Source organism: Tiliqua scincoides, chromosome 4 (assembly GCF_035046505.1).
Source record: "Tiliqua scincoides isolate rTilSci1 chromosome 4, rTilSci1.hap2, whole genome shotgun sequence".
NCBI classification, from domain to species: Eukaryota; Metazoa; Chordata; class Lepidosauria; order Squamata; family Scincidae; genus Tiliqua; species Tiliqua scincoides.
The window spans coordinates 77,638,521-77,710,609 of NC_089824.1; the positions used below are offsets into that span (position 1 = coordinate 77,638,521).

Below are 72,089 nucleotides of genomic sequence, written 5' to 3' on the forward strand. Positions count from 1 at the left end.
GGCCATCATCCATTCTCATGACATGACCGAGCCAACGCAGGCGTCTCTGTTTCAGAAGTGCATACATGCTAGGGATTCCAGCACGTTCCAGGACTGTGTTGTTATCTTCTTACTAGTGTCTGCTATTAGAACATTCCAGCCTTTTCAGATATATAGGTTATTTCACTGGCAGGCAATGTTTGAATACTTCCCATTTACTTTCCAAACACTGTCAGGAAGAATCAGAAAGAGTAAAACTTGCAACCAGCTACAAGTAAAGCATGGAATTCAGGAAAATACTTTCAACCTTCGTACAGAATGACACTCATCAAATTCAAGTCTGGCCTGCTGTGTCACATTTCAACTTGATTCATCTGCACTGAAGGGCAGAAAACTCTCATCCACCTGTCTGACCCTCTGTATGAGAATAAGTAAGCCATTAGGATCTGAGCTTTCCAATGCTCCTCTTTACTTACAGCAGTGAAAGCACAATCCCATCAAGATTCCCATGCTGTGATGAAGCAGCTCTGAAATGGCCTCCGCTGTATCCAGTGTGGGAATAGAGGCTGCTGAAGGTCTCCCTGAGGTAAAAGGTCTTTTGTCCCCTGTTCAAAGGTAAGCCCCAGCAGCCTCTATGGCGCTACTTGGGCCCACACCACAAAATCGCTGGCACAAGTCCAAGTAGCCTCGTTTTGGGGAATCAGGCCCAGGAGGGGGGAGAGGATATGATAGAGTCCTCTGTTGCCAATCCTGCCCTCATCCCAGACCAAACCAACCCCTCCCCACCTGTTATATCCCCTCCCCACTCCTGTTCTGCCAGCCTGCTCGGAGCCTACCAACTCTGGTGCACGCTGGTAACCTACTGACACCAGCAGGCCATCTCAGGCCTTCCCACCAGCACCATGAGCCTCTGCATTGCCACAACCTGCTATCTGGCAGATCTGTGACAGTGCTCATTCCACCCCCACTAGGCCAGTTAAAATTGGGCTGCTTGTCATCTTGCACTGAGGGTCAAGGAACATTTAGGGACATTTTAGCAGTAGAATTAACAATGCTCACAGTGTTTGCACCCTGTACCTCTGTACGCTCCCCACTACTTCACACACAAAGACACTCAAGGACATAGACCTTTTTACATAATTTTCCCCATAGTTCTTGATACCACTCCTCAGGCCGCCACCCTTTCTTCCATTCTCCTAATCTGGCTAATTTTGTCACCTATGAGATGGCTCTGTCAAGCAGGAGGAAGGGGCCCAAAACAGAGTCCCTTCCCACCACTACAAAGGATGGCAGGAGACAGACCACATATTCATCTCTTGAGGAACACAACCATATTCATCTTTTGATGTCTTCAAAGTTTATACATGTGGGATGAGCAGTCACAGATCAACCACAGATAAAACTTTAACATGCCTGCATGTGTAAACTGGTCCTTTAATTCCCTGCATGAAATTAGAAGTAGCAATGAATATACCAACAGCTGCTGAAGAAGAGAAATCAGCTATATAAATTACAAATTGGAGAAGAGCCAGTACCATTCATTTTTGAAAGCAGCATTGAATGCATATAATTAATCTGTGACAGAGAGACTCTCTGTACATTTTCCCAATACAACTGAAAGCATCATGGGAAAAAAATATGCGTTTCCCCAATGGGGGCTAATACTGAATTTTGTAAGGTAATTGTTCCAGTTGAATCACACACATCAAATCCAGCTTAAAATTAAAATCCAATCACTGACCTGCGTTCAGAAAGTATGACATCTCTTATAAGTGGATGAAGTCTGCCTTCAGATGCAAAATTAATTAAATCATTCAAGTACACAAATACAGTCATTTACAAGTCTAATAAATCCTTTCAGGCAAAGCTAATTGCAACTGAAGTGAAGCAAAACACTTGCTACTGGTTCATGTTATCACACAGAACAGATTCTTTTCTGGCCTAATGTAGAACAATAGTATTGTCCCCCATCACAGAAGGCCATTGACGTGAATCAAGGCATTTACCACACCCCAGAATCTGACTGCAATCTAGATTAAAGTTCCTCACAAATGACAGATTTCAGCTCATCACAATGTATGTTTTCTTCTTGGTTTAAAATAGCAATGGCAATGTTAATGATGATATTTCTAAAAGAAATACATAGTAAGTTGTGTTTTTTTTAAAAGTCATGGTCATCCAAACCTCTCTTCATAACAGATCAGCTTTAGAGGTGGGAGTTCTGATGATACATCTCAGATGCACCTCCAAGATTTCATAAAGTGGTATAACAACATTGACAACACTAGGGGGTGCGGGACATGTGTGCTGACCACCCTAGAGGCCAAAATTTTGGAAGATCTGTTATATATCTTCCATATATGTATTGGAAAGGTACTTCATGCAGACTGTAATGAAACAAACCATGTTGAATTATCTGTATTGTATCAGAAGTTATGACCAAATAACCAGAAAAAGAAAACACAACTGCCAGGCAGCCCAATCCTATATTTAGTGACAGCACTGGATGCAGTGGTGCCAAAATAGTTACTGCTATATCCAGCGGCCCCACTGGGGCTAGCAGATGTCTCCTCAGGGGAAGGGAACTTTCATCCTTTTTCCTCAAGGAAAGCTCCAAGCCCCGCAATAGGGCTTCTCAAGTCTGTGCCAGCTATTTTGTCAGCAAAGATGAGAGTACCTCCATATTGGGCTGTGAAGCCTGAGACAGAGAATAGGATCCAGTGCTCCGTTGGCCATTTTACAACTGCGGAACTGCATTCCGCTGTTGTAAAACCCTGCACATGATGGCTCAATTCTAGACAGATTGAAACATCCCAATCCTAGATTGGCTGCAATTCCATACATACTTTCCCAGGAGTAAGCCTCATTGAACAGTGGGACTTCCTTCTGAGTTAACATGTGTAGCACTGTGCTGCAAGGGAAGCCAAAAATGACATTTTAGTTTCCCACATTTGCAATGAACCATCAAATGAACCATCCCCAATGTTTAGGACAGCCATTTTCAACCACTGTGCCATGGAACACTGGTGTGCCGTGAGTGGTCCACAGTTGTGCCACAGGAATTTGGGGGAAGGTCATTTATTAGTAGGGCCAATGGGGATGTGAGCCCCCCACTGGCAGCATGGTGTGCCTTGGCAATTATCAAATAACTGATGGTGTGCCTTGACAATTTTAGTGCCTTGTCAGTGTACTATGAGATGAAAAAGGTTGAAAATTGCTGGTTTAGGACATACTGATTCTACAATTTCTTGCTTCCAATTCCTATATCACATGTGTTGGTTCAAAAGGTCTCTTTAGCACCATTTGTGAATCTTAGGGCTGTGCCATGCCCTTGACAGGAAACTCCTGTGAAGACTTCAGGATAGAACACCCTGATAACATCAGTAAGAATGCATTCCAGCGTATGCTCCATCCTCACACATCCCCCGAGACCAGAAACCAACAAAAGCATTGCCATTCTTTTACTCTCATTGAGACAATTGAAGCACCAACCAGAACAATAATAAAGACACACGTCTAGGCAGTTTGGCTAGTAATAGGACATAAATCAGTTATTGCAGTTACCGCCTTATCAAAAGCAGTGAAACATCAGCTGTTTGCAAAGCAAATATGTACAATATCTGAATCAGCATTCCTTATGGCACGAATTGTATCAATGTCATTGTCTACTATGTGGCCGTTGACTCCACCGTCAGAAATTCCCCACTCTCCTTGACTGTTGGCAGCTTCTCCTTTCAGCTTCAATTACTGGCACTTAACAATAGGGCAACCACTGATACTACTTGTTACAGTTTTATTGAGGTCATCATGGGATATGGAGGACAGAATTCATAGTCTGACTGGAGCCACAAGGAGGAAGGGAAGGGCCCTCTGCAATGGGCAACTAAAACTGGGCTGGTTTCAGCTAAACCCCCAAAGACTGTCAGTATTTCAAGAGGATTACTGTAATCATACAGTGATCATATCAGCAGAGCAACCTTCAAAGCTGACACAAAGGCACTGACTACAAGTTAATGTTCAATATCTTACGGAATACTTCTGAAAGCCTATTACAACACAATTTGAATGTTTTATTCATGTTTCCTTTGGACACTTCCCCATTATAACATCACAACCAAAGATACCCTTAAAACCTATGAAGGAAAAGGGAACACTTGTTCTAGCTAAATATTTGAATTATGGGGGAGTGATGGAACCCAACTATTTTTGCCTGGGCTAGCCCATCCATGAGGTCAACAGAGTTACTTCAGGTATCAAGACTGGGTGTCCATCTCCTTCCACCTACTTGTCTCAACTGCCCCTCCTTCTCCTTCCACTCTCTGGACTGGAAAAAGAAGTCGGGGCAGAGAGGAAGAGGACCTGTTTGGGGGAGGAGGGTGCTGAACTAGAGAACTGGAGAGTGGGAGAAGCGACTGCATATCATCACGTAAGGGGGCCAGCATTTGACATGCCTCCTGAAGCAGCAGGGGGGCTTGGGAAGCCCTAATCTCAGCTTCTCTGTCCTCTTTAGTGACTGTTTTTACATGGAACCATGATTTGGCTAAAATTGAAGGGAATCAGGAACAAGATGTGTGAATTTTGTTAAGGGCACCCTACCTTTCTCCCATTTATTCAACTACTGTTCTAGCTGCAGACTCCTCTTTCTAGTATTGCCTAGCAGCTCAGGAGCAGCAGGGGAAAATGGAACAAGAAAGAACATGCTGCTGTAGGGCAACAAGAAAGTAAACAAAGCAAAACCGGGTAGACACAAAGGCCAAAGAGTCTAAGTGTAAAGAATGCTTAGTAGCAAGTATTAAGAGCCAAATCCATCACTAACTGAGCAGCAGAAACAGAAGAAAAATATGATCAGAAGGAATTAGTGAGGGAGGCATCTTCAAGTGCCAGGGAAGAAGAATCAAAATTGTCTCCTGTGTGCCAGTTTTATAATGTTATACATTCGGGGTCAGGAGCTACAGGGCCCAATTCAAAGCATTTTTTTTGCAGGTCCCCAGATTTGCAGCCAAGGTCTATTGAATCTTAGAAACAGAAATAAAATTTATTAGCAACTTTGTATCTCTGTGGTAGAATGGAAGGCAAATAAAATGTGCACTTAAAAAGTGCATGTGAGTTAATGGACCAAATGAATCTAAGCACATTTTAATATAAAATTGCATACAAGACTAGAGTGGATTACCCCAGCGCAGGTCCCAATTGGCTTAAAGCTGGCCCTGAGTAAATAATTTGTATTACATTTGTAACAAAACAAATTGTTTGTCTGGAATTCTAAAAAGTGTTAGGCTAATTGTCCTGACAGCAAATGGCATATTTCACAAAACCACGACCAGTGACATAGCCCAAGCAATTACATAATAGCCTGAACTTTCAGTGTGTGCTTTGGACACATGCACGCACGAACAAATTTTTTTAAATCCTGGCTAAAATACTGCAAGTTTTGGACTGAATTCGATCCACATTTTAACTTGCAATGTTGATGGGTCCAATCATTTCCATATTCCAAGCCGTATCAGAGCACTTCTTCAATATACAAGAAAAGGGAGATCCCTTTAAGTAGTATAGGTGTCTCCACTCCCTTTTATCTTCAACTAAAGTAAAGTTTTGGGAAGAAATCTAATTAAATGAAAGGAGAATAAACTCAAATTTACTTTAGTATTAGGAAACAGTAGTTAAATTAGATGTAAATGATCTGGGTGCCAGTTGGGAAGTTTTTCCCATTAGTGTGGGCAGAATCTTTCTCAAGATCACCACCATCTCAAGTGAATACACTTCAGATTGTTCTTTGGAAGAGGTCTTGACCCTTCAGTTGTACAAGCCTCAGCAAGATGGTCATGTGTAGCTTCCCTCACTCCTTACCCAGAGGCTTGTTGCCAGGGCAACATACAACCAACACAAATATTTCCAGTTACACTGAGCCAAGTGGAAGGTTATTGTTCCTTGGACTATATCTTGTGGCCACCTACACATAATAGGGGTGAAGAAGATGGCAGAATTCATTTCACAAATATAGTAGAACACAAGTCAGGACATTGGGTGTGGAATGAAAGCCATGTCAGAGAGATGAGAGCAAATTCTAGCTCTACAAACCACAAGATGGGTTTTTTATTGTTCACTCTTTGCTCCAAATCACTTATGAAAAGTTTAGTGCACCTGGTTCTAATATAGACCTTTGAGGGACCCCATATTTTCCATCCTGCCACTTAAGAAACTACCAATTTATTCCTGCCCTCTGCTTCCTTTTCTTTACCTAGCTGTTGATCCATAAGAGGAGCCACCTGCTTATCCCATAAACAGGAGTGGCATCAGGAATTATCCAGGCAAGACACTGACTGTGGGTCCATTAGAGTTCCCAACAGGCTTTTCCCCAACTTGTCAGGGACAGAAATTAGGCAAAGAGAGCTGTAGTTTGTCTTCTGTACTCTACTTTAAAAGTCTGGCCCATCAAAAGAAACACAGGTTGATCAAGAAGGCATCCTGGTCTGGGTTCATTTGCAAGTGGTCTCTAGGACTGAAGAAACAGTGGGAGTTCAGGTGAACCAGGCCTCCAATGTTGTAGAAGTTCTTGCAGGTACCAAAAGTCAGGACCACCGACAGCTCTAAGGGGAGCCACAGAATATGCAGGGTCAGCCACAGCATTCAAGACAGATTCAGATGTTGTTTCAGCGAAAGTTGTCTGAGGATTTTTTTTTTTTTTTTGCAGGAGAGTAGTGCTTGCTCATGACAAGGTCTCTGACTGACTGCTCACCTTTTGACCCCCTTCAGTACAGGGAAAACTATGGCTGCCTTGGAAATTCCACCATAAGTTATTTGAATCTAGAGCATAGGGCGGTATGTTCTGGCCATGCAGGGGGGTTCTGAAGAAGGGGAATCAAGCAGCAGCACCTGGAAAAGCCTCTTTGTTATTGCAGGGCAATAAAAGGGAAGCCTCCCACCTTTGTGCACAACACCTATATCTGGTGAAATTAGTATTATAAAGGTGGTAATCAGATGCTTGGTACTTGCAAAAAACAAAACAAAACACAGTTGAAAATTCCTGCAGTATAGCAATAATACAGCATAAACCTATACAAGTTTTCTCAAAAGCCTAACCAAATAAGTATGCATAGGATTGCTGCCAGACTGCAATCCTAAACCCATTTAACTAGGAAGTAACTTACTATGTGGGATTGATTTATTGGAATATATTTCAGGAGGAGGTCTGGTCTAGAGGGATTGATTTATTGGAATATATTTCAGCAGGAGGTCTGGTCTAGAGGGTTGAGCCTCCATTTGCCTGAAGATAACATCCGAAGGTCGCCAGTTCGAGGCCACTGGCACCTTGAGACAGCTGACAAGCTGAGCCGAGCTATTTCCATCTGCTCTGAGCGTGGGAGGATGGAGGCCAGATCAGAACAAAACATCTGAATTGTTGTGGCTCTTGAAAGATAGAGCCTTCTATCAATTGTAAAAATCCCTACGGGGATTTAAATAAGCCTGCCTATGTAAACCGCCTTGAATAAAGTCTTGAATAAAGACCAAGAAAGGTGGTATATAAATACCTGTATTATTATTATTATTATTATTATTATTATTATTATTATTATTATTTCAATTTGTCATGCATACCATTGGACCATTTGTGAATTAAGACCCAAATCCTAACCAGCTTTCCAGCACTGAAATAGCTGTGCAAATGGGAATGCAGAATGCTGCATTCTGCAGTTAGGTGGCACTCACAGAGGCCTCTTCAAAGTGCATTGCCCTTATGTCAGTGCTGGATAGTGGGTTAGGATTGTGCCCTAACTCACTTAAAAACAAGGCCATTTTTAGGCACCATGTCAATTAAATAATTTCCCCCTAATTGCCAGATCATTAATCTGTATGCCAGCTGAACCTCAATGAATAATTCCCCCACCACCACGCTAAAGGCCTCCTGTCCTAATGCATCAGTTAGCATAAACAATTCTACAAACTTTCCTGTGCACACTTAATGCACAGACACACCCATCCTGTATATAAAGATATATACTGTATAAAGATATATACAATATATACTACTCTGTATTCTGTGGACTTTTAACCAACTCTAGAAATGCAGTTGATATGCATATACAACATATACATCAGCAAAGATGTATCTGATTCAGTAGACTTTGTTCCCATACCAACTTGTCCAACAGGGAAATTCCATTTATTAATAAACAGCATAAAATGCTACAGAAGAACATTTTCTTTTATCTTTTATTGGCACGTTTCAAGGAAAACGTTGGGGGGGAAAAAAATCCTAACAGAAGCAGAGTTTCAAATATCTTACAGTTTTATGTACCTTGTTATTGTCTCTGCAACACAAACAGTTTCTGATGTCACATTTTCGTGCCAGTATGTATTTTTGGAGGTCGTCCTGGGCTAGAAAGCAGGTCAGCAGGGACACAAGGCAAATCCTCCGAGAAAAAATAAAGACAACAATAGAGGTTTTTCTGAAGACAGCCTTTCTTATTTTAGAATATATAGGCCAAGACTCCCAGTCACAGCCTAACAGCTGTTTGGTTGACACTATTCATCTGTCATTGGTGGCGTGGGCCTATAAAGCAAAGCAGCCAGAAGTGGCAATCGGAAGACATTCTGACAGCTAATCACATATGTGCCACATTTTACTTGGAAGTAATTTGCACTGACTTCAATTGGTTTTACTTCTTAGGGTCAAACTAGGCATGCAATTCAAGCATATATCCATCAGGAAACATGGATTTTGCAAAAAAAAAAAAAAAGGAGCAGCCAATCCCAACCAGATGTTTCAGTTTCAAAATAGTTCAGGGGGTGAATGAACATTTCCCTCCCCACACATCTAGTCAGGATTGGGGCCCCCATCAGCTGTTGATGGAGTTTGGGTCTTTTATTTTTGCAAAAAATGGAAGTATCTATTAGAAGCACTCTTAAACCGAAAGCCTTTGATTAGGATCACGGCCTTTCATATATTTATTTAGCATGTGCTCAGTAGGTGTGCCAGTGGTCTCACTTTCTTAAAAGGACACTTTCCAATGCAGTTTGCGCTGCTTCCAAGCAACTAGGGCAGTGTTTCTCAAACTGTGGGTCTGGACCCACTAGGTGGGTCACAAGCCAATTTCAGGTGGGTCCCCATTAATTTCAATATTTTAAATATAGTAGACTTGATGCTACCTTGGAATGTGACTGTATTTGGGGAAATGTTACAGACCTGTACTTTTAACAAGCTACAATGTATATTCTTTTAACAATGGTAGTCAATGGGACTTAATCCTAGGTAAGTGTGGGTAGGATTGCAGCCTAGGATTGTGAAAAATTTTCCTGCTTGATGATGTCACTTCTGGTCATGACATCACTTCCAGTGGGTCCTGACAGATTCTCATTCTAAAAAGTGAGTCCTAGTGCTAAATGTGTGAGAACCACTGAACTAGGGCATTGCTTCACAGGGATGTGGGAACAGAACGCCATCCCCCTCTCTGTATCATAGCCCAAACAGTGGCTTTTAAATGGGAATAGGGCCTTGCGGCTTTTTTGTCCTGTCTCTGTCCACTTGCTTCGTTTCTCATCCTCACTTCCTAGCCTGGATGGGTTAAATTAATCATCTGTGTCATTGGTGCACTTTGCAGTGAGGTCCTACACTGCTGAGTCTCAGACCATCATTTGTAAAGCTTAGTAGTGGATAAAACGCAGTAGGTTTTGTTGCCTGCAAACAAACAGTTTGAAGTCAGAGATCTCTAGCAACTAAACCCTAGCTCTCCTTTCTCCCTGCTGCAAGCAGGGTGACCAGATGTCCTCTTTTTCCAGGACATGTCCTATTTTTAACCCTTGTGTCCTGGAAAAGAACTGAAATGTCCTCCTTTTCCCTGTGAGCAGGCTCCTACAGGCAGTACATAGCCTTTTTGTAATTGATAAATTCAATGGAGTAAATTATGTGTAATATAGTTTTAAATTTAATAAGTAATACAGTCTTTAAATTAACCACATGAAATCAATACATGAATGTTTCTAGCTTTCATTTGTCATGTCCTATATTTGTTTTGGATGCCCTACATTTTGGGGTTCCTTTTCCTCTTGCGCTTATTACATCCGGTCTCTCTGACTGCGACCCATTCTTAACATGCTCTCTTCCTACATAGCTCAGATACAGAGGAAGCAGAAACCATGAGTAAAGAGGAAAAATCCTAGGGTAGTATGTATCTGTCCGGCGAGCTCAAAGACCAACAAGAACACTGTTGTCATGTTCCACCTTCCTATGTTTGCCTTCAAGAGTAGAAATTACCTAAAACAAGGCAGGAAAAGTTAGGCTCCCAGCTTGAAAGGACAGAAAGTATATTTGGATACAAACAGATACCACAAAAATTGCCTCAGGGATTTGGAAAACAATTGAGGGCCCAATCCTATGGATTGCACTGTCGCGGGCCCTAGCACCTGTGTTCTGCCGTTGCTAGCCCAGTGCTGGCCAGCACTGGGTTAGCGCTGGCACTGGGTTGGTGGCACTGGATTAGAGTACCAGAATTCTGCCACTTGGTGTTGCACGGACTGCCAAGCAGCGGAGAGTTAGGTGGGAGTGTGGGGGAAGATGGGAAGGAGGCGTTCTGGGGTGGGAGGAGGCGGAGGGAGGAGGCATTCTGGGGGAGGGAGCGGGGCAGGAGGGAGGCGGAACCAGTGGAGCTTCACTGGCCGCCCAACATGGAAGCTCTTAATTCTACGCTGACCTTCAGGTTGTTGTAGAATCTAGAAGCCCCATTGCAGGGCTACTCAGTTTACCCTGAGAAGGAGGTGGTGGCTGCCTGGAGCATGCTGGATGTGGTGGCAGCCATTTTTGGTGCACCAGGCAGCTTAGGATTGGGCTGTTACATTGTACAAACACCTTATCACAGGCCTGCCTTAGTATCTTCTGCAGCTGTTACAATAGGAGACATCTAGGATCACCACGAGACAGGAAAATGTTTCTTAGCCTTATATTTTTTCCTACCTTACAAGGGTCTAGTACCAAATGGTACTAGAAGTGGGGAAAAAAAGTCTTGCGGGTTTATTTTTGTTGCAGTGTGTAGCTGATTTTTTTTTAAATTGTGTATTTATTTAAGCAATTTATAAGCCACCCTTAAGCACACAACATTCATAGAGAGCTCCTAGTGCTCAGGGCAGTGTACACATTAAACAAACACATGGAGTAAAAATATCATAACAGAAAATGATAAAGCCACAAAAACAGCGTCCAATATTAGTAAGATTCAGCAGAAGTATAAGAATAAACTAGACAACATGCTGAAAAGCTCAGAAAAATAAGAGTATTCCTTTGGTGTGAAAAAGGAATGGTTGGCACCAAATGAGTTTCTCTGGGGAGGACATCCCTTGTCCAGTGCAGTATAACCTAAAAGGCCCTGTCCCCCATCACCACCCAACGGACTTCAGGCAGCAAGAAGATTCAGCAGGGTTCCAGCCTTTGTCAGGGTGCACCTACTCTTTCATGTGAGAGGAGCAGCAGTGAGGGCATTGGAGGGGTGGCATCAGGTCTCATTTTGCCTTGGGCTGGACCTGCATGGTGGACATATTCACTTGCAGATAAATCTTGCTGAGGCATCACTTTGAAGAGCACCTCTCAGGCACTGAGCTGCAAAGTGACACTGCTGAAAGGGCTCTCTTTTTCTCTTCATTTGCAACTCATTTGCAGCTAATGAGTTCCTAAGTGAGAAAAAGTGCTTATATCTGGTCATCACCTGCTTAATGACATTAGTTCCTGCTTAATGATATCAACAGGCACCATGAATGCGACTGAAATAGGTTTAACACTCCTAATCTAAATCTACAAAAATACCAGTAGTCTTACACTTTATTTGTTGCGGTTAACCTGCACAAAGAATCTCTCTAGTACTAAAAGAGAATTGTTTTCCTATACCAGTTGTACAGCAAAATACTGAAGAGAAAAATCACATTTCCAAAGTGAGGAATGAGGGAACAAGCTTCATGAAATAGCAGCACTTGCCTAACTAACCATCTCTGTGGGGGGAATTTCCTTTAAATTGATGCCCTTTATATATTGGAAAATAAGACTCATGCAATGATAAACCTTGAGTATGCTGTTGAAATCTTGTAATGTACATGCATTTCATATGGAAAGGATCATTTTTCCATTAAAAAAAACTTAAATCAACTTTTTTGATTTTCAAGACTTCCAGATGCCTACGGCAGCATGTTAGATGCTGCTGTCCCTTACCCAATGATGTGTCAGCCTCTGCTCCTCTTTCTCTCCAATGTTCTAGTGCAGCACTCTCCTCCTCTCTATGTTTGTTTTTGATATATACTCAGTTCAGGTTTACATGTTTGCTTGGTGTTTATTCAGAAGCTTAAATTTCAGGCCTTCTATTACATAGCTCCTGTAATAAACCCCAAAATAAAACATATTGATCTCTTTTCCCATAAGAGAGATTGTTTATCTGGCATGAATCAGTAGCGTGGCATGGAAGCCAATACTGGTTTCTGTGTATTGCTTAGGCAAGAATTCATATACTATATCTGTTCAATAATCAATGAGAAACTCCTGGCCACCAAGGTGTGTTCCCAGCCAGGATGCCTGCAACTCATTCTAGGGATGTTCAACCACCAAGTCCTCCTTTCAACCTGTCAATTGTCTCACCTGTTTGTTTGTTGGGGTTTTAAAAACCTTTTAGCTATTTACAGTGTTTCTGGTTCAGTAAACCTGCAAAAGTAGTGGAATTAGTTGCGCTGAAAGAAATCCACCACTGAAGCCTTCTCATGCTCCTTATACAATGTAATTGCTTGGCTCATTAAAGCCAAGAGACTGACAGATGAAAGAGAGATAGATTAGCTAAAGAAGGCAGCTCAGGGCTGGGCAGTTTTTTTTGCTTTCTTTGTGCACTATAATTATTTCTTCCTCCCCCACCCCCTTTTTTTAAGTCAGGGAGAAAAAATGTCAAACATGAGAAACACGGGGCAGGTTTGCAAACAAGTTGGATAAAGAGATGAATTGAGGTATCTTCAGCAGTGACCAACCAGATCTTCCATGAAAGCTCCTGAGGGCACAATCCTAACCCCTTATGTCAGTGCTTTCCAGCACTGACATAAGGGCAATGCAGCTCTGAGGTAAGGGAACAAACATTCCCTTACTTTGAGGAGGCCTCTGTGAGTGACACCCAACTGCAGGATGCAGCACACATCCCATTGGCACAGCTATGCCAGTGTTAGAAAGCACTGACATAAGGGGTTAGGATTGTGCCCTAAGTCGTTCATGGCACAATATGTTTGCTGCTTCCTACCTTGTTACTTATCAGTTGGTTCCAATAAAAGAATTGTCCAGTGGCTTCTGGATCTTTTTCTTGTGATAGACACGTACACAGTGACCTACAGTTTTGTATGATACAGATAATTATCCCCTGTTTTATGTCCCCGTCGCTTCTGAATGCACAGGTTCCATTTGTAACAATCACGCCTTCAATAGCCATTGATAGACCTAACCTCCAGAAATTTGTCAAAACCTTTGAAAGCTACTTAAGCAAGGCCATTTTTGTAAGCATAGCTACCACTCACCCTGGCATGAAAAAGTAAACCACAATACTTGGGGACACTGTTCCCTTGGAAAGCCATGAAAGGGACTGTAGCAGCACACAACTTAGTGAACAGAAGGCTCCAGATTCAGTCCTTGAAGATAAGGTTAGCTCTTGTTGGAGAAACCCTTGTATCAATAGCATATAAGAGAGGCCTGGCCTCCCAAAGCATTTTAAAATTGTTCTGCAACCACAAAGTACACACCTTTAGGTGATATCTAACAACATATGAATGAACAAATTAAGGCACTTGTAAAATAAAATGAAAACAGTATTTTTTATTTTTATTTATTCACATTTTTATACCGCCCTTCCTCCAAAGAGCTCAGGGCGGTTTACACAGCTGCTCCTCCCCTCCTTCTTGTCCTCACAACAACCCTGTGAGGTAGGTGAGGCTGAGAGAAAGTGACTGGCCCAAGGTCACCCAGGAAGCTTTGTGGCTGAGGGGAGAAAACATGATTTTATGGGTAAAACATGAGTTTATGGTGCTTCTGGAAAGGCAGAAACAAAACCAGGCAGCCTTTTGTTCCAGCACTAAAACAAACCTGCTCTCAGCAACAAAAGAAGGTCTCTGATTGCCATATTTCAGGAGATGATTCTGAAACAATACAGAAGGTGTCTAGTTGGGACAATGGGTGTTAATTACTACAGCAACTATTTAACCTGATTACCAAACCCACATTTTTTTTGTCCTCCTGCTTATTTTAACTACACATTTGCTAATTAAAGTCATTCAGACCATTTTGCTTTATTTGAACAAAAGGTCAGAAGAAATTCATGGAATGGTGGTGGGGGGAAGAGGGGAAAAAAAGGAAACAAAGATGTTTTTCAAAAGAGACAGAAAATAAAATTTCTGAAAAGGAACAGAAGGTTCTTTGAATTACCTCCCCAGTACAGCCAATTGATAGGGCCTGGACTATAAAGATCTCAAGTGGCTAATTCGTTTCTGTTGAAAACTTATTGCAAGAAAAAGCTTTCATATAGCTATCCATTTAGTATAATAGATGGATAGCTATTAAAAAGCTGGTGCTGACTTCAAGGAAGAGGACAAGCCTATTTTTACATCTTTGACTGATAAGGTTAGAATTTTTCCAATTGTCCTGGGAACATCAACATATTTTAAAATAGAAAAAGAAAAAATAGTCTCTCTTGTTTTTCAGTTGCACAACCTATCTGCTGTCCTATGCCAAGTACGTCCCTGGTCTATTAAAATAAAACCAAAAAATGACTGACAGGGACCCAAGTGGGGTTTATTGTCTAATTGTTTAAAAACAGCTATTGAGAGTTTGCCCTGCCTGTTTTAGACCCAAATAAGAAAGGTCAGAAGGATTAGAGCAGGATACACATAAGCAAACACAGTTTGTGCATATGATATTCAAATTGACCCTAAGGGATGTTTGCTGGAACATCTCCAGTCCTCACAGTCCCACATAGGTGGGATATTTTGGTCCATACTTGTCTCCCTGTTGGTTATGCAACTAGGGCTGCAATCCTATACACACTTTCCTAAGACTAAGCCCCACTGAACACAATAGGACTTACTTCTGAGTAGACAAGCATAGGTTTGTGCTCTGAGACTTCACTCAGAGGGGAGTTTTTGACTCCCTGTGTTCACTTCACATGACCTGCACCCCTATCTTCCTTTCTCCACTTAGCACAGAGGAAAAGATATCTTCGTCTCTTCCTGGTTATGCATTACAGATACTAATTATAATTAAAGTAAGTGCCACCCAAACATCTGCATTCATGTAATTTCAGTCACTGCCAGGTGCAACATCTCATGGGGAGGGAGTTGCATAATGTTAGCATGGCATACCCCACAAGCTATTTGATTGCAAGTTAATGGCAATCTGCCAAAAATGAAAGCAGGAGTCGGGTGGCATCAGAGGTGGGCAGGGTTGGGCATAGGCCTGAGGTGTTGCCCACTAAAACCTGGCCAATCCCTATATGGGGGCTGTGGTGGTGAGAGTGCTTTCAATGACTGGTACAACCCCCATCTGCAAATGATAGCATCCCTCTTCTGCATCATTCTGGAGCCTCTGAAGCAGGGGTGTCCAAAGTTTTTGGCAGGAGGGCCACATCAGCTCTCTGACACTGTGTCGGGGGCCAGGGGAAAAATAATTAATTTACATTTAAAATTTGAATAAATTTTCATAAGTTTACACAAATGAATATATTAAAGACGAACTTATATGAATGAATGAATGAATGAAGGTCTTGCAATAGCTCAAGGCCTATAAAAGGCCTTGCACAAAGCAAAGCTGGCCTTTCCTTTGCGGCCGCTACCGCATCACAGACGTGAAACAGCAAGAAGTGGAGGGAGTCCTTATCCCACAGCTCATGTGAGAGGTCAAACAGTCGCCCTCACGCTGTGAGCAGTTGCGTCGGGCCAGTGTGGGCTCCAACAAATCTCTGGAGGGCCAGAGGCTCATTGGAGACTGGGGGCTTCCTGAAGGCTGCATTGAGAGGCCTCGAGGGCCGCATGTGGCCCCAGGGCTGGGGTTTGGGCACACCTGCTCTAAAGGATGCACCCATTGGCTGACAGAGAAAGTAGGAGAAGGAGTAGCTGTTGCTACAGTCATCACTCACCCAGCAGCTCTTCCTTCTCCTTGCCTTTCCCGCTAGCCAGTGGGCTTTTTCCTATGTCTCTGCAGTGACATGGGGTCTTTTTGGAGAAAACCTATTGCTCAGTTGGAATTGGGAGGAGTCTCCAATGAAGCCATCAAAGACCTTGGCATCAGTAGCCAGCTCTGCTTTGTTTCTACCACCTGGGAAGTATTACTACTCAAAGTGTCAGCAATGGCAATAGCAGCTTCATTCTCACCCTCAACAGGTGAGAATTCTGTTGGCATCCACCCATGTATTTAGTAAGCCAAGAGGGACATGGGTTCAGGGCCCTACCTTGCCACAAGGCACAGAGCAATCTGGCCCTGGCTGGAGGGACAATCAAATTTCCAACTTGGTACAGGCTAAAACAGCTGAAATTGGCACATAAGAATTTCATCCTGTAGTAATAATGGTTATAAAATTGGCCCCTATTCTGTGACCATGTGAATGAAATGGAAGAATGTAAGGTAAACGTTCACAAGTTTGGATCCTATGCAATGAAATCCAGGTTCCTTATATGCCATGCAGAGGCACAATCCAATGCTGCTTCCCAAATTACTGTTGGGCTGATATAGGATATGTAAAAGTGCTCTTAGATGTCAAACAGAATGTTGTAAACTAACAACCAATTTAAAAAAAAATGAAACACTGAAATCGCACAACAGTATCCCAAGCCAGATAACAACATGGTCACTGCTTGAAATCAGATATGCAGATCTCTTTGCAGTTAGTTCAACAGTGATTAGTGCAAGACCATTCCCGTCAACTATATTCATACCAAAGAAACAGTTGGAACGTTAGCAGCACAATCCTAAACATGTTTACTCTGAAGCAAGTCCCACTGGATTGAGTGGGACTTACTCCAAGTGTATAGGATTGCAGCCTAAGCTATGTCTATGTCCCTAGAAGGTAACATGCTTGAACTACATTGAAGCTTTCGTGATAGACATCCCCCACTGCTGCTACTTTCATGGTGAAGGAGGGAAGAGACCTACCAAGTCAAAAAGAAGGAATGGTACAACATGGGAAGATATCACGTCAATACTGCTCATTCAAGGGATGGGGAAATATTTAGTTTTACTCCAGGTTAGTCTTTGCTAAGAAGAACAACATTTTCTAGCAAATAATTTGTTTTGAATATCACATTAATTAAAATATTTGCTGAAGTTCGAATCCATCTTTGGATTATCACAGGAGATGAGAGGGAGTCTGTTGATAGGTGGATGAACCACAATGCAAGAGCTGTCCGCTGTCCTATCACACATAAGTCCTTCACGAAACAAAAATACATTTGGTAGCTCCCCCACCCAGTGATACCAACTCTTGGAGTTTTGATTTGTTGTTTCCACTTGGCTCACAGCAAAAGCCTATGCATGTCTCCTCAGAAGCAAGTCTCATTGAGGTCAATGGGGCTTACACCCAGGTACGTATGTATAGGATTGTGCTACTAATCTCTGTAGGCATAGCACACCCCATAGAAATATGTTTTACTCACTTTCTTTTAAATGCGTACCCAGCCCAATATTACCTTGATATATCACCTAATTTGGAATATTTCCCCATTGAGCCATGACTAACTCAGTCCAGAGATCTGAATCAGTAGCACACACAGCAAACACTACAGCTTTCTCATTGTCTATTCATAGGACTCAATTAATCGAAACTTGGTAGTTTCATTGTTAAGCATGACTGAAGTGAGTGTTGAACACGTTGTGAAAAGCCTGGTATGTTCATGGGAGTGCAGCACCTATTTCCATGTAAGGTTGGAACACAGCAAATTATGATCATCAAATTATTACGTATTTCTCTATCACAGCCATAGCAATAGCTATTCAAGCAACAGATACCATAAAAAAAAACTTATCTCCGTCTTGAGGTTCCAAGTTTCTTCACAATCTCATCATTTGAAGATGCACTCTTGCTTAAAAATATCTGTTGAGATATGCTTTGCTGGCACTAAACACATCAACCTTTTCTATTGCCTTTTCTTCCCCCAATTAAGAGTGGTATAAACAAGAAGATGGCCCATGGAGAATCATCAGACACATCTGTGTCCACTTTCAGTTTTGCCCCACCATCTTGGGCATCATCTCAAGGACTCCAGCGGAACATTCACAACCCTAGTGATGATAGATTGATGAAGAGAGGTCTCTGGAAGGCTACCTGAAGGCTGTTCTGAGGCTGCGACAAGCTCAGGAAAGGAGCCAAGAGAACGGTGGAAAAGGAGGATAGGAGAAGCAACCTCCTTTCCACAGATGGACTCTGAGGTCTCATTGTTGCTCCAGCAACCCTCATGAACCGAGGGATACACAGCATGGAGGAGGAAGCAACAGGCATTTATGAGCCCTTGCTATCACCCAGCCCCATAGACTTATATAGACTGGCATTCTGCCTGAACTGAGCCATTGTATTCTCCTTAAAAGAAGTGAAGTGGGAACACATTCATTCATAAATAATAGTTATGCTTTATTTAAACTTGAGTGACATGTTTCAAATCAGAGTACCAGTGTTCAGTAATCTAATCTTATACAAAATGAACTCATCACAGAGTAGTGCTGATCAGGGGCATGTTTAAGGGGGAGGGGGTAGAGAAGCAGAGATCTGGAACTTCTCCTATAGCAGGAGCTGCAGTGTCATCAGTAGGAACACTCAGGTGCTGCCTCTGAAACTTTTTCAATAGGACTTTAGCTGAGAAGAAGCATCAGCAGGACGCAAACTGAGAAAATAGCCTAGGGTATAGTTACTGTCTAACAGTACAATCCTATGCATGTCTATTCAGAAGTTAGTCCTAGTGTATTCAGAGGAACTCCCAGGAATGGGTGTATAGGATTGCAGCCTGAGCTATCACCTTTTCTAAAGACTGAGAGACAGTATGCAGTTCATAGTACATTAAAGTTACACTTCTATCCAAATTCATCTGGGAGTAAGTCCTATTGAACACAGTGGGGCTTCCTTATGAGTAAAAATGCATAAACTGGCACTCTAATGTGTTTTTTAAATTTATTTGGAATATACTTAAATCCTATTTTTTATACTTGAACATTAAAACTAGTGCAGCCAAGAGCTTGGAATGAAAAGAGCTACTTTGTTAAATGGAAGGTGTCATGCTGAGTGTAGGATAAGTTTCAAAATAGAAATAAGTGATAGGAGGAGAGAACACTAATGGAGACATTTAAAGTTGGATTTTTTCTTGTTATAGTCTTAATGGGATGTGGCTATGGGGGTATCACAGCAAACTCCTGTACTTTAAAATTTACCACTATTATACCATTGCTGCTGCTGCTGAATAATGTTGACTGTTGGAACTGATGGTGCTTACAGTACAGTATGAAAATATCTCAATGTGTTGAAACATAAAACTCATAGAGATGCAAAACCCAATATTTGAGAATTGAATGCAAAAAATTTTCCAGTGGGAAAAAATGTTCAGCCTCACACATTCCCCTTAAGAAAGTATTTCCAAGCATTTACGAATCTTAGGAACATTTTAGAAATAAATAAATTCCCCGACAGGTCTTCGTCATCAGGTTCATGAAGAGTTTAAACATGTTTGAAACACCAATTATAAAGGCTCCATCTTATGGGATAATAATATGGTCCTAATTAAACTAACATTCCTTTTGAGGGGCTCAATACCACTGACATTCTTACATCAACAATTCTTCTTGCTCTGTGTGTGTGTGTGTGTGTGTGAGAGAGAGAGAGAGAGAGAGAATTTCATGCACTTGAGTTCTCACTGCAGTGATTCGTTCCAGATAGCAAGAGAATGTGCATTCTACTAATACCATTTTATTATACAAAAGGAATGCAAACTTATTCCCTGAAAGGTGAGCTCCTATATTTTAAGCATTTCTCCCAAGCAATAATTATGCTGAGAATAGCCTTATCTGTTTATACAAAGGATTAAAAAAACAAAAAACCTAACTGTAATGCCAATGAAACAGACAGAAGCAACTATAAATGTGTCAACAAAGTTTTCATTTCATCTACAGCTACAGTTCTCAAACTGTGTACCACAGCACCCTGGGGTACCCCAATGAACTCAAAAGGGACACTGCAGCACCATGGGATTGTTTAAAAGGGACACAGGATATTTAAAGGGAAACACCGTACAAAGATTACAATTGGCCTAATGGGAAAGTTTGAGAAAACTACTGTTTGGGAAAGTTTGGGAGAATCTTGGGAAGATTTGGAAACTACAGATCTAAAATATATAAGCTAGAATTGGTTTATTACATTTGTATCCCAACCTTCCTCCAAGTTGCTAAGACTGAATATGAGGCATTACCTGGAGGGTTTGTTATATCAATAAGAGCCTCAAGGTGAGCCTCAAAGCTGATCAGGAAATTGAGGCTATAATCCTATACACACTTACCTGGGTGTAAGTCCTATTGAACTTGGTGTACTTACTTCTGAGTAGACATGCTGAGGCGTGTGCTGCAAGTCCAGTTCTCCCTGGACCAAGCCCAACCCTTTTTTCATTATACCACTCTGGCTCTCTGTTTCACTTGTAAGTAGGCGTTGAACAAAAATACAAGAGAACCTCCAAAGTTGACCACCTCTCTATATTGACCACCTCTTTAAGTTGACCCAATTTTCACAGTATGTACAGACACTGCATATACACTATGGGAGACCAACCTCTCTATATTGACCACCTCCGTAAGTTGTATCTTGACCACTTCGACCATTGCACAAAGTATAAATTTACCCTCCGTAAGTTGCCCACTGAACACGATACTGTGGGCCTGTGTTTTGTCTGGTTTGTCCCATCTTGGAAAAGCAAGAAGCCACATGACAATCCCTCCCCTAAGCCTGCTAGCGTGTGTGCAAAAGGGTTTTTTTAGGTGGGCACACTGCACATCGACAAATCTGCGCCGGCTGCCAATTGTACCTGGACATGTACCAAGTTGTGAGGGACATGAGGTTGCTTGTGCATAGTGAAGCCACTGTCCTTTCACTTTGATTCCCATCACCAGTGCATTACTTTACACTTATATTGAAACACAACTGCTATTTTGCTGCCTATTCTCCCGATTTGGAGAGATCCTTCTGGAGCACTTCACAATCCCTTCTGGTCTTCACCACTCAGAAAAGTTTAGTGTCATCCACAAAGTTGTCAACCGGGAAACAGGGATAAGCAGGAAGGTGATTTATGAAGATGTTGAAAAGCACCAGTCCCAGGACAGATCCTTGAGGCACTCCACTTTCCACCTCTCTCCACCTTTTTCATCAATTGCCCATTGACACCCTGTATTGGAATTGCGGAAGATATTACCGAGGAGATAGGGTGTGGTGTCCACAGTGCCCCTTGCTCTGAGTAAATGCAGGATTAAAGCCCAGGTGGTAGCTGGAGGTGTGCTGCACAGCTGCAGCCACTAGAGCATAAGGAGATCCTCAGGTATATAGGGAGCACCTGAGGCAGAAAGGGTTTGGTGGGTTTTGAAGGAGTGCAGGTTGGAGGCAGGAGAGGAGACTGCCTGACTGACTTGGTTTATGGCATTGGGAATCAGACTGGATTGTGACTGGACTTTGGCTTTGGACTTCGATTTGGATACCTTGACTGATTGGACTGACCTACCTGGAACCTGACTTTGGATAGTAACTTGGCTTATTGGCAACTCTGATTGATTGGACTGGTTTACAAGGCCCAGTGGCTTGGGATTTGGCAAAACACACCCACTCTGTTTTGTGGCCCTCAACCAGTTCCCAATCCATGAGAGGACCTGTCCTCTTATTCCCTGACTGTGGAGTTTTCTCAACAGCTTTTAGTGAAGGACTGTATCAAACACCTTCTGGCATTTAGTGAATCTGAGAAGACCAGGCCAGGCAACCTAAATAAAAATATTTTTTTTTAACTGTTGGGGCTATGTAACATGCTACATGCTATGGGCTGACAAAAGATAGCATTAGTCTGCCTGTCTGCTATGAAACCAAGTATTTTTTTTAAGCTTATGAATTTTCTGAGGTTTTTTTAAACACTGATTGTGGGCTGTTTATTCTCTGTCTCATGATATAGTAAGCATCACAAGAGGCTCAATTCTCATTGATATTTGCAATACAACTTTAAAAATCCAATCTAAATAATAACTTGACCTTGCATTTGTTGTCCGGGGAGCTAAACATTATAATATTTAAATGACTTTTTTCCCATATGTTGACCACCTCCCTATGTTGACCAATTTCCTCCAGTCCCTTGGGTGGTCAACTTAAAGAGGTTCTACTATACCCAGTGGTGTCGCTAGGATTCGAGTCACCCAGTGCAGGAGGCCTGCGCGTAACCCCATGTAGTGGACGGGCCAATGCCCCAGGTGGGTGTGGTGATGTACCATTGCCCCACCCCCACTGGATTTTTGGCTGTACCTTTTGTTAGAACACAGATATTTCAATGTGGTTTATTTAATTGCATTCTGCATGAAATTACACATTGATTGATATATAATATGATGGTCTTACTCCTCCAAACTCTGATTTTAGTGATTTTGAAAACTTATAGAGAGTCTCTCTCTCTCTCACACACACCCACCTACCCACCCACCCACGTCAACTTACTAACACCTTATTGCAGTGGTTCTCAAACTTTTAGCACTGGGGCCCACCTTTTAGAATGACAATCTGTCCAGGACCCATTAGAAGTGATGTCATGGCCAGAAGTGACATCATCAAGCAAATTAAAATAATTATAAATGATTAAATTAAAATAAAATAAAATAATTAAATAAGGGGGAGCCAGTCCTGTTCCACCAAGTGAATCTACTCTGAAGTAAGTCCTATTGTGGTCAATGGGGCTTACTCTCAGGAAAGTGTGGGTAGGATTGCAGCCTATGAGCCCAATCCTATGCATGTCTACTCTGAAGTAAGTCCCATAGTGGTCAATGGGGCTTACTCTGTAGTCTGCCTGCAATAACAACCCCCCAAAAAGAATCAGTAAGATTTCCAGCCCTCCCAGTGCCCAGTTTAAAGTTCTTCTATTTCAGGCATATCAAGATAAAGACCCACCTGGCTTTGCAAGTGCAAAATAGAAAACTTCCCCTTACCAGTTCAAGCCACTTTTTGGTCCTTTTTAGTGGAGGGGGGGGCTGCCTCTGGACATTTGTTGCACTCCAGCTCCATCAGATTGGGACCATTCTGGTGTCTTCACATTCCCCTTTGCCTGGCCTGACCAAGGCACGTCTGCCTACTCGCGAGGAAACGCAACATGAGGCTGCTTCACTTTCCATAGGGCTCCATAGATTCACAGCTGGGAGGGGGGAACCTCCTTTTCCATGTTTTTGGGGGCTGAATTCATTGGATCAGGACCATTCTGACCTCTTTGGAGTCCTCTCAGCCTGCCTTGACTAAGGCAAGTTCGCCTACTTGCAAGTAAATGCGACCACGTGGCTGTTTCTGGCTCAGACTCGCAGCTGGGATGGGGGGAGATTCTCGGGTGTTTTTGGGGGGCTGCATTCATTGGATCAGGACCATTCTGGTGTCATTGGATTCCTCTCAGCCTGCCCTTTCCAGCAGACTATGACAAGTAGGCCTACTCGCGAGTAAACGCGCGATACAGCTCACTTTCCATAGGGATCCATGCATTTTTTCTTTCCGCTTTTTTGGCCATAACTTTTGAAGGAAAGGAGCTATTTCAATTCTGTTTTTTGCATTGCACTTCGCTGGCCATTTCACATCCAACAGTGTATGGAATGATGTGGTAGCTCCTAACGCCGAGAAGTTAGCATGTTCTCCTCCCAGGGTGTGTCACCCCCCCCGGCACGTCACCTGGTACGGCCTGCACCCCCCCAGCAACGCCAGTGCCTGTACCTCCATTCCATTTTTTTTTATTCCAGGGGCACGGAATCAGGTGTGCGTGTGCATTTTCAAAAGGCTTTAATGTCAAAGTTCTAACCAATCTAGAGCATTGTCTTTTGAGGGGAAAATAAGGAGTTCTCAGGTAAAGGGGTACTTGCTCCCAACACATATGTAGGTACATACCTGTCGACTGAGGATTTTATTTCATGCATTTGATAAAGTAATAAACTGTGCTATTGACAAACAACAGCTTCCATTTCAGTATGTCCAAATCCTTTGGGGAAAAAGCAGTTTGCCCATTTCCCCCCCTCAAAAAAGTCTTATGAACCTGATCTAGCCACATATCTGAGGAACTGGCCTGGTCTATTTTACTTCCAGAATTCTTTTTAGGGATTGGTCAATCAGAGGAACCAATGGAAATATGTCTTAATAACCAGTTTCAAGGACCGGAATGATGATGCATCAGTGGACAATTTGGATGAGAAACTCATAAAAAGTAATTGTCTGGCTGCATAGACTTGTCTGTGTTTTGATGTATGGTTCACTCAGCAGTCAGGAATGAGATACTGCCACACAACAATCGCACACCAAGAACAAGCCCTTTCGGCAGAGTTCTGCACCTGTCTGGCAGCATTTTTAACAGAAAAAAATTGGGGTTTCAGATAAGGGTATCAAAGCAACGCATGGTTGAAAGACCAGTACTAAACCCTCAGGATGAAGATGCAGCATGCAGAATTTAAATGGACCTACACCTCCTTTCAGTTCTTCCGAGCACTCCTTTAAGTATGCGTTACGTCATTTCCCAAAAATATATCTCATTTATGGTGAAACAGCATGAGAGTGTTTAACATGCTCAACCCGATAGACCAGTCAAAAAAAAATCTCATAGATCAATGGTTCTCAAAATGGTGTGTTGTGACCCACCAGTTCATGTAAAGGGTCCCTCATCCCTTTAAGGGGTGGGGGGTGAGGGCAACAACACAATTCCCAGGATCACATTGCTAACAGGGGTGGAAGGGGGGATGCTTTTACTTACAGGTGGCTACAGGACATTACAGGAGGTGCAGGAAGCACCACGCAGCCCCCTGCAAGGCTCTCCAAGTCTTAGAACACTGGAAAAAAAAGAAGGCACAAGACATTTCCTCTTTGCGTTCACGACTAGGAACTGCTTTGTGCCCGCTTTTTTTCAACATTCTAAGCATTGGGGAGCCCTGCAGAGGGCTGCACAGGGCTTCCAGCACCTCCTGCAACATCCTGCAGCCACCTGTAAGTAAAAGCACCCCACTTCCACCCCTGTTAGCAAAGTCACTGCTCTCACTTCCTCCACTGCAAAGACTCATCCCAGGATTAAAACTCCTGGGAAGTTTGAGAACCACTGGCATAGATCAAGGATGTCGAACTGACTTCATATAGTAACCTAACTGCAGTTCACTCAGAGGGTCAGGGCAGTTTAGGGGTGCTGCGGCAGCCAGGAGAAGCCTGGAGGAGGAGCAGGCACAAACTCACCCAGTGCAATATCATGCTTCAGTTAGCCATGCTTTACCTCTCCCAACAGCTCCCTCTTGGAGGAAGATGCTTTGCAACTAGTCAGCACATGATTCAGCAGGCAGGCTGGCTGCTGCTGAGTTTCAAAGCCTGGTTGGCAACCTTCAGTCTCGAAAGACTATGGTATAAGCCTACAGCACCTGGTATTCCCAGGCGGTCTCCCATCCAAGTACTAACCAGGCCTGACCCTGCTTAGCTTCCAAGATCAGACCAGATCAGGCATGTGCAGGGTAACAGTTGCTGTAGCCTGCCAGCTGTAAAATCAGTACAACTACAGATTGAAAAAATTTCCCTCACTTCTCTCCCCTCCCCCCTCCCTCTGGGGCTGTTACACAGAAGGGAGGAATTGCACACACTACTGCATAAGCACCTTGCTAATGTCTTCAAAAACAGTGGTGCGGCTCCAGTTCTTTCCTCCATTTCAATCAGGCCCCAGAGCAAGCTGCAGCTCTTCCTCACAGGCACTTTTCCCTAAGTTCCCCCCTCCCCCGACTTATTCGAGGGTCATGAAACATTCCATGATTTTGGGCTGAAAACAGCAGCACTCCCTCACCTTATCTGTGAGATCGCCTTATAAGCAAGTGCCTGTGGTGAACCTTGCTTGTTCCAAAACACCTCTCTTTTTATTTGATCCACTGATTATAGCAGCAATTTTCAACCACTGTGAAATGGTCCACAGGTGAGCTGCAGGAGTTTGTAGGTGGGTCATTTATTAGTAGGGCCATTGGGGATTTAGTGTGCCTTGACAATTGTAAAAAATATCGATGGTGCGCATTGACAGATTTATTGCCTTGTCAGTGTGTCTTGAGATGAAAAAGACTGAAAATAGCTGAATTACAGTAATCCAGTCCCACACTGCTGTAGCAGCTGCAGGAAGTGCCTTGGCAATTTTGGCAGCCTCCTCAAGCAGGGACGCATTTTGCCGTGGGAAAGCCTTAGAGGTTTTGAAAGTGCTGTAGTGCAGAAATCCAAATTGCAATCAAATACTTCTAAGGTATTTAAACCTTGGTCTAGTTTCCATGTGAATATTATATTTTGAACTTGCTTAAAGCATGTTGATGAGAACAATTGTTCATTACAATTGCTGTCCCAAAGAACTGCATAGCTAGTTCTACAAGTTCAAAGAGGCTTTCTGATTAGTTTTGCTCAATCAAAAGCCCCCAAGGCATGGCCATCATATGACAAAATGATTTTGAAAATAAATGGCATTTAAGGAGCGGGTTATGATAGAACAAGGAGAGAGAGAGGCAGAAGGGTCAAAACTTCCACTAGGCTGGCAAATGCCCTGAAGACCCCAAGGGTTCTTTGAATCCTGTGAATAAGTATTACTCTTGCATTTAAAATAATCGGGACCCCATTTTCTATTTCACACAAGAGTCCCTGAAGCCATCGTGCCAGTACTTGCTGCTCAAGACACCAAGAACAAAACTGTGATTTTTAGGTTAAATAGAAAAATATTGCAGACCCCTGAAATCGCATACCAGAAGAAATCAGCTTGCATTGCATACCGTTCACCTTAGAATACCTTGTGGGATTGTAGTGAACTTGCACACTTTAACATTCCTAGAGGCAGAGTCTTGGGTGACTTGCAGTGAATATGGAGTTCCTGCTCTCATTTGTGCTGTGATTTTGTTCCTGTCTTTGTCTTGCTATGTTTATAATTTTTTATAGGTTGCCCAGTGATTTGACAGGAGTGCTAAGTAGTTCAGCACAAGAGATCCAAATCAGATAAAAACTGTGCTTGAGTTCTTGAAACTGGCCCTTCATCTCAGGCTTCCTGACTTGGCAGGAATATGCTAATAAGGCTGTTTCAGGTCATGCTCAGAGGCTACAAGAAAGGCTACCAGTGTTTATCTTGAAACGAAGCTAGTGGATGTTCTCCGCTGGGGCTGGTTCCAAAGTGGATGCACATGTATGCTGATCACTTGATCTCACAGCTGAGAGCATGTCCTACCTTCATTGAAAAGTGTTCTGTATATAGCAATCTAAAAACCCTGTCTATGGTGTCTATAGTGATGAGTGCTTTACCCATGCAAGCCAATGTTTAATTTTGAAGTCACAGAGCAATAAACATGGATAGTGATAGTATGCACTCCTAAACCCATTGCAATAGATGATTTAGGTGTGCCTAACCTGGCAGAAGACTGGGCTTCTTTATTCCTTGTCACATTCCTAGTTTTTTTGTTCAGTTAATTTGCTCCTTTTCTGCTAAGGTACTCAAGGAGGCAAACAGACATTATAATAAAAACCAGTTAAACCAATTCAAAAATAGAAAATTGCCGTCTAAAAATTAGATCGCAATAAAAGCAGGAGCAAAATTCTAAATATAGAGTTCCTACAGCAACATTTCAACAATGTATAAGGAAGACCCTCTTATAAAGGCTTGTGTTAGTGCACCTGTACTAGGATAATTCTTTGACTCCAGAGTATCTTTATATGTCAAATGCCTACCCATACCATATTCCAGCCCTATTCAGAGTTATAATAGGACAACCTAAAAACATTTAAAAGTCTGGTTGGTAAGCAGTAGAATCCAACATCTGGTTTCTAAAACAGCTCAGGTATGATGTAGATTAGAACATCCAGTTTTAGAAAGTTGCTATAATCAACATCAGCAAAAGTTCAAAATGAAATTGAAGTGCAATATACCAGCTATTTCCTGGTAGCCCAATCCTAAAGGCGGTGCCAAAGCAGATACCGCTACATCCTGCGGCAGCTGCCGGAGGTCTCCTTGGGAGAAGGGAACTTTCATCCCTTCCCCCTGGGAAAGCCCTAAGCCCCACAATGGGGCTTCTCATGTCTGGGCTGGCTGTTTTGCTGGCACAGACTTGAGAGACCATGTCGGGCCAGAAGGCCCCATGCAGATTTCAGGATCATGTAGAGCAGAGCTTTGCTGGTCCGCTCCCTCCCACCCTGGTCCTTGCCCCCACCTCCAAAGCCCTCACCACACCTAGACCTCTTACCTAGCTCCGGGTAGTGTCCAGCCAACACTGGGCTCAGTGCCAATTGGTGCTGGGCTGGTACAGACCAGGCACAGGGTGTTGCACATGTGCCTTACAGCAGTGCCAGCACTGGCTCAGGTCAGGAGAACAGTTCAGATTCACTGGAAAGAGAACAGTTCAGATTCACTGCTTTGCCATAGCTGTTCTTATAGCCAAACCCAAGGAGGATGCATGGAGCAACCTTCAATACCCAATCTAATTTGTTTACCCACAAAGTGAAAAGGTGGCACATTTCTTAATACATTTAATGCCACTTTTTGAACAACCCCCCTGATCTCACACACAGTAGCTACATGAAAGTGGAACTGCAATGGATTGAATGATTGGCATGCTGCCTCAGGTGTCAGGAGGCCTTAGGCCTGCCATGTGTGTAGCACCTTGAAGTCCAACACATTTATAGAAGCATATACTTTTGTTTGTTGGTTGGTTCTCTTTCTCTTTCTCTCGATTCTGAGCTAAACAAGCGAATCGGTAAAGCAGCTACCACGTTTTCCAGACTCACTAAGAGAGTCTGGTCCAACAAGAAGCTGACGGAACATACCAAGATCCAGGTCTACAGAGCTTGCGTCCTGAGTACAATTCTGTACTGCAGCGAGTCATGGACTCTTCGCTCACAACAGGAGAGGAAACTGAACGCTTTCCACATGCGCTGCCTCCGACGCATCCTCGGCATCACCTGGCAGGACAAAGTTCCAAACAACACAGTCCTGGAACGTGCTGGAATCCCTAGCATGTATGCACGGTCATGTCGTGAGAATGGATGATGGCCGGATCCCAAAGGATCTCCTCTATGGAGAACTCGTGCAAGGAAAGCGCCCTACAGGTAGACCACAGCTGCGATACAAGGACATCTGCAAGAGGGATCTGAAGGCCTTAGGAGTGGACCTCAACAGGTGGGAAACCCTGGCCTCTGAGCGGCCCGCTTGGAGGCAGGCTGTGCAGCATGGCCTTTCCCAGTTTGAAGAGACACTTGGCCAACAGTCTGAGGCAAAGAGGCAAAGAAGGAAGGGCCATAGCCAGGGAGACAGACCAGGGACAGACTGCACTTGCTCCCAGTGTGGAAGGGATTGTCACTCCCGAATTGGCCTTTTCAGCCACACTAGACGCTGTTCCAGAACCACATTTTAGAACCACATACCATAGTCTTTCGAGACTGAAGGTTGCCAACATACGCATACTTTCGTGGACTAGAGTCATACTTGATTTGTCTTACTCAAGCCTGCTGCATTGTCTAGCTCCATTCTTCAAGTTGGCATCATTGAGAGAACTCTATTGCGGTTAATGATATAAAGGCAATTTTCAACAGCTAAATATTCTACATAGATTGAGAAACCGAAATTGCACAAAGCTATCCCAGGAGAAGGAGAAGCCAGCACAAAACATGATTTTGCTAATGAACAAAATAGAGCATTTGCAACCAGAATTCTACAACCTGAAGTTGCAACATCTTTCCTAAGAGATTTTATTTGATTTATTACAAAGAATGTTTTCATGCATACCTACTAGATTCCTAAATGTCAACCTACTAAAGATTTGAAAATCATGATCTACGTTTCTCTGCACTTGCTTTGTATCTTTCAGAATCACTTAGGTGAATAGTGGAGGACTGAAATAACACAACTAATAACGAATCAGATGTCCAAGCATGAGAAATGGCAGCATTTGGAAGCGATTCCTCCCACAAAACATAGCATAGAGCAGTTGGGGTCTTTTGTTTAACACAGGCCTGCACAACCTGTGAATTGCCAAATGGAACACTGGCCATGAACCATGCATGGTGGATCTACCATAAAGGTACTCAATGTTTACTGCCCACGTTTGCGGTCTTAGGAAGGCAGCCATCAGGTTTATCAAGTGCTAGGACCTGTGCTAGGACCTCTAATAGCATTCTTCATGAGAGTATCCAGACATGGATTTGACAAGTGTTCTAACCATGCAAAATAAAGGCTGCATTCCCTACTAATTTATTTCTTTCAACTGGAATAATTGGAGTAGCTATGAAGACCAATGAAGTCAAGGCAGCCTTCATCAGGTAAAGATCCAAAAGAAAGTACCATAGTTTAAAGTACAGTAGAAGAAGATGCCTCTCATCTTTTTATTTAGAAATTTTAAACATGTACAATGATAAAAAATAAAAGAAGAAAAGAATTAAAGAGGAAGAATACAATAAATTCTAAAAAAAACAGAAGATGCCTCTCAACGATTTTCAGGGAATTTAGATCCCAATCCTGAACTTGATGCACCTGCCTACCACAGGCACGCATTGTCGCAAACGTGCCGCAAGGCACGTTTGCGAGTTCCAGCATTGGGCGAGCACAGACCACCAAGCAGCAGAGAGGAAAGTGGGGGTGGGGGGGAAGGCGGAAAGGAGACGTTCCGGGGAGGGTGGAGGCAGGCGGAGGGTGGGAGGGAGGCGTGACGGGGAGAGGTGTGCCAGGGGAGGGAGCAGGGAGGTAGAGAGATGGAACTGGTGGAATAATGCTCTACCAGATCCAGAGCCTTCGTGTCAGGCTCAGCACCGGACACGAAGGCTCTTACCTCATGGCCAACCTTTTGGTGGTGAATCGAATAGCTACTCCCTTTACCCAGGGGAAGGGGATGAAAGCCCCCTTCACCCGAGGTGCCATCCGCGGCTGCCGTAAGTGCACAGGATGCTGCAGCAGCACACCACAGGAGCTCAGGATTAGGCTCTTATTCATCATGAAAGGTTATGTGAATAATCTATATCTTTCAAAGATCCAGAAATTGTGGTTGAATAAGTTTTGCATTTTGTAAGCCTACTGGTAGCTACTCTTTAAACCAAAATTGAATCCTAATTCTTAATGGGATCCCTAGAATCCAGTAGTTCTTTGACAGTATACCAAATTAATATCTCGAGAGCCAAAAAAGAAAAGAAAAGCTACAGTACCAGCATGCACTGATTTGTACTGGGGGTCTTTTGCCCTTAAGATGATAATACAGTATACTGACCACACTGCAGAAGAAACCATTACTGGTTTCTAGGGATTACCACTCTGATTAAAGATGGGTGTTCCTGCTGTCTTATCTTACACAGTTCTTGTTCCTATCAGGTACCCTCACTATTAGATTAACCTCCAGGTTAAAGCCGGAAAGATGCCCTTAGCATCTCTTTGCATCTTTTAGAAAAGACCAAGAGTTAATTCTCTTAATTTATGAACTCTGAAGCCCAACAGTGAAACATTTGCTCACAAAATAGGAAGCCGCCAAAAAGAAAGCACTTTTCATCATGTTTTTATTTATTTATTTATTTTAACCCACTCAACAGTTGGCAGAATTCCAAGAAAGGAAATTCTTGTTGTTGCTGAACAAAGATTTGTTTTTCCACAGTTGCCCCCTATTTAACTCTTGTCATTTCACTTTCAAGAAACTATTCCTGGCATGCTGGGGAATGTGGTTAATTTGCCTCTAGCTAGCCAGGTTGTCCAGCCTGCCACAAAATCCAAGATCTGGGGGTTTCCCAATTCTCAGTTGGGAGATCAGGTGCAAAGGAGGATGAGGGTCCTATATCTTTAAAAACTGTGAAGAAGGAGAAGAAACTTTAGCAGTTATAGTTAAGTCAGGAGGGAGCAAAAAAAAAAAACAACAAAACAAACCCTGCACATGTTATGATTTCCTCTTCTGCATCACAGATAAAATTACAGACAATGCAGCAAAAAGAGCTTGCCAACTTCTCTTGTATTTGAACACCTTAGTATGCCATATTCCTTAACTCATAGTAGGCTGGTTTGAGTGCAGGTATACATCACTTCTTGACAGGGATACATTCCATGTTATATTTCAGTCCGTCATTAGGTGTGTCCATTGTTGTCTGGATGCGCCTCAAATGGCAGCCAGGTAGTGCCCCAGAATGCCTCATGGGAACAGGAAGGAAGGAGGGAAGGCAGTTAGCAGGTGAATGCATGGAAGGAAAGCATGCAAAGCAGTTGAGCTGGCAATGTAGAAGGGAAGGAAGCTAGCCTGATGAGTTAGGCGGTACCACTGTTATATATACAGTCAGTTGTTGGCTGGAACATTGTTATGTAACACATACCTGTATCTTAGATAAGAGATATGCAGTTATTGAACATGTATGATCCTGCCCCTCCCCCCATATCTGGGAGAATGTGGGGCTTTCCCTGTAATCACATAGGAGATTTATGAACACAGTTATCTGCTCACAATTACAGGAAAAGCCCCACATTCTCCCTGATAAGAACTGATCATGACATTGCCCAACCTTACAGTGTTGTTGTGAGGCTTACCGAGATAATGTATATTAAGAATTTTGAATACTTGATGTGTGCTGTAGAGATGACAATGATGATTCAGTAGTATAAAGTATTTTAATGCTTAGCCGCTTCTTCTTGCAACAGACTATTTAACGGATGGGGGAAAGTCACTTTCTGCCAGTGAAGAAGCACAAGTAGCTGGAAAGATTTCCAGAGGGCATCACTGGGACAAGTCTTTGCAGGTGTCACTTTTCTTGTTATACACTCTGTCTCCAATTCATTTATGTAGGGCACCCTTGCACACTTACAGAGATAAGCAAGTTCTGGGCAGGCTGAAACAAAAGGAGAAGGCCTTTGATCCCAAAGGAGGGTTGAGTCTGCCAAGATGCGAGTGCTCTGGCCTTCGGAGCTCCCCTTGGTTATTTTGTTGACCTTGGACAGTTTGGTGCCAGAGGTGACATGCTGAAGGATGACAGTTTCTCCTCAGCCCTGATTTCTTGTGACTAGTGACTATTTCTCATGCACCCCACCTGTTCATGTTTGATAGGATATGAAACCTATGAGGATTTATTTCATTTTGTTCCTCTACTCTTAATTATAAGGGATTGTAATTCCGTGAAAAGAATTGGACATTTTAGCACCAGTTTCAAAAATGCTTATTCAGTTAGAGCTTGATTCCTAAAATCCATTAATTGACACAAGCAATATACTTTTCAGGAAATAGTAAGATCAATGTTATGATTCACATGAATTCTCAGAACCTCAAAAGATGAAAAAAAGAAAATTTTAACTCTTGCCGTAAGAAGGATGTGTTTAGAAAGCTGCAAACTGACACTCCTGGAATTACACAGGAATTTATTTAGCTACAGGAAGTTTTAGATTCAGGTCAAAACTTTAAAATGTGTGCATTCAAACCAAAATGTATCTTTGGCTGGCCATCACTCTATAGGCATCTTTTGTATGAGAAGATGGTGCAGCCACACTAACTTCTGCCGGATGTCCAATGTATAGGATGCAAGTGCTGTGAAGCTGTAGTAGATTGCCATCATGAAGTTGTGCTAAAAAGGAGTCATTCTGCCATAAGTGGAGGCCAGAAGTGATACCAGACCAGAAAGATCCATCTGAAATGTTGTTGGTTCTTGAAAGAGAGAACCTTTCTGCGATTGTAAAAATCCCCTCAGGGATTTAGAAACAGCCTGCCTATGTAAACCACCTTGAATAAAGTCAGAGGAGTAATCCGATGACCAGAAAGGCGGTATATAAATACCCAGTTATTATTATTAGGTAGTAATTCTGAGAAGTATAAAAAACATCCTATTTCTTACTGCCACTGTTCAGATATCTGAACTGAACTTAGCAGGATGATGTCCCCTATTATTGGAAAAGTCTGAAATAAGGCTAATGGCCCAATCCTAACTTGGGCTGGCCTGCATGAGGGAGGGCTGCTGGTGCAGCGACTGCTGCAGACTGCAGGCCGGCTGGGAGAGGCAAGTAAAGGAAAAATCTTACTTATCTCATGGCCTCTCAGTGGTTCCCTATGAACCTACCAGATCTATGCCAGGTCTTTTGCTGGTAGGCTGAAGGGGGCACGTCTGGTGTGGGATAGGGGTTGCAGTTTCTTTGTCTTCAGCCCATGAGAAATTATTCACCATATACCTTGTTCATCACCATATATCTCCAACACAGGGCCGGCCCATCCATGAAGCAGCTGATGTAGCTTGTGTGAAGTAATTGGGGCAGGGGAGTGACAGATCTGGGATGCCCTTCACCACGAGTCTGCCATATCTTCCCTTCAGCCTGCTGCAGTGAGCAGGAAGCAGATCATCCTTTCCTCACCTTGCTCCTTCTGTGTACAGTTCTTCTCTGAAAACAGGAAATGCAGGACTTCCTGTTTATTTTAAGGACTGTGTGAGGAAGGAGTAAGGTGAAGGGGAGAGTCATGCTCCTTCTGTGAACAGTTTACAGGGACCGTGCAAGGAAGGGGAACTTTCCTACCCCCCGCATCTGTCCTCTCATGGTCCTTTTAAGGTTTCACATTCCTGTTTTCAGAAAAAAATCACGCAAAGAAGGATGTGGTAAGAAAATCAGGGACTTGAGGTGGTGTCCAGTGCAGGACCTCCAGGCCCCTGCCACCTGGCAGTAAGACCATCAACGCAACACAACAAGCAGCAATGAGAGGCTCAGCTTGGGAGGCAGAACTCCAGCACACACTTTTCACATGCTTGAAAAAGCCCTCTAACCTGAACCTTTTACAGGTGTTTGTTATGTCACACCTGGCTTCCCAATCTGGAAGTAACTGGTGCTGACATCATTGCCAGTTACTTCCAGTGGCACATCCAGTATGTGGACTGTGTGAAGTGGCATGGTGGAACACAATGTTGAGAAATGCTACCCTAGATGAAATCCCTGGTATATCCACTCAAAAGAATCTTGGGTTAAAAAGCTTGGAAAGACCTCTACCCAAGCTGTTGGTTGGGCAATGCAGATAAGACTATGTTAATCTCCTTAGACCTGGAGAATGACCATGGTTCAAGTGAAAGAAAATATGGCTGGTCATAAGCAAGGTAGGGGTTGAATGCATCAGTTCTGACACGCATGACTCACAATTATCTTGAGCTCAATCCAGCTTTTTTTCCCTCCTTCAAAGTCTAGGAGTTAAGCCCTGAGCACCTGTCTGGAGGCCAGAAGACATGCAGAGAAGAAAGCTAGGCTTTACAAATGTTATCCTCACCCAAATATGTCAACCAAGAGGCTAGCCTTTATCGTTCTTTTAACACAACACAGCTTTTAGCTAGAAAAACATGTTTGTTGTTTTAGACTGAGCTAACTTACTTGAATAGGAGCTTCAGATTACAAGAAATGTAGCAGGCACACTCAAACCAGTTCTGCAAAAATGGAGAAAATTTCCTGAAAAAGCTCTTAATCGGCAGCATGTTTGTTCTCAGCCCCAATCTCATTTTTAATTTAAGGCATAAATCTGCTTGGCTTCTTCATGGATGCTTTGTCATTGGTTTCAAAGTATTTTGTACTGCATTTGCTGTTAGTGTTATATTCTATGCTAAATACACAGGCACATCTTTGGGACATGTCAGGCTATAATGCAATTGATGTAAGCCTATTTCACCTTTAGCTACCCATTACATATTGCAAGAGGGAACTTTGCAAATCTCCCAGGAGACATCCTCAATATCAATTTTTCTAATATGATTTGTCATGTAGAATTTTTAATACTGTTTAGAGTCCAATCCTATAATCATCACCAATACCGTACACTGGTGCAGTTGCACCAAAAATGTGTGCACTGTATCCAGCGGGGTAGGGGATTAGGAGGTTTTGCAGGGAAAGGGGATTTAATCTTGTCCATAAGCCTCCTGCCCTGCAGTGGGTCTCCTTGGACTTGTGCCCCCTATCCAAAGACAGGCCATCTACTCAACAGCCTCTCTGAAGTCACCCCACAACGTTCAGCCCATGTAGTCCCAGAAGCTGAGAGCAGATAAATCCCATAAATAAAGCTACAGAGCAAAGAGTACAAGGTGCCTCAAGCAAGAGAAGCTGAGGGTTTTCTTTTCTCACACTCCTGCCAAACTCACAGAACCAAACAGGGCTTACATCCACAAGCACATGGCTGACCTACCATAAGCCAGAATGAAGAAAGAGACCATTACAGGCAGCAAATCTGAGAGACATTGAAACAGACCAAACTATTTAAAAAATTTTTTCCAGCCAATCCTATGCCTGTCCACTCACAAGTAAGACTTATTGAATTCAGTGGGAATTATTCCCAGGAAAGTGTGTATAGGACTGCGGCCTCAGTCATTCATACTTACTGGTGCATGAGGAGTGTTAACTTGGGTGCCAATAAGCCTTAGGCTACCCATGAAGTAAGACCTTCCATAGTAATCAGGGGTGGCATCAGGAATCAGTCAGGTTGGGTACTGATTGAGGGTGCACATCTATTGGAAATCCTTCCTAGCCAGGCTGACCAACCATTGGACATCCTTCAAGGCTGGGCTGACCAACCAGCCAGTACAATTCATTGTGGTGGCATGAATCAGTCAAGGGACTCAAGCCACTGCTGTGTCAGGCACCCCATGTGCTAATGGGAGTGCTCATCAGAGGCACTTGTGTCATCAGTCTCTAGAAGATGTTCTTATTGGTCAGTAAGAAGGAGGGGTTGCTTCCTGCTGTCACCAATAAGCTTGGGGGGGGGCCCTTTATAAGGCTGTGTCAGGGCCTTGAGCAATGTGGAGCCAGCTCTGCTATAACTGCCAATCAATTAAAGAATTTTAATTCAGATTAAGTCAGATTCATCATCTGCCTTAATTTCATTAAACTGGTCTGCAATCCTATGCACTCTTCCCTGGGAGTAGCTCTATTGAATCTAATGGGTCTTCCTTCGGAGTACACATGTTGGCTGATGAAAATATCCATATTTCCATATTAAAACCCCAATACATATGACATTTGAGGCACTGGAGGTACAAAACAGGAATGGACCAGACTAGCGTCTGGAGTCTCCGCACCCCTTAACTCGACTTGCTCATGAGTCATAGCGACTCGTCCAGAGCCTTTTTTAGAGTCATTTTGACTTGAATCAAAGTCTTTTCAAGAAGCGAGTCAAGTCAAGCACGGCTCCACAGGAAAAAAACAGAGCTGCTGCTGCTGGGTGTGTGTGTGTGTGTTGGAGCCCTCATTTAACACTGCCCGGGTGTTCCCATCCCATTTGCAGTCAGTGATGTATTGAAGTCCTTCAACCACTATTTTAATTTCATCTATGAAAACAAAAGCTGTGCTGTTATTCGAGCGAGTGTAGCAGTGCAGAAAGTGATCTGTTCCTAACTAGTCCCAGCAAAGACCCCCTGTTCACATCCCTACTCCCATCTTCAGAAGGAGTGTCAAGCAGCAGGCCATGGACCAACAGGGAGGTGTGTGAGGTCAGCAACGCGGGAGGAGATGGACAGCATGAGGGGACAGAAATGGCAGGTGGGAGGGTCACCCACAGCAACCAGGAGGCTTATAACCCAATCCTTTGCAACTCTACTTAGAACTCCCATTGCAGTCAATGGGGCTTCCTTCCTCCTATCACAAGGAGCATCTTCCCCCTGCTTTGCCAACCTCCTTTGTCCCCTCCCTGGGTTATCCAGGCATTTTCCTATCACAAGAACCCCCTCTCCCCTCAATTGTCCAGAGCAGGGGTGTCCAAACTTTTTGGCAGGAGGGCCACATCATCTCTCTGTGTTAGGGGCAGAGAAAGAAAGAATTAATTTACATTTCAAATTTGAATAAACTTACATAAATGAATATATAAGAGGTGGAACTTATATGAATGAATGAAGCATCACAGACGTGAAACATCAAGAAGTGGAGGGAGCTCTCGTCCCACAGTTCATGTGAGAGGTTGAATAGTCTGAGAGCAGTTGTGTCAGGCCAGTGTGGGCTCCAGCAAGTCTCCAGAGGCTCATTGGAGACTGTGGGCTCCCTGTGGGCTGGATTGGGAGACCTCAAGGGCCACAAGTGGCCCCCGGGCCGGGGTTTGGGCACCCCTCGTCCAGAGGGAAAAAAATCAGGCCATCCTTTTGGCCAAGCAATCATCCATTCCTTCCAAGATGAACAAGAGAACCCCCCCTCTCCCTGGCTGTCCCACCTTCTTCTGGTTCCTCCCCCCAGCTTTGCTAAGCCTCTCCCTTTTACCCCCCAGCCCCTGACTCTCAGCCCACCCTCCTCCCAACACATCTGCTGCTCGCACCAGTCTGATTGCCATCTTCCAGATTGCTCATGAGGTCTTTTGGGGCAATGCGGAAGTGGCAAAAAAAATAGTAAGCAAGCACACAGACACTCAGGCAGAAAAACTGCAAACCAAGTCACAGGCACAAAAACCAGGAGTCTTTGTAACTTAAGTCTGTACAAGTAATGAGCCCTAAGTCTGTGACATGCTTTCACAACTTGAGTTGAGTCTTCAGGACTTGAGTGCCCATCCCTGGTACAAAATAACTTGTACTAATAGCTAATCAGCAAATGCTGTCATTCATTAAGAAAAGTTTTCAATATTTGTTTTTGTCAGGCCCTATTACACAGCAGAGTCAAAATGCCATCAAAAATGTGCCCTTAATTCACAGTTCCACCAATTGATCAACTTAAGCTTCAGTTGATTAATTTACCAATTAAGCAGATTAAAAGCTGAAGCCCTAGTAACTGCAAGAACAGAAGCTAATTGTGAAATAGCAAAGGTCATTCCAAAAATAAATGGATGCATGACTTTTTTTTCTATTTAACACTAAAGCAGTCCTTAAAAAAAATGCCAGTGATGGAGCAAAACTTTTTAAAAAAACAAGTAGAAGGTGTTAATCTTGCCTCCTCCAGAGACATGACTCAAAACAGTCATCTTTGGAAAAAAATACTGGTTATGTTATCTTCATTCTTCACCCAAGCCTCATTCTCTCCATGTGTTTGCGCAGCAGGAAGATACTAAATTAAGCAGAGACAACCAGCCACAAAGAGAAACAACAGATTAACTATGTGAGAAAAGTATTGATAATGTCATGCCACTGATGATGTCAGACCAGAAACCAGTATGGTTCCATACGTGGGCGCAGTGGCGACCAATCTCCCTGAGCAAAACGTAACACAAGATATAGTTCAGGAGGCAGTTACTCACCACAATTGTAAATACATCAACAGTGAAGATACTATACTTGGCCCAGTGTGTAGAAACAAAGAACACCAAGGGGTGCGCTGGGCCGAGCCAACTATAAATTAGATGTAAAATGGTTTCTCCAATGTCATATTATCATATTTGGCTCCTGATACAGTGGACCCATTTAGATTCCAGCGATGACGTCTGGCAAAATTAAACCAGAATCATGCCCAAACAATGTACATAATTATAACAACTTCATTAATTCATTTCAGATGGTGGGCTGGGTTCGTCTGTTGCAGTAAAAACACCCCGGAGTTCAACAATACACCCAAGCCTCACCAGAAACCAAACCTCAAGTATTGTGCTTCTTGAGGATTGCCAGGAAGTGACATATCCTGAGGGGGCACCTGGGCCTTTCAGGGGAAAAAAAGAAAGGCATAGAAAGAACCCCCCTATGCAGCTGTTTCCATCAGTGCAGCATTGTGATAGGAAAAACCACAGTTGGTAAATTATCCGTTATATAGGGCTCAAATAGGAACCCTTTCAGGGTTTGAACCCAACAGGCCTAAAAGGTGAGAGTAGTACTTTGTAATTTCCCATGTCCTCAGACAGTGGGGTTCACACCATCCTCTCTACTTTAATCAAGCCCCTTGCCATAATCCAGATAGACTGCTCATTTGAGGCATAAGAACATAAGAACAGCCCCACTGAATCTGGCCATAGGCCCATCTAGTCCAGCTTCCTGTATCTCACAGCGGCCCACCAAATGCCCCAGGCCCACCAAACCCATAATGGATTTTTCCTCCAGAAACTTGTCCAATCCACTTTTAAAGGCATCCAGGCCAGATGTCGTCACCACATCCTGCAGCAAGGAGTTCCACAGACCAACCACCACACGCTGAGTAAAGAAATATTTTCTTTTGTCTGTCCTAACCCTCCCAACACTCAATTTTAGTGGATGTCCCTGGTTCTGGTGTTATGTGAGAATGTAAAAAGCATCTCTCTATCCACTTTATCCTTCCCATGCATAATTTTGTATTTCTCAATCATGTCCCTCTTCAGGCGTCTCTTTTCTAGGCTGAAGAGGCCCAAACGCCATAGCCTTTCCTCATAAGGAAGGTGCCCCAGCCCAGTAATCATCTTAGTCACTCTCTTTTGCACCTTTTCCATTTCCACTATGTCCTTTTTGAGATGCGGCGACCAGAACTGGACACAATACTCCAGGTGTGGCCTTACCATCGATTTGTACAACAGCATTATAATATTAGTCATTTTGTTCTCAATACCTTTTCTAATGATCCCAAGCATAGAATTGGCCTTCTTTACTGCTGCCGCACATTGGGTCGACACTTTCATCGACCTATCCACCACCACCCCAAGATCTCTCTCCTGATCTGTCACAGACAGCTCAGAACACATTAGCCTATATGTGAAGTTTTGATTTTTTGCCCTAATGTGCATGACCTTACACTTACTTACATTGAAATGCATCTGCCATTTTGCTGCCCATTCTGCCAGTTTGGAGTGATCCTTCTGGAGCTCCTCACAATCACTTCTGGTCTTCACCACTCGGAAAAGTTTGGCGTCATCTGCAAACTTTGCCACCTCACTGCTCACCCCTGTCTCCAGGTCATTTATGAAGAGGTTGAAAAGCACTGGTCCCAGGACAGATCCTTGGGGCACACCACTTTTCACCTCCCTCCATTGTGAAAATTGCCCATTGACACCCACTCTCTGTTTCCTGGTCTTCAACCAGGTCTCAATCTAGGAGAGGACCTGCCCTCTAATTCCCTGACTGTGAAGTTTTTTCAATAGCCTTGGTGAGGGACCGTGTCGAACACCTTCTGAAAGTCCAGATATATATTGTCCATGGGTTCTCCCGCATCCACATGCCTGTTGACCTTTTCAAAGAATTCTAAAAGGTTTGTGAGGCAAGACTTACCCTTACAGAAGCCATGCTGATTCTCCCTCAGCAAGGCCTGTTTGTCTATGTGTTTTGAGATTCTATCTTTGATGAGGCATTCCACCATCTTACCCGGTATAGATGTTCGGCTGACCGGCCTATAGTTTCCCGGGTCCCCCCTCTTTCCCTTTTTAAAGATAGGCGTGACATTTGCTATCCTCCAATCTTCTGGCACCATGGCCGTTTTGAGGGACAAGTTGCATATCTTAGTCAAGAGATCAGCAACTTCATTCTTCAATTCCTTAATAACTCTTGGGTGGATGTCATCAGGGCCCGGTGACTTGAGGCACCTCACCCAATGTAAATGCTTGGCTAGGAACGCCTTGTAGTCAAGGAAGACATTTCCCAGCCTGCAGATGCAACGATAGGAATGTCTTAACTTGAATTAAAAAAAAATCTGACTCTCACTAAAGTGTTGAAAGCATGCCCCGGAAACACTTTTAGTAGTGGGTGGCCATTTGAAAAATATCCAGACACTTCCATGCAGTGGCCAGATTGTTATCCAAGCATATTAGGCGGCTGCTGTGTCAACATCATTGGCTACCAATTCATTTCTGGGCCCAATTCAAGCTGCTGATCTTGACTTTCAATGCCCCAAGTAATCTGGAACCAGAATATTTTAAGGATACCACTTTCTGTGTGAGCCTGCCAGTGTGCTTTGATCAACAAAATACAGCCTACTATCTGTTCCTCCAGCATCTGAAAAGAGGTCAGTGGGAATGCAGGGCAAAGCTTTCTCAGTAGTAATCTCTCCTTTGCAGAATCTCCTCCTGCTACTCATCATTCAGCAGGTAGCAAAGATGTGGCATTTAAAAAGAGGCATTTGGACTGAAGCAGTTGAGGGTTTTATTCCTGACAGTTGCTTGTTACATGTACACCTTCCTTCTGTCATGAAACCCAAGGCTGCATCCATGGGGGTTCCCAGGTGACCACCCATCTAGGCAGTGACTAGGGCTGCAGTCCTACGCACACTTACCAGTGCGTAAGCTGCAGCAAACAAAATGGGCCTTACTTCTGAGTAAACATGTAGAGGATTATGCTGTAGACCTGCTTAGCTTTTGCAAGACGTATGTGTCACATGCCCTTAGGTCATGTCCTGGGATCCCTGGCTGCTGCTAATTCTTTAGTTGGTTGTGGTTTTTATTATTTTTAGGCTATGATTGTTTTTAACTTGATGCTTGCAGCTGCCTAGAGGGTCCAGGGATAAAAATACTTTAATAAATAAACTCCCATTTGCAGTAACTGCCACACCCTTCTCAGCAGCACTGCTGTCTAATAGTCTAGAAATAGCAACTGTGTCTGCACAGTCAGTCAAAAAAGATTCTTTTTTGTAGTTGACTTGCATGCAAAAGCTCAGGGGGTTCTCCTATGTGCCTTGTCTATGTAATGACTGACAACTAGAATTTACCCTCAAAACCATGGTAAATACGTTATGCATGTACACATAAGCCTCACACTGTTTTTTTTCTTAAGATCAAAGTGTTTGTTTGCTTACAACTGAGGTCGGCTACTAGAGAAAGGAAGAGTTTACTGAGTTTTTTCCACACCTGATAGAGGTGTAAACCCTATCTACACAAGTAGCCAGATGAAAGTGTAAAGACCGATACCTGCATTGCAGTTGGTTTACATTTTATGCGACAAGTTCTCTTTTAGTATCAGGATGACTCAAGTCTTTCTGCTACCCTAGTTGCATGCTTATATTTTGGTACCACTTCCCACAAAAGATATATGGCCCAGTCTTGTCCATGGGAAACACTGGCGCAAAACGTGCTCCACCAGCGTCACTAGAGCTCTGCCAGCAGAAGACAGCTTCTACTAAAACCCTGCGCTGACACAAACCGACCACCAGCATTATTCTGTTGGCACTGGGTGTTCCATGGGAGTTTCCTGGGTGTGTCATGGGTAGAGCACCACAGGCACAGCAGCAACAAATCCTGTCCTAGCACTGCAAGGCAGACAAAACCCCTTTCTGCAGAAAATTGCTTCACCAGCCACAGACCAGGCATAGATTAGTCCTATGGGGGCCATGCACACATTACTAGCACCAAAAAAGCACAACACCCTTCAACCTCCTAAACCACCTCCACCCCATGGAGCACAGGACACAGTGTAACCCTGGCAGCCAGTCAAGCCACACCCACCCCACCAAATAAGCCCAGCCCTGGCACCCACACTCTCAGAGCACGAAGCTATAACACCCTCCTTTCACAAAGGGGGACTTTGGCACACAAACACTCCATTCTGCACCAACAACCAGACTTCTTCTTCTTCTTATTATTATTATTATTTATATACTGCTTTTCAACTAAAAGTTCACAAAGCAGTTTACAGAGAAAAATCAAATAACTAAATGGCTCCCTGTCCCAAAAGGGCTCACAATCTAAAAAGATGCAAAAGAACAGCAGCAGACAGCCACTAGAACAGACAGTGCTGGGGTGAGGTGGGCCAGTTACTCTCCCCCTGCTAAAAAAAGGAGCACCCACTTGAAAAAGTGCCTCTTACCCAATTAGCAGGGGTATAACTTTGCACCAATACCCATCATCCTGCACAAAACACAGGGCACGAGCTGAGAGAGATTGCGAACACTTGTCTTCTCATATCTCTCTTATCCCTCACAGCAACTTCACACAAGTAGGGGAGGGGATTCCACACACTCACCACAATCCTTAGTCGTGCAGGAGCAGTGTGGGGAGCTACACAGGGGTCTTCCTCACAGCACTGTTGCAGCCCCACAGGAAGGCTAGCTAAGGACTCTGGCATTCATGCCCACAACTTCCCACAGGCAGTCCCTGCCTGAACACAGGCGTCTCCCATTCCTCATCAGTGCTGCCTAACTCCCTCCCAGACTGCAAACTTATGCACACTTCCCTGAGAGTAGTCTCACTGAATCCTGTGGGGCCTACCTCAAGGAAGGCAAGCATAGGATTGTGCTCCTAAGGCAGGGAGAGACAGGTGGGATTGCCTTGTTGCCTCTGCTCTGTGTCTTCCTCCCTTGCCCTCTGCAGGCTGCTGTCCCACAGGCAAGGATCCCCCCCAAGTCAGGTGAGAATGCTGTTGTCAATGCCTTGCTTCCTCTACTCTGTGTCTCCAAGCCAGGAGAGAAGGCTGTTGCTTTTGTCAATGCCATACTACCACTGCTCTGGATCTCCCCCTTTCTCCTTTACCCTCTGCAGGCTGCTGTCCCATAGGTGAGGTTGGTTGGCAACCTTCAGACTCGAAAGACTATGGTATAAGCCTACAGCACCCGGTATTCCCAGGTGGTCTCCCATCCAAGTACTAACCAGGCCTGACCCTGCTTAGCTTCTGAGATCAGACAAGATTGGGCAGGTGAGGACACCAAGAAGTATACAGCCTCACCAAAGCAAGCAGTGGAGCCCTGTCATCTCCAGTCCAGTCACTGATCTACTTCTCCCACCCATGTCCTTGTGACTTTGCAAATTCCATGGCACACAGCAAACCAACTGGTGCTGCCAGACTGCACTGGCATCTGTGACTTGGGTGTATGTTGGATAGCTTGCAATTGCACAACCACCATGCTGCGAAGAAAGAGTTGCATGTTTCAGTTACAAATGCTACTCTCCCATGGATGCAGTGCAATAAAACTTATACATACTGTAACAATAAAAAGAAATGAAACATAACACGAGTATTGTCCTGTCCTTGGGAGATGACCCTGCTCTCCCTTTCCCCAGTAGGTCCCAGGGAAGGTCACCATAAAGGGCTTACCCACATAGCCAGGTGGTTGCTGGGAGCCTTAGCCAGGTTGCCAGTGTAAGAGGAATGAGCTGGCCATGTGCCCATCATGTGAACAGGCAGAAAATGGAGTGTTGTGCTTAGATGACGATAAGACATTAACCCAACTTTTTCATCTCACAGCACACTGGCTAAAACGGTCAAAGCACTCCATCAATTTCTTTTTACTATTGACATGGCATACTGTGCTGCTGGTAGGGGACTCAAATCCTCAATGACCCTCCCCCAAACTCCCACAGTACACCTGCAGACCATTTACAGCACACTAATATGTCATGGCATACCGGTTGAAAATCACTGCGCTGACCTGATGTTGGGTGGTCTCATAATATCAAACTTGAATCTTTCACTCTTTGTATGCCAATAAAGGTTCTCGGAATTCGAATCTTTCACTCATGCACCCTGCATCTGAGCTGCAGCCATGTCTGGTGACAAACAAATCTTGCAAGATTTATTTATCTTTTACATTTTTAAACCACCCTTCTTTTCTCTGGTGCAAGTCTGAGTGGACCAGGGAGGGCAGATTGAGGACTGAAAGGTGGATAGGGTATCAGTGGTATCTCTGCCAACACTGCCCACTTCCTTCCCTTGTTCCCCCCAGTTCCATTCCATCTCCTCCCAGTCTCTCCCATCCCCACCACATTCTGTCCCTTTCCTGCCTCGCTCTGCCCCCCCCCCCCACTGACTTTCCAGCAGCAGTGGGCATGATGCATCCACTGGTGGGCCACATCTCTGCCATTTGCAGTAGTGGCTCAGCTACACCTGGCAGCGTGTTGTATTTGCAGCCTCCATAAAGTACCTTACACTGCCGGAAAGCTAGTCCTGGCAGCATAAAGATGCCTTAGGATTGGACTACCCATCTTCTAATTTACTATATTGTCTAAGGTATGAAACCAAATTGCCTACATAAAAAAAGACCAAAGCAGTAGTTGAAAATATTTATTTCTAATATGATCACCTTTACAGGCATAAGGCAATTCCCCCAATTTCATACAGAAATATGTAAGACATGCATAGACCAATATGGCCTGATTCAACAAATATTCAACATGGTAAATATAATGAATTTTGCAAATATAAATAGAATAGATACACATATAGATAAAAAATAAGCCCATCATACAAAATACCATCTAGATAGGCCATATTCAGTCATATGGTTAAATTCATGGCTATGAGCCTTCACACAATATTTGCCATGTTTTTCAGCCACTTTTTACCTTTTTAAAAACAAGGAATGTAGGAAATATCCGGCCTGCCATTTTTTGGGTTTAGGGGTCAGGGCTATTGAGCACAACCTCTTATTAGGGCACGAGTGTAATGAGATCTGTTTATCCAAAGTTTACTTTAACCTTCTCCTGCATTGTGTCAATACAATTTCTTGACGCATTTGTGCAGAAACCTTTATGTTTACATTTCCAACTTAAGTACGCTTCTATAAAGTGTGTCCCATTGGAATTCAACGCAACCTACTTCCCAATAAATTGTGCAGCAAATAGGATGGGTCTGTTAGGTTCTTTGCCTTTTTGGCATTGACAGTGCAGGCAATCCTGATCCACTACTTGAAGATTTAAAAAGAACTAAGTGGTTAGCAACAGGCTTTAACAAACTATTAAAAACAAGAGGTTGCAGCTGATGCTTAAAGGCCACAAAGTAGTGTAACAATATTTTAGCAAGAGTGCAACATACAACACACGAGGTAGACCTGTTAAGAAGAATGTCCTGATCATTTTGCACACTTATTTTGCACATAATTGAAAAGTCAAAACACAGAAGTTTCTTTTTCTCAAGCCTGGAGCTCTCCATTTTGGATCTTCTTGATCACAATGCAGCATGCATTGTGTTTTGAGACCTCTTTCTGTCTTTCTCTTCCTCCTTCGGACGTCTGCCAAACCAAATGAAAATATTGCCTCAGAGTTATCCTTTCTTCAGAATCAGGGTCCAAATACGTCCCTTCCTCATCTGACAACTCACAAAAAAGTTGGTTGAAAGAAATGTTCTTTGATCCAACCTGTCCCACTGAATTCCAGGACAGCAGCAATTAACTTCTTGGTCATCTGTCTGAATGGAAGATTTATTTGGAGTCCTTCTTTACCTTCAGAGAGTTAATATCTAGAACAACTCTCCTTGATCTTTTCCTAGAGCGGAATGTTAAGAAGTCAAAACAGAGCTGCAGCAATGCCTTGTCAGCAATTCATGATGACTTGAGGATTACAGTTGGTGATCTTTCCACTAAGATGTTGTCTTCAGGCTTTCCCAAATGTTTTGCTTTTCATATGTTCTGTTATGCTTCAGCTGCTTTCGCTTCTGCAGCCTACTCCTCAGTCTGGCAATATTAAAGGAAACTTTGATACTGTTCCCAATGGCATTCATCCTGCAAAGATAGGAAATAATAAAATATGAAGTGTGTAGACCAAAAAAAAACAAAACACAGATATAATGCAAAGGCAGACACCATGCATTCTAATCCATTTATTCCTATGTAGTTGTGTAATTAATCCACAATCTCAGGGATGTGAAATGTGAAGTCACTTGCAATCCAAGTTACTCGGTTCATGCACTTGCAATTGTGTGAACTTTCTACTCTGCCCATTGAGAAATTATAGGAAACTTATAAGTTTCCATATTCCAACACCTACCCAGATTGATCCAATATAATTGCACAGAGCTGCCATCTTCTCTTGGTGCAACGAAAGCTTCACTACCCAGTCCTATCCAACTTTCTAGCATGGATGCAGCCACAATGCAGCCCAGGGGAAAGGAAAGAAATATTCCCTTACTTTGAGGTGGGTTTTCGTGACTACCCCCCACCACAGGATGCAGCACACAAGCTGCATCAGCACGGGAAAGTTGGATAAGATAGGGCCCTCAATTTTTGCACATCAGGGTGCTGTTAAAAGGCACATCAATGCAGCAATCAAAACAAAAAGAAGCAACCTTTTCAACTAAACTACTTCATAGCCCCCTTTTGATAAAGCCAATCTGATCAGAAACATTAGAGTTCTATTGCTTATGCCATGTGTTTTCTTCTGTGCAGGAAGTGAAATTCCAGTGCCATCAAATACAGTCCAGATTCCATGGATTATGGGAATTCCATAGGAATGCTCTCTCTCCAGAAGAAGCTTAGTGTCCAATAGAACCAAGCCCAGTACGTAGCCCAGTAAGATGAAGAATATGCACAAAAACTTACTACAAAGGGTATTGCCTACTATTAAAATAATCATGGCTGGCCCAAGACCTCCTGAGGCAGCATGCCAAATGCTGCCCCCCCCCCCCCGACCAGATCATGTGCCAGCCTCTGCTCCTCCTATTCTCTCAGCACTCTTCTTCCCTCTACATTTCCAATTCCTCTCTGCTCCCCTCTTCCTTTTCCAATTCAGGGAGCAGGAGCAGAAATGGGCAGCAAACAGATAACTAGAGATGGGTGCTCCCCTCGGCCTGCTGCCTGAAGTGACCAGTTGGCGTCTTGGTTGGGCTGGCCTCAGAAATAATGACCCCCTCCTGAGATGCTCAGCATGACACATGCAGGTAAATTCTGGGTGTGCTGCAGAGACAGTGAAAATAAAACACAGGATGGGAAGTGGGTTACTGCCAGTGTCATCTGTGGGAAAATTCCTCCGAAGCACCAAATATAGTCATCAGTGGGACACTGTTTGAGCAAAAAGTTGTCCACTCTAAAGAAATTCAATTGGCTGCAACTCTATGCTACCCAAGAACCTAATCCCAGGCTGTGACAGTTCCCAGTGCCTCACACTTGCATTGCTGAAAAGATACAAACAGTCTGTGCTGTAATTTCATTTGTGATGAAACTGAAATCAGAAGTTTTGACTAACTTTTAACACACTGTGACTTGATTGCACAGACACTCCTAGCAATCAGCCTTTTTCCACAGGCTGCAGAGACCCTACCCACCTTCTTGTTTTCTTGGCGTTAGTCAGTTGCCTGAATGCACATTTCAGTCCCAGCCCTTTGCAATCTCCATCTTGATGAAGAGGTTTCCATCCCTTCTGCATTGTGGACTGCAACCTATTTTCATGAAGAAGGTAAAGAGAGGCACGGTGGCTATGAGAACTTGCTTGCAGTCCCCTTTACATTATTTTGACATACTGTACTATTTTTATCCAATCCTTCCTCCAAGTAGTTCAGGGTGGTGCATGTGGCTCCCTCCTTCCATTTTATCCTCATGACAAGTGAACAGATGGATCACTCTCTCTCAGGTTAACTTGGGGAGGGGCGGTATGGCTGTACTGCTGTGTTGTGGCTCTATTGCTTTGCTTCTCTCTTGTCTTGCTTATGTAGAAAAAACCAGTTTTAATATATGTTACATCTATAATGGTTTCAAATTGTTAGCTGCCTCGAGGCAGCAACAATAAGGCAGTATATTAAACCAAAATCAATGGACTGATTTTTTTAAAAAAATCACCCAGTGAGTATCATAGTGAAGATAAATCAAGTGGGTTGTGGTACAAGTCCAACTTTTTTTTGCTAAAGAATTAGTGTTTGAGGCAGAATCTAGGCCCTTTGATCCTTTTTACTCTCTCTCTCACGCACACACACGGTCCAATCCTATCCAACTTTTCAGGACCGGTGCAGCCACAATGCAGTCCCGAGGTAAGTGGGCAAATGTTCCCATATCTTGAGGAGGCCTCTGTGACTGCCTCTCCACCACAGGATGCAGTGCATGCCCCCCACCACCACCACCAGCTTTCATTTCAGCTCTGATATCAGAGCAAGTGTATTGGGCCATGGGGTGTCAAGTCCCTCCAATCATATGAAAGGCATTGAGTTAAGCGTATCAGATTCCAATATTCCATTCATGATTACACTTAGCATAACAGAACATACCAGTAGTCTTTCCCAATCTGGCAGAAGTTGATACACTTCTTGTCTTTTAGATTAGCACACTGGCATCTGTTCTGAGAGCCGTGAAGGTTCTCATGAGTTGAGTCTTCCAGCGATCGCCTGATTCGGGAGGGACCTCCAAGTCCATATGGCACAGTCCGCCTGCCAAGAAACAATCAACAATGTCAGTTTCACTTCAAAAGTTCAGGTGCTCTTATTTAAATGACTCAGTACTTGAGTAAAGATTGCCTTTTTCTCTTTGGTTTATAATCTTAAACCAATCATACATTTGCAAGACGATTAATGGTACAGCTAATCCATGCAATGCAAAAGCAAGTACCTTTTTCAGAGAACCACTACTGGCTATACCTCCTTGTCAAGTGTATACTTGGTGACAAGCTATGCTGATTTGCCTCTGTGTAAATGTACAGGAGCCTCTTGCTATGAAGAACTCAATGTACAAGTTCATCAGCACCCATTGAGGTCTGTCTTAATACCAAGCTCAAGCAAGTTTGTACCACCAATGTGCATTTAGCCATCCCCTCCCCCAGCCATCCCAAGCATTTTTAATGTTGTATTATGCTCATGCCTGATGAGGGTTTTTAAACTACATTTCAGCACACGTTATCAAGGAAGTTTTTAACTGCACAACACTGATTGCAGCGTTAGTGGGTTCTCTTTGCTAATTCATAAAAGTACAATGATTAACCATGTTCCTCCCACCCATTATACAGAACTTGCAAAAAAGTTCACAGAAAGACTTAAGGGACTGTCTTTATCTTAACAGAATGTACAAAACATGATTTTGTATTGGCGACAATTCTCAAGCATCTTACGCCATTTCTGCCCGATGTTGCATATACGCAACAGAGACCAAATGTGTACACCTGTGGGCTGGGCAAAAATGGGTTAAAATGCTAAGACAGACTACTGTTATTGAAACAGTCCCAAATAAGTAAATAAGCGTAACCCCCTCCCCCACTCCCTTAAGCTGGCTTTAGCATTACCATGTTAAGCAACACAATATGAACTTTTTAAACAAGTATGATTTCCAAGAGAATTTGTGTTCATGTAAGTGTGTTTAGGATCTGGGTAACTGAGGTGGTAGCAAGTACATATATTGAAGGCTCACTGAAATCAGTGAGGCTTGGAAGGTGCTTCCGAGCTAGTATGCTTAGGATTGTAGTCTTATTAACTTCCAAGTCTAATTAATAAGTCTTATTAACTTTGGGTGCCTTGGGAGAAAGCCATAGTTCTGATGTCCTCACTCGAAAGCCATCTCTTCCACTAGCATCTCAGGCTGCAATCCTGCACACAGTTAAGGGTGCTACACTCCAGCTGACTTCAAGGATTACAACCACAGTGATTAAGGTGGAAATCCAATGCATAGTGTTTTAGGAAGAAGTCACCTTGGAGTCAGTGGCACTTACACCGGGATAAACATGCAGACTTGAGCTGACAATGATGCTTCCATACCATGAAAAAAGGTGTAAAACAAGTGCCAAACACCACATTAGTCCCATGGGAAGCTACAAATCTGTGTATATGCATGCACATGTGCATCAATGCATGTGTTACTGTGCATGTTTCATGCATTTAGCTGATAATGCCACTTTCTTGGCCAGGGACTATCTACGGTGGAGACAAGTCTCAGATGCGCTTAGGCTTCCCATTATACTCCTTTAGGCCCCACTGACACTGGTCCTAGCACCTGACTGATGCTGCCTTAAGAGAGGAACCCAAGGCTCATTATCTTACAACCCTAAGGCAACCAAAGAGCATTCCCATTAGGGAGACACTCACTCCGGTGTGTTGATCCAGATGATGTCCAGGTGGCAGAAATAGACGCACTCCTTATCCATCATGGACCAGCAAGAGCAGCGCTTGGCCCTGCGCAGCGGCCAGGGGGCGCCCGAGGGCTGCTTGTCGGCTTTCCGGGAGCCGCTGAGCCCAGCATCCGAAGCAGCTGGAGGTGGCAAAAGAGAAGGGCGTTGAGAGGCGCTTCACTATGATGGGCTGCTGGCTGGAAGGGAGGACGCGGGACGCAGCAATCAAAGGAGAGCCGCCACGACTCTTGCAGCAGCCCAGCCCTCCTTCCTCAGCCAGGCGTTTAAAGGGACTCTTGATGCCAATCCGGATCCAAATCGGAGCAGGGAGAGCCCGGCTTTAGGCTGCAATCCTATGCACACTTTCCTGGGAGTAAGACCCATTAGACATAATGGGACTTACTTCTGAGTAGACATGTATAGGATTGGGCTGTTAGGCTGCAATCCTATACAAACTTTCCTGGGAGTAAGCCCCATTGAACTCAGTGGAACTTACTTCTGAGTAGACATGCAGAGGAGCGGGGTGTAACAGCCCACTCCATGCACGTCTGCACAGAAGTAACTCCCATTCAGTTCAATGGGATCTACTGCCAGGTGAGCGTGGACAGAATTGCGCACACACCTGAGAGTCAGTCCCATTGGCTATAATTGAACTTACTTCTGAGTAGACAAGGCTAGGCTTGGGCTATAAGGCTGCAATCCTATGCACACTTTCCTGAGAGTAAGACAACTGAACTCACTTCTAAATAGAGACGCATAGGATTGCGCTCTCACCCTTGCCAGCGTTGGATGCCCCTTGACAGCCAGACCCTGCGCAGAGCTCGGTTTAATAGGACTGGGCATCAAACTGGGCTCTTGGCAGTTGGCAGGCGGACTCCAGGTCAGCGCCTGGGGATAGCCGAGTCCACTTAGAGGTGAAAAGGGGGAGCGCAGCCCCTCGTCCCTTCCCCAGGAGACGCGGCACTTGGAAGAGCGCAGACCCATCCAGCCAGCCTCTCTGAAAGCTGCTACAAGCCCGTGCAAATGGGGGGAGCTGATCTGGATCTGTTAGAGCCCACCAATCTGGGTAGATTTTTGCCGGGCCCACAGTGTCCTGTTGGGTATCTGCAACGTTGGGCAGAAATGGCTGAACTGCCACCGGGTCTTTGCAGGAGGGCGGCAGGGGTGGTGGTTACTTGCGAGGGCTGCAGCATCGGAGTCCCCCCGCTGCCACCTGCCAGCAAAGAGCCGTCCTGCCCTGGGCAGGCGTGCTCGGGAATGTGGGTCGGGGGTGGCATCGCCGCGAGAGGAGAAGGCGGCGGGTCCCTTCTGCTCACCTGCCTGCCGGGCTCCCTGGTGGATCACGAAGAGCAGGGAAAGGATCAGGCTCGTGGACTCCATCCTCCGACTCCAAGGCTGTGCAGTTATCCCTTGATGCTCCCCCGGGAGGTTGCAGCTAGTAGCGCTGGCTCTCCGGACGCGAGGACTCTGCAAGCAGCTAGGCACCAGTGAGGAGGGCGGCCTGGCGCTGCGGGCTCGCTGAGCGCTTGTGGCCGGGCTGCCTCCCGGTGGCTGCCTTTTATACCGCCCCTCCAGCGCCGAGCCCGCAGCCCCGGCTTGATTTCATCCGGAGACAATGTTATTGTGCGATTAGTCACCCAGAGGCAACGTGCGGAGCGAGATAAGGGCCGGCTGAAAAGGAAATCGCTGCGAGCTGGAGCGAAGCAGACGCCGTCTGGCAAGCAGGGTCCGGGTCGCTCGCGCAGGAAAGTAAATACAGACCCGGCGGGCGGGCGGGCGCAGACCTTCAGGGAAGCCACGGCCCCGAGGGCGCCTCCGGCTGTCCGCCAGCAGGGGGCGCTCCGCCGCCCTGAACTCCAGCAGGGGAAGAATTCCTCCGGGTAGGGGTGGGACGCTTCTCCCCAGTGCAGCAGCTTTTGCCATCAGTGGTTGATGTGCAGCAACTGGGTGAGCAACAGCAGCCAGCCTGTTGGAACATACAGCACAATCCTATGTACTTCTACTCGGAAACAAGTCCTATTGTGTTCACTGGTGCTTACTCCTAGGGAAATGTGTATAGGATTGAAGCCAGAGTCTCTGGCCCAAAGAGTGGCACTGCCTTTCTCAGAAGCCTCCTGGGCAAATGCACCTGGGAGGACGTCCCAGTGAGTGCCACAGGGCCTATTCTGGCATCCAGGGTGTGCAGGCCACAGTCTGGTGCTTCTCTTGGCTGTTAGGCCCTCCCACACAGCCTGGTCCCATGCAGCTTTACTTGGAAGTAAGTCACATTGAGCCCAAGAGGAGTTATGCAGGGGATGGATGGAGTGTTCTTTTCCCTCTCATACAACACCAGAACTGGGGAACATCCACTAAAATGGAGCATTGGGACAGTTAGAACAGACAAAAGGTAAATATTTCTTTACCCAGCGTGTACTTAGTCTGTGGAATTCCTTGCCACAGAATGTGGTGATGTGGACTGACCTAGATATCTTTAGAAAGAGATTGGACAGATTTCTGGAAGAAAAGTCCATCACAGGTTACAAACTGTGATGGGTATGTGCAATCTCCTGGTTTTAGAAGTAGGCTACCTCAGAATGCCAAGTGCAAGGGAGTGACAGGAGGATGCAGGTACCTTGTCGTCTTGTGTGCTCCCTGGGGCATCTGGTGGGCCACTGTGAGATACAGGAAGCTGGACTAGATGGGCCTTTGGCCTGAACCAGCAGGACTTTCCTTATGTTCTTGGCATCTTATGTTCTTGGCTTCTTGAGTTATTCCCATGGCATCTGTCTCATCAAGTAATATACTCCTGACTAGTAGAAGTCATTCCTCTAGCTCTTTGTTATAGTTCACCCTGCGGCTGTCAATCAGTTGAAGAGCAGCACCTTTTTATTTTAGACACCTGGAATGAACACACTCAAAATGATTGGTTGATGGCTTTGACTGATGCAGAAACAATGTGACAATGTAATCTTACATTGACAGCAGGGCAGAGATGGCAGGTTGCATCTGGCTGGTGTGCAGCACAGTGTCTCCTCCTTCCTCAGTGTTCTGTTTCACATATAAGTATGTTTGACCTTGTCAAGTCTGCAACTTAATGATGATATTTGTGCCAAGCTGTTGTTTTAGGAGATTGCTTCTGTGGTTTCCTCCTTGCCCAAGAAGTGCATCTGCAATTCAAAACAATGCATTTCATCTCACACATCAACAATACTTACCCAAAATGCATGGGATTGTGGGAAGACCAGGTTTAAAATCTTGCTTTTGTCATAAACTTCCTTGGTGTTCTCATTATCTCTCACTCTCCACATGCACATGTAGCTAGCATCAGCAATACAGGGACAGTTCATGCCTGGGAGGGGGGTGGGGTCGGTGGTACTAACCTACATGGAATCCTATTTTTCCCTCCCGGGCCTAAAAGACCTACACGGGTCTTCTCAGCCTTGCACCAGCAATTTCTCTGGCACAGATCTGAGTAGCCCCATTGAGCAAGCTGGGGTAAGGGAACAAATGTTTCTTACCCTGAGGAGACCTCCAGCCTGCTCAATCTCAGGATTGGATACAACGTGGGCTGTGCAGCCCCACTGCACCAGCACTGGTTAGGATTGGGTTGCCCGTTATTATCAGTTCAGTTCATTCTTGAAGACCAGTTTGACTTTATACTTTTTGCATAATCACTCCACTTTGTTTCTGCTTTAAAAGCCAGCACATTATGGTAAGCTGGAATTCAGTATCTATTACCACTGTAATAGTTGTTAAAAAGTTGTCAGCTTTCCCCCCCCCTGCTCCCATGTTCTTCTCAGTAGCCCTACCTGCAACCATTAAACTAATGACATTTTCCTCATTGCTTTATTGTATCTATGCAAAAGAAAGATTTCCCAGTGTCAATCTTAGGATTCAGTTTTCTGCATGTATTTAGTGTTTGAGTTGTTCCCAGCATGTGTTGAAAGTTGACCCTTGCATATGGGTAGGAGCACATATCCAAGTTCAACACAGGATGAATGAATAGGAAGCTCCGTTTTCTCAGAGCTCAATTTTATTTTTATCTTTGCTGTAACTCGTATTGATGATAAAGGACATAGTTATTTGAAGAAAACCGGTTGGCCCAGCCAAATGTCCCTTCTCTTTGGTGGTTTCCCTTAACATCTCCTTCCTAGTTCCATCATCCCTGATTTGTTTCCAGAATTTATGAATCTTCTTATACAGTTTTTCTGTTGATCGTTTAAAACAGGGGTCTCCAAACTTTTTGGCCAGAGGGCCGCATCAAATATCTGGCATGGTGTGGAGGGTCAGGAAAAAATTTAAATATAAAATTTAAATAAATAAATTTGAGATGGAACTTAGATGAGTGAATAAATGAATGAATGAGCTCATTCATTCAACCTCTCTGGCCCTCAGAACACCCTCCAGACACAATCAGAGCACAGTTCTGGTCATGTTCAGTTGAGCGAGCCAGAGGCTTTCAGGGGACAAGAGGTTGGCTGTGGGCCGGAAAGAGGCTTGCTGCAGGCCACATCTGGCCCCTGGGCCAGGCTTTGGAGACCCCTGGTTTAAAAGAATGTTTGGCATCTAGTTAATTATTTTCCTGGCATCCCTACTTTTTAATTTTTTTTTAAATGAAAGAAGAGGAGATAGGGAGAATGTACTGACAAAACTCTTTCTGGAAACTAAACCCTTTAACATTCTTCTTCTTGCTAGATAGGATAGGATCCTTAATCCTGGAGAAGCTTGCAAACTGTATGCACATCAAAAAAGCTTATACATTTTATATCACTGTATCTAACTGTATGGGTGCCACAAAAGGAGGTGGTCCATTAAGAGAAGGTTCCTTACCAATGATGCATTCCTCATCTATAGTCGAAACATTGTGCTCACCATATGTGGTTATGTGAGATAAACACATCCAGGATTGCTTGTTTGAAATTAAGAATGCCTGACATATGTGAAACTAGCAGATTAGGGAGAAGACTGGATGCCTACAGTAATACAGCAACACAGACCAAGTCCCAGATCAAATGAGGTGGCATTCTACCAGTCAAACAGGTATCATTGAATGCTTTGTTGATAAATATTTAGCATGGTCATGTCACTGACTGAGAAAATAGGTATTCAATTTTAAATTAATTCATTTCCAGCACAAGACTATACATGTCTATTCAGAAGGAAGCCCCACCGTGTTCAATGGGACATTCCAAGGTGAGTGTGTGTATAGAATTGCAACCTTAAAGGATATGTTAAGGCGATCAAATATCCTTTGCTTAACAGAGAAATCCAAAAGCCTTTATCAGGACCAACAAAAAAAAAAAATCACAAAGTAGTGAGCAAGTTTTCAAGTATTCCAGAATTATTCTTTAGGCTGAACATCAAGCAAAACACTGAACTGTGGGAGGGAAAAGAGAAATTTGGGCACGATGGAAGAATCCCAAGGGCTGCAGTTTGTATTGAGATGGAATGTAGGTGGTTTTATGCAGGCTTAGTATGATTTGCTATAGCTGCCTGTGATTGTGTTTATTTTACAGAGTCATTCCTTAATTCCAGCCAGGAAACCACAGCACCATATAGCAGAAGAGAACATGGTCTTACTTCATCTCGTCGCTACTTCATGGAGCTATATAGAAGGTATCATTTTAAGCTGCAAAATCGTAGATGGCTGTGTAACGGCTAGTCCAATCCTACCTGGGTCAAGCAAGGGTGGTGTGCTTGCTATGCTTGAGAATACTGTTATGGTATGGGGCAGGGAATCTTCCCTTTACCCCTGAAACCTGACCTGCACTGATTCCTGACTGGGAGTGTGTGCAGATTAGCTATCTGGCTTTGCAAAACACAAATGGTCATACAACCCCCCCCCCCTCAGAATTAGGAGCACTTGCTAGTTTTATCTGTGGTCCAAATCTAAGTTCTGTGCAGTGACTTCTGTGCTAGTCAGCTCTTGGAGTTTCCTGTGGTATCTCTGGGACTCTTTTGAATTATAGAGCTTCTCCATCTTTCTTTGAGATCTTGCCTTGAAAGGCTTGAGATAACATGTATGAATTTTTAAACTCGCTCATTCTTTCTTTCGTCCCCTCAAGTTAGCAGACATTTGTATTACCATAATGAGAAGAATCATTACTTCAAGAGGGGGGAGGCAGAGACCAGGCCTCTGTATCAATTGGCCCTTCATTGAAGCTCCTCACACCTATTGTCTGAGGGAGACACCTCAGTGAGGATCCCAGGATTAGTGGAGCTTTGAACTAGTTTCCCCCCTTTCTTCTTTGTTACAAGCCACATCAAACATCTGAAGGGGTTTGACAGCTAATTACAGCAGTGTGCTTGAAAGGGGATGAGCTTTTAAAGGGTAAGCACTGCACAAATCTAGTTTGGGGGCGTTCAGCCCAGTTTTCAAAAGGTAGGCAGGCTTGAGAAGGTGATTCAAACTGACAACCTGAAGGCGGAGGCACTTTGGAATTACAATGTTTCTGCAGCATGTGGCCAGCTGGGTCTTCCACTGAAAGCAAGAGGGGGGAAGCTAGTTTGCTGAATTTGGGCATTCACCCAAGGCCAGAGGGCCAACATTCCACATCCCATTTTCCTTACATGCACCTTGCAATATTGATCAGACTCTGACAAAATGAGGTTCAACTCCTTTCGCTCATGCTTGTGCTCAGTTGGGCTACTTCAGAGTACGTGGTCAAAGCCTCTGTGGCGGTTTCCCTTTTATAGCAAGGAGGTAAACAGGGCATTTCCCTATATGAGCTGAGTGTGGCTCAGTGCCACACATTTCCAGTTCTCAAAGCAGCTTCCCCTTACTCTTATATTGCATTGAGCATCAGTTAAGACCAGACAGATGAACAATGTAAATAAATTAATAGGGGTAGCTCACATTTTATGTTAAGGAGGTAACTGTCCTATATAATGTGTTAACAGCTCTAAGAAAAATATATGAGCAAGAAAAATGCAGATATTTCAGCAATACAGATTGAAGGACAAACAGCATGATCCTGTGTATGTTTACTCAGAAGAAAGCCCCATCGTATTCCATAAAATTTACACCCAGGTAAGTGTGCCTAGGACTGAAGCCTAAGGCTGGCCCTTTTGGAGATCTATCTACATGACAGAGTTAAACTGGGTGGTTCTGCCCAGGGAATTCTAAAGATGTTCATTCTGTGAAGAGGTCTGGGATTTCTAATGAGGAATCTCAGCACTCTCAGTACAAATGACAATTTTCAGGATTATTTGGGGAAAGCCACAGTGGGTGAACTATAGAATGAATATACATTTGTAGTAATGTTACAGGCAAAGGATAGAAATTCTATGCAATAGCTTAGAATTCTGTTCATTGGTAAATGATGATAGGCAAAATATCAATGAGTGATCTAGGTGTTTTGCATAAATCCCAGGAGACATATTTCTCCTAGTAAGGTCAAACTACAGAAGATGTCTCCACAAACTACAAACATGTCTCTGTATAATAAGGGCACAATCCTAACCAACTTTCCAGCACTGAGGTAAGGGCAATGCAACTGTGAAGTAAGGAAAGAAACATTCCCTTACCGTGACTGCCCCCCAACTACAGGATGCACCATTGGCAGAGCTATGTCAGAGTTGGAAACTTGGTTATGATTTTGGTGTGAGGTGCTTAAGGGCCCAATCCTATCCAGCACAGGAGCGGTGGCTCCAAATGGCTACTGCCAGATCCTGTGCTGATCCAAGCAGACTGGACCTCTGGGTAAGGGTCCCCTTACCCCAGGTTAAACCAGCCTGCTCAATGGGGCTGGCGCAGACTCGATAAGCCCCATGACGGGCTTTTGAGCCCAACATGGGGGATGGGATTCAGATGAGGAAGACTCCACCGGTCCCATCCCCCTAGGCCTGTCCCTCCCCTGTCCCACCTTCTCTTGGCCCTCCATCACTCAGAAACGCCTCTCCCATGACCTCCTTCCTCCCTTCCCACTTCCCTGCACCACTCAACACTTACCTTCTCTCTGCCTGGCTCCTGCTATGGCACTCAGGGCAGCACAAGCTTTCCTGTCAGCGCAGCTTACTCATTGGGTGGCACCAATGTGCTTTATGGTACATTTGTGACACCCATCGCCAGTGCTGCAGTTGCAGTGCTGACAGTAGGGTAGTATTGGATTGGGTGCCCATATCCTTCCAAAAAGCAATCACATTGTACATTGATATGGGTTGGGATCATAACACAATGGAAGGGGATACTTTCCTCTTGTCTTCAGGGTTGTTTGACCCAAGTTAAAAAAAAAATCACCCACCCACATAAAATATTTATTTATTTATTACCACCACCACCACATGCCGCTGTTGCAAACAGCACTTTGGGGCCATTCTAAATTGTTGACCAAATGATCAAGGAAATTATTCATGTATCCTTTAAAAAAAAAAAAAACTTGTAAACTTTACAGAAAATGCACATGGTGGTTTGCAACACTAGAACCACCAAACACAGTTCAGTGACATCATTTAAAAAAGCAATAGCAGGAAGCAGAAGTGTTGTACAGAGCTGCGCAATGCATCTGGCAGCAGTCTAGCAGCTCCATAGGCAGGGATTAGCAGGAGAGAAATGTTATTACCTGCTAATCCCTGCAGATTAGGCTAGTGAGGTCGGTTGTAAAACTGGCAGCCCTACAGCAGACAAGGAGCTCGTTACAGCACTCTAAATGTTAAGAAGTTTAAGAGATTGGTCAAAGAAACACAAAACAAACAACAATTACGAGCCTGGTAGATCACAAACATTTGACGAGGCAAAGCCCAAAAACTCAGACAGGGCACTGCTGTAATAATTCAGAACCTATTTACAGGTAAACAGCTATACTGACATCAGTGGAAGTATTGGAATCAGTGTTTCAGAGGTACCTCTTCTGCACTGTTGACCACCAAGCTCCTCCTGCCTGAGCATTACATTAGTCATTCATTCCCACACTGGCATCTCGCAAAAGGGGCTGAAGTATGACTTGAAAATTTTAGCCACCATGTTGAATGTATCCACCAGTCTAGAGCTGGTGGAGTGGGGAGGTCCCTGCAAAGCAACATCAGTCCCCTTTCTTCCTGCCATTATATGTATTTATATACATATAAGTATATGTATATTTATAATTTATATACATTATAAGTAATATGCCATTACTTAATACTGTTGTCTGGGGGGAGGGAGGAAGGGTGGAAGATCACACCAGAGATCTTTGAAGTAGCCTATGCTATAAATATAGGGAAATCCCAGAAGCATCCCTGCACCCCAAATGATTAAGCAAAGGTGAGGGTGGGATGCTGGGAGAAATATTAACCCAGCTATGCTCAGGTTGCAAGGAAGGTGTCAACTAAATGTTTTGGGAGATTATTAAAAATAATTTTCAGAAGCGTGCGTGCGTGATTTTGAATGTAATAGTTATGTGTTCCATATTTTAACAATTTGGGAAACAATGAATTACACATAAGGAGTATTGTCAACTCTTTTTTTTGCAGGGCTGCACCTGCACTGGAAAGTTGGATAAGACTGATCCCTTAGTTAGTTTTTTACAACTCAATGCTAACCAACTTTCCAGCACCGATGCAGCCCTGAGGTAAGGGAACTTACATTCCCCTTACTTGTGGAGGACTCCATGACTGCTCCCCCATCGCAGAATGCAGAGTGCACCCTGTTGGCATGGTTACATTGGTGCTGGAAGGTTGGTTAGGATTGGACTAATAGTTACTCTAGCTGCACCAAAAACATTTTTGGCAGCACATAACTATATTTTGATAGTTTGTATAACAGCTCTGGTTTTTCACTGCCATGACTGATTCCCCTAAAAATATGTCAAGAGAATGTACAAGTCCAACTACCACATAGTTATTAGCAAATGCATCACTAAAGCCAGGACTTTTCCTATCAAGTTACAGCCCAATCCTGAGCTGCACTGAGGAGGGCCGCCGCCGAATCCAGCGCCTCCCTCGCTACCACGGGAGGCACCTTGGGAGAAAGGGATGGTCATCCCCTTTACGGGGTACAAGCCATGATGTGTATGCGCAACCTCCTGATTTTAGAAATGGGCTATGTCAGAAGGCCAGATGCAGGGGAGGGCACCAGGATGAGGTCTCTTGTTATCTGGTGTGCTCCTTGGGGCATTTGGTGGGCCGCTGTGAGATACAGGAAGCTGGACTAGATGGGCCTATGGCCTGATCCAGTGGGGCTGTTCTTATATGTTCTTATGTCCCCTTCCCCTGAGTAAGGTAAGCAGCCCTGCAATGGGGCTACTCACTTTACCGCCGACGAGCACCCTGGATCCTGTGGAGCGAAGCTCTGTGGATCCTCCTCCCAACCGCCCTCTTTCCACCCCCGCCGGCCTCCCCTTCCCTGGGACACCTCCTCCCCACCCCGTCCCCACCTGCCGTTTCGCAGCCAGGTGGTGCGGGAGACCGCCGAGCCGCAGAACCTGGGTGACTGCCCTGCGCTAGCCCAGTACTGGCCGGCGCTGGGTTAGCACGGGCGGGAGCCTGGCGGTGAGCCCCACGAACGTGCTTTTGGCCGTGCCGTCGAGTACAGGATTGGGCTCTTAGATTGGTGTGGTTTATTTTTTTAAAATGACAGGTGGACTCCTGCATCTTTAACAAATCCTTGAGAAGAAATTCTGCAGAGGATGCTTTCCCCATCACTATACTTACTGCATCTGCTGAATTCCTGCTTGTAACACGGCTTGTTAAAGGTATGGCAGCCCTGTCAGAAAAATGTTGGTTACTCTACTGCTTAGCCACTTATTGAATCTGTGGAAAGGTTAAAAAAGAAAAAAGAAAAAGCTCTCAGGCATATCAGATACTATGTTCATCTCATGTCAAGGTGGTGATAAAGGACTCTGTTTTGATGAAGATATCAGCTCTGTCTTTCAAAAATCCAGATATCATATTTTGTTTGCTTGCCAGTGAGGATGTTTCATCCCACACATACATTCCTGAGTGTTATCTCTGAATATGCCCTGCATTCCTCCAGGACCATACAACAAGAGAATGATTTAGCTACTGATCAGTCCAGCCATGTTCCCAACCATCATGTGGAGGATGCGGAAATGTGGTGTGTGATAAGGAGAAAAAATCTCATTTGCCTTAGATGCATGAACCAAAGATGACTGACACTTCCAGTGGTATGGTTAGGGCTCTCGGGCATTTAATATCTGCATGACAGGTAGACGTTCAACAGATGCTGGAGAAAGCTATTGCACCTGGTGAATGCAATATAGGCTATAGGCACAGAGGCTCTCTCAGGGATACAGAAAGTGGCAATGTTTGACCATGATATACAGAGTGATTTTGTCCTGAAGCAGTTCCTTATTATTACAGGTTCAAGCCAATGTTTAAGGCGCAGAAAATGTATTCATTATATAATACAATGGGGGCAAACATTCCCTCCCGTGCACCTTGAAGGCCAGGGATTAAACTGTAACTTCATGAGTCTTAACATAAGAACATAAGAACAGCCCCACTGGATCAGGCCATAGGCCCATCTAGTCCAGCTTCCTGTATCTCACAGCGGCCCACCAAATGCCCCAGGGAGCACACCAGATAACAGTCAGATTGGCAGTCTTCCAATGCCTCGTGCAGTCCTGCTTCTCTTCCATTATGGAACTCAACATGGACTTTACAAGAGGTCTCCCATTCAGACCCTCCCCAGACATAAATCTGCTTAGCTTCAGCAAGGTGGCCACACCCTGTTTCCATTTCCTTCCCAATCTTGAAAAACTTTCTCGCATCAAGGGAGGGTGCAAGAGTTACACTTCTCACCCTCTGCACCACCCTCCTCACCTGCCTGCCATAGAAAGCAATGTTGTGGTTCTGCCCCATGGAAAGCAGGAGAAGAGGGTGGCCTGTGGCCCTGTGGTGCAGGCAGTCCATCTTCTCTCAGTGGCAGGGCTTGCACCACCCTCAAAAGAACACCAGTTAATCCTGCAGATCAAAATTCTGTGTTATGTGCAGACCCCAAATACTCATGGTATACATGCAAATATAAATTAGTCGTAATTGTTGTCCTTGTTGATATTCCTAAAAGAATAGCTGTTGCCTTTCTAAGAAATCATACCAAAACAGAATTGGCACAAATGCAGATGTTTAGACCAGAAAATAAGCTACTAATCTAACAATGCAACTGCTACACCACTCTGACATCCAAAGTTACCCAGAAAGGTTCATTACTCAGTTGAATGAGATCTCCCTAGTTCAGGTCCAAGTATATTACTATCCATGGTTACACTACACAATCTTCTTCTACAAGCAGCTTGCAAATGGGGTGGGAAGGCTGCATGCCCCACAGCTTCCGGGATCTTGGAAGTGGGAAGGCCTATTCTTTTGCCATTTGCATTACACCACAGTATGGTCAATGGTTGGTTCTGGGAATAAGCTGCAGTGCTACAGTTACAGCTAACAGCTACAGAGCTGCAGCTAACACAAGAAACTCCCAGGTGTTATTCAAATCCTGCTGCATTCATTAGGCCACAAGGTGGTGCTTTGCTCTAAAATATCATAGCTGAAAACTGGCAATGGAGTAGAAATCAGGTGGCACCCACCCATAATATTGCGATTTGTTTGCAATGCTTTTTATCAGTGGGATCTGTGGCACTCCCTGCCTCGTAACAGAGCAACTGATGCAAGAGAGGACTGAGAGTTGGGTGCTGATAGCCAAAGTGTCTTCTAAGAAAGGAACCTGGGGCAATTCACACACAATATGGCAGTGTAAAGCTGTTCACACATTCTGTTCAACACACATCCAGTGGTATGCACAACCTGTCTCCTACCACTTGAGAAGTCTAGGCTCTAGCTTCACTTACAAAATGAATGCAAATGCAGTCATTCACACACAGGTACTGGCACAATGGCGCAGGGAAACAGCCCTTGAAACTCTAGGACAGAAGTGACATGGGGTGCAGCATGAACTCTTTTGAATGTAGAGAGAGGAGAGCAGCTTTCTTTGGGGCCCAGGTAAGCATTCCACTTTTGCTGCTTGCCTAGGGATACAAAGGGGATGGTGGTGGGTCACACATTGCAGGCCGCAATAAATAGCTACTGGGCTACGTGTGGTTTGGTGGGTCACAAATTGTGCAGACTGGCAAGCGGAATCAGGGGACACAGAAATAGAACAGCCTTCAATGTTTCTTGGTGGGGCATGGAACGTTCTGTCCTGAAGCCAAACCCTTTCCAAGGTCCTTTCTCCACAAGGCCTGAAATTAGTCCTCAGATAGGGATGTTTGGTTGATTATGTGCTCAGGGCTTTGAATGGATTTGGGTTTGCTTTTCTGCACAAGGCCCTTTGACCTTTTAATCCTTTTGGAAATAATCTTCCCCTTCCCTGTGTCTGTCTGTTTGTTTTTCTACCTCAATGCATTTTAAGAAGTTTGCAGTCACTTTTTTTAAACAGCCCTGGGTGTCTAAGCTCTCATTTGGGTTCCCGTGCTCTGCTCACACTAAGTAGTAAAATGCAGGTTGTCCTTGCGGTTAGGCTGATGAAATTTATCAGCCAAGTTAACTAAAGTCAGTCACAGAGCAGGCACATTCTTGAAGTTGGCCATGCGGCCTTAAAGGGATTAATCAGCAACAGTCACTCCCTTCAGAGCAGCCATCCAGAGACACAAAAAGTGGAGAGGTGTGGTGGAGTGTGGGATCGCAGTGACAGGCCCTGCCTCCACTTGAGCACATTTAGCAGAGTCAAAAGACCTGATGTGTACTGTACAAATGTGCATAGGGCTGGGCCACTGGGACCCTGCTTTTATGTAGTACGCAGCTTTGCATGTGGCACTTTTCAAGGGGCAGCTGCCATACCCGGGTCACAAACCGATTAACTAGCTTCTGCAGCTTGATCTGCAGACATTGCCCGGAGATAATTCTAACCTCCATGCTGGGAAAAGCAACACCAGCTGATTTTAGCATATCCAGCTGCTGTTTAGGTTACAATAGGAAGCTGTGCCATTTGGGAGTGAGTTGGTAGCACTATCAGAAGCAACATTTACCATATATACTCGTGTATAAGTCAAAAGTACACCTTAGAATTGACCCTAAAAACCTGGGTCAGCTTATAGATGGGTCAGTGCTGTTAAGGCAGTGTTTCCCAATGTTGCTCCCCCAACATACCATTTGCTCCACTGCTCTCCATGGAAGTACCACTGGAGGTAACTGCGATGATGTCATTTCCAGTTACTTCCAGGCTTGGAGACAATCATGGGGGCTTCCAATGGTGATAAGAGGCAGGGAGGCAGAGAGGGCTTTCCAAAATGTGCAAAAACTGTGCATTGGCACGCTGCCTGTCAGGTTGAGCCTCCTACCACCATTGGAAGCTCCTCTTGCAGTTTTGCTGCTGGGCAACAGGTGCTGTGCATACCACTCAACATTGCCCAGAGTACCATCAGTGGTATGTGTAGTACTGATTGAGAACCTGCTGTAAGGCCTCCTTGGCTTCTAACAACAGCTGCTTGATGAGGTGGGGGGAGACCAGGCTGAGAAGCAGGACATGTGGGGAAGGGGGAGAAAAAAATGAAGTTGTTTTACCTTGTTCTGAAGCACCACAGAAGCAGAGCTATTCTCTAAAGAGGAAGGAAAGTGAAGGAGCTTATGGGAATTGTAGTCTTTGTGTCTTTGTGAGTCTTTGTAGTCTTTGTGCTGCTGCTATGGAAGTAGGAACTGTACTCCTCACAAAGCCTACAAATTCCATAACTTCCTTCACTTTCCTCCCTGTTTGTAGAGAAGCTGATTCAGAACAATTACCAGTAAGTCGTTTTTCAGGATCTAGCCTTGGGTAAAAATCAGACAAAATTGCCACATCTAATTCAAAGACTTTCATATCCCCCTAGACGAGTTTTATCCTGAACTTATCCATCGGTCATAGCAAATTCCAGGATTTTTGGCTTAAAACTTGCCTTCAATTTATCCAGGAGATCATCCACAAGTATATGCATCAAACACTCAATTTATTGTCCAGCATGCATGGCCAACTCCTCACCAGAACTGAGAATGATTCTCAGGGACCTATGAGCCTTTCACCCAGAGTATTTATAAAGCAATCCCACCTGGATCTTAAGGTGAACCAGGCTGCCCTGGGGAAGAGTTGATGGACTTTGGATCTGAAAGGCTCTCCTCAACTTGTCTTTAGTCAAAAATAAATAGATTTGGGCAGACTTTAAGCAATTCCCCTGATGATGGAGACACAATGTCTTAATGTGTTGTGCTTGATAATGCTTTCTTTACAAACTCATGAACTCCAGTGCCGCACCTGAACAATCTGCATATGACTAAAAATGCAACAACAGGTTTAACATAGTGCATGGAGGGAAGGATTGAGTGTGACTAAGGAAGGAAGACAAAATGGGTCAAAGAACCTCTCAGAAGTGCTCTGTAGGAACAAATTCTTTGCCTGGAGAATCAACACAGGCATTAAACCCCAGGTCAACGGATGGTAGACAATTTCTCTGATTGCTTCAGGACAATAGATTAATTTCTAAATTGTGCCACAAGAAATAGGGACTGATGGAAACCAACGATACTGTAACATCAACAGATTTTTCAGTCTCTCAGCAGAGAGAAAAGGCTGGCAACCAAACTCAATTTTCAGCTTTAAATCGAACTATTGTTTCTGGCTTGGATGCCTTTGAAAAGCTTATGATCTGGGAAGTTCTTTTTAAAATAATTATTTCCTAAATGTTCACCCTTTCCCCTGCAACTCAATGAATTTAGAGACAGCAACTGGTCTCAGAGCAGCTGTTAGTTTGATTGTGAGTGCTACAGAGGATCTTATTAAAAAGAATAAATTTCCATAAGCACTGCTACTGCAGCATTCCTTTCAGTAAGGTTTGCTGGAGAGGTTACATTAAGCAAGCTGGATGACAAATACACCTGGACTGTCTGGAGATCAGCGATTTTGGGGACAAGCTTATGAGGGTCAACTGAGACAAAGAAGTCGTTTTCACTAAAACTCTGTGCACTCTACTGCAACACTAAAATAATAATGGGATAAGAGAGGGTTCAAGCCTCCTTTACTTTTTGCTCTGCCCTCCCCAGCTACTGGTTTTGCAAGGCTGGGAGGGGGGATGGAGAATGTTTAACGCAATGCTGGTGCCAGATTGCTTGGGATTGTGAGAGAAAACCCACAAGGCTTCTTCATGATGCTCAGTACCTGCCCCCTGATGGCCCATTGGGTGCTACCACTGTCACTAATACTGGCGATTTAGGACTGTGTAGGACTGTTGGATCCCTTGATAGCCTTGGCCAATATCCAGTGCCACTGGTGGGGCAATCAGAGGTATTTTAAGGTCTGAAACAGCAGTTTTCAAACTGTAGATCAGGAACCCTCCACTGGGTTGTGACCCAATTTTTTGTGGTTCATGAAACTGACAGGGCAGATTAGGCTAGGTTCATCAAAGGTTAAACAAGCTGTTACTTGGGCAGGGGGAACACTGCTGTCCAGTCACCATTATAACCACACCCTTTGGCTCTAATAAACCAGACAACAGCCTAGGGCCTCTAAAAAGTTTGAGAACCACTGGTCTAAAACCATGCACTGCTATTGTGCGCTCTTGCTCTCGCGCTCTCTCTCTCTCGCTCTCTCTCTGAGCAAAACCCCTTTGCTTAAGACTTTTACACAGTCATTCTGCTCCCAGAAAGGATACCTGTTGTAAGTCAAGGCCTTGATTGAGGATCATAATATTTAATCAATTACACAGGCCAACACACATTTTGCTTCCTTAAACATTACAACAAATCCTGGGTATGTTTGGGGTACTGTTTCCAAAAATGGTATCCATTTTGCCCTATCATGTCTAGTTTTGGAGACACGGCATAGCCTCATTAGCGAATGGTTGAAGCAGCTTCCTCATGAGGAAGCCATGGTGTAGGCTTCCTCATGAGGAAGCTGCTTGAACCATTTGCTAATGAGGCTATGCCGTGTCTCCAAAACTAGATGTGATAGGGCAAAATGGATGCCATTTTTGGAATCGGCACCCCAAATTCATATCAAACCACCATAAAGTTTGGGAAAAACTGTTCTGACCCTCAATTTTGTAGGCCTGTGTTATTAGAGTACTTTGTTGAGAAATGTTGACTAAAACAAAACTAAGGCTGCAATCCTGTACACCGTTTCCTGAGAGTAATCCCCACAGAATACAATGAGGCTTTCTTATGAATAGACATGCATAGGACTGCTCTATAAATAGTCCAGAAGGCCTTTGCTTGTTGCAGTGGTGCTCCAGTCCATGTATCATTTTAGTTCTTTTTGGCATGTTTTTCTACAAAAACTTTTTTTTTTTTTTTTGAGATTCAGTAACCAAAGAGTATCTTAAACTCAGCTGTACCATGGATTTATAAATTAGCCTTATGTTGCTGGAGTTTTATTCTCAGTCTTTTTCTACTAATCCCTATTATGACTTTTATATAAATTTGGAGATCTAGGAGTAAAAGCCCTCTCAAATTCAGCCCAAGGAAAAGTTGTCTTTGAGATGAAAGAGATCCAATTGTCCATCTTCTTTCTCTTGCATGTGTCATGACAGAAGAAGGGCAGTTCCCTTGCGATTCACTCAGATATTCTCAATAGCTGGAGGAGCCACTTCTTGAAGTCAGGAAAAACAGGATTCAGTTCCTCACACATTATCTTCTAAATTGCTTCATCTCACTTGCCAAATGCATTGCCAGAGATGATGATAGCACACATTTAGTAGAGTGAAGGCTAAGCAAGTGTTGATATGGGGGGGGGGGGGAATCAAGGGCAATTTGTGTAAACTGCCAGGAGAAAAAAGGCTTTTAGTTTGAAATGTTTAAGAACACAAAGCCCATTTTGTAGTGTATACATAGTATGGTATAGCGTAACTCTTACCTTTCCAGGCTGCCAGAAGCTTTGAATCTATATCAGCACACCATGAGACATACCTTGAACTCTGTATCTTGGACAGTACATCTGTGGGACTGACCTTTTCTCCAAGACAGGATCCTCCATACAGGTCACCCCTGTATTAACTCACTGGCACAGAGCAAGAATAAAGAAGATGCCTGCTGATAAAGCAATTAGCAATGAACTGCCGAAAGTGAAGCAGGATATATGCTACAGGGGAAGGTGGCCCTCTCTTTAGGAAGGGAAATATGGGTGCGGACACAGGTTTCAGCTCATAAGCTACTGCAGTTGTGCATTTGCATAGTGAGGTTCAGCTGTGTTAGATTAAAAATAGCTGGGTGCATCTTTTGAAATGGATGGGAATGAAATCCCCAAAAGTCATTAGTTTTGGGATGAGACTGTCTATGACTAGAGTTCCTTTAATGCTTGTATAGAAAATGTAATCACACACTCATGCTCACTCAGGGCGCAATCCAGGCAGTACCCTAGGCTGGTGCAAGTCCTTTGTGCCAGCCTCCGAAGTCGCAAAAGTGCCATAAGACACTTTTGTGCCACCTCAGGAGTTGGGAGGTCAGCACATAGACATGCGATGGCCTCTGGAGGTTGAATCCACTCCCACTGGTTGACAGGTGAGTTCGTGCTGGCCGAATAAGGTCAGTGCAGGGGTCTGGGGAGTGGGGGGGGGGGCAGAACAAGGGCATTCTGGGGCAGTGGGAGAGTGGGTGGCAGGTGGGTGGGCTGGTGGGAGGACCATTTTGTACTATATTTTAATGTCTGTGAGTCACTTTAGGAATCCTTTTAACTCATAAAACTGGTTTAAATAAACCAAAAGGCATTCTCCAATAAGTATGTCAGACCAGATATATGGACCATAGTTCTCAAGCATCAGTATGGCAACATTGTAGCATGACAGCTTAGGACTGGGACACCAACCTTCTAATGTGAGATGACACAATAAGGAAAAATAATTAAAGTAAGCAGTAAGAAACCAGAAAGGAGCAAATCTCTCTTTGCTCCTTTGTCTAGGTGAGCATTTTGGTAATGTTGGAAGAAGCAAGGAAATTTGAAGAGCTGGTTCTAATCCCATTCCTCCTTCCTCTTCTGTTTGGTGTGTTTATTGTGCTCCCCAAAGAAAATACACAAGAACGTGATGAACTTTCAGCAATATTTTGTAAAAAATCTGCTCTTTCCCCACCTGTTTGGAGGTTCCCTCCTTATTATTACTGAAAATTATTAGATTAGATTTATCATTCAAAAGTACTATCAGATATTAAAAGTTGATTTGTTATGTATGATGCAAATAGATTCCCAAGTAGCTGCTGTAGCCAGGGGAACCTTTGCTCAGCTTCAGCTCATTTGTCAGCTGCGCTCAGACCTGGCCATGATGACTCATGTGCTACTGACATCCATATTAGATTACTGCAACATGCTTTACGTGGGGCTGCCTCTGAAGGCGGTCCAGAAACTGCAATTAGTGCAGAATGTGGCTGCCCGTGTGGTTGCTGGGGCTTGTAGGCTCAACTCAGTTGGGCTGCTGCATCAGTGGCTTGAAGTTGCTCCGAACATCCCCAGAATGGGGGTTGGGATCCGGCATAACTGCCGCCTCCTGCTCCCCACCCGCCTGCCCCCAGGGTTGCCCACTGCCTGCCCTCTCCCCGGCCCCGGAATGCCTCCCTCCCACCTCCTCCTCACCCACCTCAGAGTCTTGCGTCTGCGCAGAGGCTTATTCCAGCCTCCACAGGCCGGCGCACCTCTGTGTTCTGGCCTAACTGACCATGAGGAGGCACATTTGCAACCCTCCTGGGCTGGCGCAAGGGACATGCACCAGCCCAAGTGCAGCTCAGGATTGCACTGCACGCTTTTTCCCTCTCTTTTTTAAAATAATGATGCATTGGATCCTCTACTGTCTACAACATTTTGAATTTTTTGATGAAGCTGTTTGCATTTTCCTGTATAGTAAAGGTCAACCTGGCAGCTACAACTAAGTTCAAAATGAAATCTCATTTTTCCTAATTTCAGCAGGCATCTCAGAGGATTCAGTGGCAATTGTATACCTGACCATTTTTGTACAACCTCAATTGCTACTCCCTTTCCCTTGATTACTTGCTTTTAAATTGAGTCATTGCATATGAAACAAGTCAGCCCCCTCATTTTGACAAAATCAGCACCTTCCTGTGATGCAAGAGATTTCACATATACTAATGCTGCAGCAGGAGGATAGTGGTGTGTGTGTGTGTGTGTGTGTGTGTGTGTGTGTGTGTGTGTGTGTAAAATCCAACAGGACTTAACATTTGACCTTACTGGGCAAAACAAATCTTGCATTACAAAATAAAGCTAAGCGTGCCTGGTTAATTAACTCATCTCAAGTCAGGCTCTTCCTTCCCTAGGTGATCCTTAGGAATCCCATGTCTTTTCATGTTGAGGCTTCAGTGGAATCTCAGTGTGAGTTAGAATAATGTTGTGTACACTCAGCTGAACCACCATTCTTTGCTAGCCAAACTGTTTTGTCTCCCCCAGGCAGACCCACATCTCATAGACTACTGAAATTGACAATTCCATTAATCAACATAATTGATAATT

The 72,089-nt window shown here is 44.2% G+C and overlaps 1 protein-coding gene and 1 pseudogene across 2 annotated transcripts; both read right to left on the minus strand.

Annotated features, from left to right (window-relative positions):
- Positions 1–25,588: 25,588 nt before the first annotated feature.
- On the minus strand, positions 25,589–25,708 carry LOC136650456 (5S ribosomal RNA; annotated as a pseudogene).
- A 20,322-nt stretch (positions 25,709–46,030) lies between these two features.
- EDN1 (endothelin 1) lies at positions 46,031–53,198 on the minus strand. Of its 2 annotated transcripts, XM_066625581.1 has the most exons (5): positions 53,029–53,198; positions 51,690–51,852; positions 49,890–50,048; positions 48,957–49,070; positions 46,031–47,418 (listed from the first exon to the last, which is right to left on the minus strand). In XM_066625581.1, the coding sequence occupies exons 1-5, from the start codon at positions 53,090–53,092 to the stop codon at positions 47,277–47,279; spliced, it is 642 nt and encodes a 213-aa protein (XP_066481678.1). In that variant the 5' UTR covers positions 53,093–53,198; the 3' UTR covers positions 46,031–47,276. The 2 variants fall into 2 exon arrangements, with proteins under 2 accessions (XP_066481678.1, XP_066481679.1); XM_066625582.1 differs by lacking the exon at positions 48,957–49,070.
- Between the last annotated feature and the right edge of the window lie 18,891 nt (positions 53,199–72,089).

Coding starts and splice junctions, on each gene's coding strand:
- EDN1 (XM_066625581.1), bottom strand. CDS start 53,092: ATGGAGTCCACGAGCCTGATCCTTTCCCTGCTCTTCGTGATCCACCAG. Junction 51,853..53,028: donor CCAGGGAGCCCGGCAGGCAG/GTGAGCAGAAGG, acceptor TGCCACCTCCAG/CTGCTTCGGATGCTGGGCTC. Junction 47,419..48,956: donor AACGCCAAGAAAACAAGAAG/GTGGGTAGGGTC, acceptor CTATCTTTGCAG/GATGAATGCCATTGGGAACA.